General features: G+C 39.3%; 5 protein-coding genes across 10 annotated transcripts; 3 read left to right on the top strand and 2 right to left on the bottom strand.

Annotated features, from left to right (window-relative positions):
- Positions 1-1,720: 1,720 nt before the first annotated feature.
- Positions 1,721-4,973, top strand: LOC103445177 (probable pectin methylesterase CGR2). Its single transcript, XM_008384162.4, has 7 exons — positions 1,721-2,160; positions 2,652-2,801; positions 3,010-3,049; positions 3,217-3,255; positions 3,662-4,036; positions 4,293-4,348; positions 4,540-4,973. Exons 2-7 carry the CDS (start codon positions 2,679-2,681, stop codon positions 4,690-4,692), a joined length of 786 nt encoding a protein of 261 aa, XP_008382384.1. The 5' UTR covers positions 1,721-2,160; positions 2,652-2,678; the 3' UTR covers positions 4,693-4,973.
- Positions 4,974-5,832: 859 nt separating this feature from the next.
- Positions 5,833-8,536, top strand: LOC103445192 (protein trichome birefringence-like 13). Its single transcript, XM_008384179.4, has 6 exons — positions 5,833-6,313; positions 6,725-6,902; positions 7,052-7,192; positions 7,680-7,800; positions 7,915-8,049; positions 8,207-8,536. The coding sequence occupies exons 1-6, from the start codon at positions 5,896-5,898 to the stop codon at positions 8,468-8,470; spliced, it is 1,257 nt and encodes a 418-aa protein (XP_008382401.2). The 5' UTR covers positions 5,833-5,895; the 3' UTR covers positions 8,471-8,536.
- A 6,773-nt stretch (positions 8,537-15,309) lies between these two features.
- On the bottom strand, positions 15,310-19,344 carry LOC103445182 (branched-chain-amino-acid aminotransferase 2, chloroplastic-like). 6 transcript variants are annotated; one of them, XM_008384170.3, is made up of 10 exons: positions 19,194-19,344; positions 18,565-18,657; positions 18,283-18,463; positions 17,592-17,768; positions 17,326-17,457; positions 17,137-17,232; positions 16,098-16,214; positions 15,926-16,021; positions 15,700-15,812; positions 15,310-15,609 (listed from the first exon to the last, which is right to left on the bottom strand). In XM_008384170.3, exons 2-10 carry the CDS (start codon positions 18,603-18,605, stop codon positions 15,495-15,497), a joined length of 1,068 nt encoding a protein of 355 aa, XP_008382392.1. In that variant the 5' UTR covers positions 18,606-18,657; positions 19,194-19,344; the 3' UTR covers positions 15,310-15,494. The 6 variants fall into 6 exon arrangements, with proteins under 6 accessions (XP_008382392.1, XP_017190350.1, XP_008382393.1 ...); XM_017334861.3 differs by having other exon boundaries at positions 18,565-18,654; positions 19,194-19,326; XM_008384171.4 differs by having other exon boundaries at positions 19,175-19,286.
- An 8,015-nt stretch (positions 19,345-27,359) lies between these two features.
- Positions 27,360-27,909, top strand: LOC103445181 (pathogenesis-related protein 1A-like). Its single transcript, XM_008384169.4, has one exon. The coding sequence runs from the start codon at positions 27,360-27,362 to the stop codon at positions 27,858-27,860; it is 501 nt and encodes a 166-aa protein (XP_008382391.1). The 3' UTR covers positions 27,861-27,909.
- A 17,329-nt stretch (positions 27,910-45,238) lies between these two features.
- Positions 45,239-49,902, bottom strand: LOC139188600 (uncharacterized). Its single transcript, XM_070806215.1, has 5 exons — positions 49,521-49,902; positions 48,631-49,428; positions 47,354-48,438; positions 46,785-46,921; positions 45,239-45,533 (listed from the first exon to the last, which is right to left on the bottom strand). The coding sequence occupies exons 1-5, from the start codon at positions 49,900-49,902 to the stop codon at positions 45,239-45,241; spliced, it is 2,697 nt and encodes an 898-aa protein (XP_070662316.1).
- Positions 49,903-53,790: the final 3,888 nt, after the last annotated feature.

Genomic DNA, 53,790 nt, shown 5'->3' with positions numbered 1-53,790 from the left:
TTACTGGTGATGTTCGTAATAAATTAAAATCAACCACGTGGCTTTTTATTTTGTGATTGAAATAATAAGCCAAGAACTTTAACTCCGTCCAACAATGGCATTAAACTCTTCTCTCTCTCTCTCTCTCTCTCATCTCTATAAATTTGAAAATCTGTCCAAAATTATTTTGTTTGCTAAAGTTCAGTTATGCTACTATCAATTATGAGAAACAAATTTGATCTGAGGTTCTTTGTTTGAATAAATTAATTCCTAAATTCAATTAGCTGACAAGAACCATCATTCCCAAGAGGTTGAGAGTTATCTGAAACACCACCAAAGTATAAGCCAAAAGTAAGAAACCCATAAGGAGGAGGGGGAGGAGTAGGCCATTGCTCGTCTCAGGCGACCTAGACGATTCCTTCGAAGTCCGAGTAGAACAATTTTTTTCCTTTTTCAAATGAAAAAGAAGAAGATGAATTGAAAACTTACAAAGGGAACAAATTTCAATTTTGAGCCCTCTCTAGATCTTTTGACGAAAAAAGAAGAAGATAAATTTATTTCTTTTATGGTGAAGATTCCATTGCAGCAGCAAAAATGGAAGATTAACAAACGGAACAATTAAAAATTGTCAGGAATAAAACTGGAAACTCATTAGGTTATTTTGGTTGGGACGATGTTGATTGAAAGTTATTACATAATTTTTCGTTAAAATTCAAAATTTTAAAGCTCTTATCATTAATTTTTCTTTTCTTTTATTGTTTTATTACTTACTTTAAAACTTTTAACCTTGCCCTCATTAGTTTTCATTATTCATTCACATTATTCAGAAAAAAAAAGTATTAAAATTAATATAAAAATTATGAAAAAGAAAAAGGAATTAAAAGAAAAAGAAAAGGTTTTAACTTTAACAGAAATTAGATTAAAAATTATGAAAAAGAAAAAGGAATTAAAAAAAAGTATTAAAATTAATCTAAAAATTATTTAAATTAGGGAACAATTCAAAATTCCTTTTTCTTTTAAAAAGGAATTTTAAAAAGTATTGTGCGAATTTTTATTATGAAAAAGGAATTTTGAATTTTGAATTAAAATTGAATTGTTAAAGTTCCCTAATTCAAAATTCGCACAATAAAAATTAGGAAACTTTAACAAAAAAACTCTCGATACTATTCACTTTACCATTTATTTTGTCCTTATCGTTAAAACTCAAAGTTTTCAAATCATTTTTATTAGTTTTCCTTAAAAATTACTCTGGGTAATAAAACTATACATAACATATTGTGACGTTACAAACACACGCATGTTCAATTACTGAAGGCATGCTTGGTAAAAAATCGCTAGCTTCAACTAAGGTAACCTAGTTGGAAACAGTGTTTGAAATATTTTGGATATACTCTATATTTTCATGGAAATATCCAAAAATTTAGGGAACGATATGGAAAGAGGGGGTGAAGTAACTTTACCTCATATTCACGATATTTTCGGAAGTTAGTCAATTTCCTTGATTTTTTTTTATATTTTTAGGAAACATCCATTGTTTGCAGTCAATTTGCAAAAAGTTTGTAGGAAATATCCATGAGCCTATGCATTCTTTATGTTTTAATTTCTTTCTTTATGGTATCAATTTACTCCAATAAAACTTGTTCTGCTTTTATGACGAAAATTTCAATTAATTATTGTTTCTAGTGAAATGCTTTATTTTATTACTAGTCATTATAAGGAAGTTTTTCATTTCACATATCACATACTTATTGTTTACACAATATCCATCGATATTTCCACAAATTTGCTTATCAATATTTCCACCAATACCAATATTTTAAACACTGGTTGAAAACCTCTCTTCAATATGAAATGCTTATTTTGTGATACTCCTTTTCATTCCTCCTTGAAATTCAATAAATAAAAAATAGATTATTTAATTAATATTTGTACAAATAAATATCGCTTTGTTATAGCAAAAATTAAAGGCAAACTGAGAATAAAATGCAATTCCACTTGCACAAATAGCGTCGGTGTTTATTAAATTACTTTTATTTTCGTCCATTAAATTTACTTTTATTTAGTGGAGATGGACTTGCAGTGTGTAGGTCCCTGCAAGCTTAAGAGAGAAAAAACCAGCTCTCAGATCTGAATCGCGCTCTAGATCTCCTAATCCAGATTTTCCGGCTGAATTTTCCCCAGGTTTCTCTCCATTTACTTCTCGCATCATTGCTTTTTGCTTTTCTTTTTCGGATTCTAGATCCGTTTCTTTGAATGCAACCGACTGATTTCATCCACAGAGTAGCTTAATTCATTGCTTATTCGATCGAAATTGAATTGTTTTTTGTTATTTGGGTTGAAGATTGCATTATTATGTTGTGTTTTTGAGTTCTTGCTAATTTCGTAGCTGATTGGATTAATGGGTTGGTGTTATTTGCAAGTATTTGAGCTGAAACATGCATGTTTCTGTGGAATTTTGCTAAAATTATGCAACTATTTGATTGATAATACTGAATTGAGTAATGGGTTGTGGATAATATGGAAGCCAGTAGATCTTATTGTGCCCGTTTAGTTGGATTATGTGAATAAGTTGAGATCAATGAGTAGAAAACGGTTAGAAAAATGTTTCGGCAGAAGGCATTTGGAAACACTGCTAATGAAAGTTTTGTTTCAAATTTTGCTACCTTTTGCAGGATTTTTAGTCTAAAGTTTTCAAAGTCATGTCGAGGAGGCCAGTAAATCCTTCTAGACGCATTGGTGACGGTGGAAGTATACCATTTGTGGGTGCGGTGCAATCCAAAGCACGCTCTTCACCTCTACTGTCCATAGGACTTGTGCTTGTGGTACTTTCTATCACCATTGTTCTTTCAGTTCATCTTAGTTTTTAAGACCATGGTGTAATCCTAGCATATCCAGAAAAAACATTCACAAACAGATGACTAAAATGTGTCCACGCATCTTTGAATCCTAGTAGTAATACTGTCACTAAACCCAATTACACAAACAGGTCTAGTTTCTTACTAAAATACTGACTTAACTTTTAAATTTCAGGGTGCAATTCTTCTCGTCTTCTACACTTTTAGCGGGTCAGGTTAGTAGTTGTTTTGACTTCTACTTGTAAGTAAGGTTTATTGAAAAAGCAATTTCCTTTTCCTTCTAAAAAAGCTCAGCTCAATTGACTAAGTCAGTCTGAGAGAAACCAACCCTGTACTTTTTACATTCCATTTTGTTCTCAATAATTATGGTTTTGAACGACAGGTGGCCGGAGCACTAAGGAGGCTGTAATTAAACTTGAAGGTATATTTCATGATCCATTCTTTTGTCTACCTTCCATCACTCAAAAAAACTTTCGCAGAAAACGTCTTTGAACTGTGTTATTATCGAGCATATCCAATGCTGTGGTATTCTAGATATAATTCCTTAGATTCCTGTATTAGGTTTTGCTCCTACAGGCACAAGGCTGTACAGAATTAATCTTTTGAACCGTTCAGACAAATTGCATTCACAATCTCAGTTGTTTCAGACTATGTAAATGTTATGCACGAGAAATTCTTACTGTTTTTCTTTTTTATTTATTTTTGTAAGTACTAGAAAGTCTTTGCTGTGAGAGATAGTTCTCTGAATTTTTGTGTTGTACTGTTAGCATATTTTTCCAGATAGAAAAACTATTTTACATTCTGAAAATCTCTATATTTACATGCAGGTGGTGTTTCGTGTACGTTTGAAGTTCAGAGAGCAATACCTATACTAAAGAAAGCATATGGTGATAGCATGCGTAAGGTGTTGCATGTGGGCCCTGAAACCTGTTCAGTGGTATCTAAATTACTGAAAGAGGAGGATACTGAAGCCTGGGGTGTGGAGCCATATGACTTAGAAGATGCTGATGCAGGTTGCAAGAGTCTTGTGAGCAAAGGCATTGTGCGCGCTGCTGATATAAAGTTTCCTTTGCCATACCGGCCAAAATCGTTTTCTCTTGTAATTGCATCGGATGCATTAGATTACTTGTCTCCGAAGTACCTCAACAGAACTCTTCCAGAGTTGGCGAGGGTATCTGCTGATGGTGTTGTTATATTTACGGGTAAAAATTTCTCACTGAACCCCCACCACACCCCAAATGAGATATAATGATGGTGCTTGTCTGGATCGCTATTCACAATCAATTAGTAGAAGCTAATACTTCAACTTAATTGATAGAGGTGCATGAGTATTGTCTTCCTGACCAAAATCTAAACATAATGTTTTAGTTGGCCCGGCCCTTGATCGATTATGCAAAATTATACATGACAGTTATTGTTCTCTTTGATTTTTTACATACGTGTCATTTCCTTTTATAGGTTATCCAAGTCAGCATAAAGCTAAAGTTGCAGAGCCATCCAAATTTGGCCGTCCAGTAAGTTATTAATGTTTAATAATATTGCGACTTCTCATACACATTGATGACAGTTGTTGGTGCAACACCTTTTGTGATTCTCAATTTCATTTTCTTGCTTTTGTTGTATCACTGTATGGTTGTGGCAAGTTTAACTTCCTTTCATACAAAACTTAAATCTAGTAGAATGACGCAACGATTTTGTTTTAAAGGCGAAATTGCGAAGCTCGTCATGGTGGATAAGGTACTTTGTTCAAACAAGCTTAGAAGAGAACGAAGTAGCCTCAAAGAAGTTTGAACAGGCTTCACTAAAGAGGTCTTACACACCTACGTGCCAAGTTTTCCACCTCAAGTCATACCGTTAAGAATCACAAAATTGCATCTTTGCTCTATCAGCCACTTGGTAAAAACACCGAGTACGAAACGTCTTCAGCGCCCGAAGGGTAAGTTTATATTGAATGGAAGTACAGAGCCAAATTGTGCGCTCGGGTATGACACATGACCTTCCGATCGATCTGTGTCGGGGAAGTGAGTTCACATGCGTTGGCTTTCATCCTCACTATGTATTCTTTGACATGATGTATTTATTTTCCTCAACAATGCTGCTCCTTCTTGTTGTTGCAATAAAAGATATGTTAGTACTCTAGATCACATTTATAAAACACAAACTAATCTCTTCGTGATCAATTTAATGTTTTCATGAATGAATGGCATCCAATGATTTTCCAAAAAAACTCATGTCCAGATTCACCACATCCAGACTCTACTTAAATTTGAAGAGGGCATATATATCTACACATTTGGATTGAATAAATCAAAGGATAATTAAGGAACAGAAATTAAGAGCATCGTGCAGAGGTTGAGAAAGGGTGTGAAAATCATTTCACTTTGAGAAACTACCATGTTATTTGGTGAATAAAACTTAGAATAGTGCTATTCACCCACTAATTTTTATTTATACTCTTTTGATTTTCAATTCATTCAATTTGACGGTCGAAAATTGAGAAAGGTATGTGGGAAGTAAAAATAGGTGTATAAATGGTAATACCTTAAAACTTATTAGCGTACGGATTTGTCTTTTTATTTTTAACAATTGAGTCAGTTTATCTTTTTAACCTAGTTATTCATTTGCTGTCTAAAATAAAACTTAGTTGTACTTTACCCTTGAAACTTAAAATTGTCACTTCATATAACTCCCAATTCGTCTTATTTTTACCCCATTTTTGGCATAAAAAAAAGTAATGTAAAATCGTCAATAAAGGCTTGTTTGACATTTCTTTTACGAGGATTTAGAATGATTTTAAAATAATTAAAAATGCTTTCAGACCTTCAAAATTGCTTGCGACATTACAAGAAGTATTTCTAAGTGTCTTTTTTTAAAGCACTACAAACATTTTAATAGAAGTGCTTCGAAGTGTAAGCAAAAGTGCTTTTGCAAGAAGCCGGCCAAGAAAAAACCGAACAACAAAGTGCTTTTATAATGTTGTCTTTTTTGCTTGAGAAGTGCTTTTATAAGTTGCAGTTGGGGCTAAAAACCTCCGCCAAAAATCATCCACGAGAGTGAAAGCATGGCCTCCAGAGAGCAACACTCTCAACAGCAAAACCAGACGAGGAAAGTCCCACTCTTCCCTCTCCTCTCCCTCGTCTGCTTTGTCTCCATCTTCCTCGTCCTCTCCTCCATTCGAAACACCTCCGTTCCTCCGCGGCCCCATAACGCGAGCTTCGAATTCCAAAAGACTGACGGATCCGACCCGAGTCGTCGGGGCGGGTCGTGTGACTACTCCGACGGAAAATGGATCCACGACCCGGATTCCCCTCCGAGGTACGACAATACCTGCAAGGAGATATTCAAGGGATGGAATTGCATTTCCAGCGGCAAATCCAACGGTCGGGAACTACTCAAGTGGAGATGGAAGCCCAAGGGTTGTGATCTACCGCCGTTCGATCCGGTTAGGTTTCTGAAGATGTACAGACACACCAGCATTGGTACTCTCTCTCTCTCTCTCTCTCTCTCTCCATCTCTCTCTTATTTATATATGTTTCAAGTTATTTAGTTGTCATGTGAAGTTATTGTCTGTTTGGTTGTTGAGAAAGAGTGAGAAATCTGGCATTTGAAGCTAGGGCAAGAGATAAACAAACTGAAATCCTGAATTTTGAAATTTACATTACTTGATTGAATGCAGGCCTCTGTTTTCTTAGCTGCTTGATTCTAATGGACCCAAAGTTTTAGTTTTTTTTGGATATCTGATAGACCGGCATTTGGTACTTAGTTTAAACGCCGCATCAAATGCGATAGATAGGATGATTTGAAGGACTTTGTGGTAGAGCTATATATATATATATATATTGAATCCTAGGTTGTATGTATGGAAACCTTATGGATGTTCTACAGTGCAGGGTTCGTTGGTGATTCATTGAACCGCAATATGTTTGTTTCGCTTTTCTGTTCTCTGAAACGAGTGTCAAGTGAAGTAAAGAAGTGGCGGCCAGCTGGTGCTGATCGCGGGTTTACATTTCTTCAGTATAATCTCACCCTTGCATACCATCGAACAAATCTTTTGGCACATTATGGTAGGTAAGCTACGTCTGCAACTATGTGATGGTTAAGCGTTTGTTTAATTAGATGAATCGATGGGGAACTGAATGACGTCTCACACATGTGAAGCTCTGATGTTTGTCTGTTTATTTGTGCACTTCGGCTATTTATGCTTTTGTTTGATGCAGGTGGTCAGCCGATGCTAACGGTGGGGAGCTGGAATCTCTTGGATATAAGGAGGGCTATAGAGTTGATGTTGACATTCCAGATGGGACATGGGCAGAAGCTCTAAGCTTTCATGACATTCTGATCTTTAACACAGGGCACTGGTAATTCTTTTTATTCTTCTTCTTTCTTTTTTATTCAAGATTTTTGTAAATGTGGCGGATACATTTACTACGTGATTAAAGTTACTTCTTTTTAATTTCATAATGTGATTACAGTAAGTAATGTGTATCATTTAGCCTGGTATTGATAATCATGATACAATTTACTTATATCAATGGCGAGTGAGAAGAATTTTGATGTAGGAAAACATTACTAAGATAGAAGAGATCAAACAATTTGAAATATTCCGTGAAGCCTGTTGATTTTACCACGAGGTGATCAGGAATTAAAATTTCTATGATCTAATTGATTCTCCAAGTAAACACCAAGCACAACAGGAACAGAAACCAACCCTAATTTGTCTGTCTTCAAGAGGACTATAAAAAGCAGCCATTTAAATACCAGAAGCAGTAAAATTCTAAATGTGAAAAGTTAGTCATCAAGTTTGCTGACTATTCATTTGATTTTTTGGTTCTTATGAATAAACAGGTGGTGGGCTCCTTCAAAGTTTGACCCGACAAAGTCGCCCATGCTTTTTTTTGAAAAGGGTCAGCCTGTGGTTCCTCCAGTGCTCCCTAATGTTGGCCTTGATATGGTTTTGAACCACATGGTACACAATTTTTTTTTAAGATAAAAGCTTCATAATTTGTTTAATTTTATGTTCCATGAGAAATATAGAGGAGTATTCTGGTGATCATGTTTTTGATGGATTCGTTCATTGTAGGTAATGCTTGTGGAGAACAGAACGAAACCAGGTGCAGTCAAATTGTTTCGTACTCAATCACCTAGACATTTTGAAGGGGGTGACTGGGACCAAGGTGGCTTTTGTAACCGGCTAAAGCCTTTATCGGTAGAGCAGGTGAGTTGCACGATGCTATAATAACCCGAATGGATCTTATGTCTGTATTTACTTTTGAGCAAAATGAATGTTATGATTTGTACCCTAGCACAAACCCCTTCTACTTTCTTTGTGTTGTTTCAATTAAGCTCTTGTATAACATTACGGTTTTTTCCAGGTTGAAGAACTCTTCTCAGTGAAGAATAATAGTACAAACGTGGAGGCACGCTTGGTGAATCAACACCTCTACAAGGCCCTTAAAGGATCAAGTTTCCAGATTTTGGACATAACCCACATGAGCGAGTTCAGAGCAGATGCCCATCCATCCACTGCCGGTGGAAAGAAGCACGACGATTGCATGCACTGGTGCTTGCCAGGATTAACAGATACTTGGAATGACTTATTTATAGAGCAGCTAAACATCATTAGAAGTAGAAATTAATGAATTATTTTCATGTTGAGATTTTTCTCTTATTTTTCATCTGAAATTTCAACTTTGAGAGCACAATCCCATCTTATTCTCAATGCTACCTTTTTGAAAACCACATAATGTTGCATCCACAGGAGGCAACTTTGGTTAGAACACGAGGAAAATTCCGGCCATGGCTTTGATGGCTTTGCCACCCAAAGCGCGAGAGTGGGAGTAAAGGGTACAACAATAACAACAACAACAAAGCCTTTTCCCACTCAGTGGGGTCGGCTATATGAATCCTAGAACGCCATTGCGCTCGGTTTTGTGTCATGTCCTCCGTTAGATCCAAGTACTCTAAGTCTTTTCTTAGGGTCTCTTCCAAAGTTTTCCTAGGTCTTCCTCTACCCTTTCGGCCCTGAACCTCTGTCCCGTAGTCACATATTCGAACCGGAGCGTCAGTAGGCATTCTTTGCACATGTCCAAACCACCGTAACCGATTTTCTCTCATCTTTCTGTCAATTTCGGCTACTCCTACTTTACCTTGGATATCCTCATTCCCAATCTTATCCTTTCTCGTGTGCCCACACATCCCACGAAGCATCCTCATCTCCGCTACACCAATTTTGTGTACGTGTTGATGCTTCACCGCCCAACATTCTGTGCCATACAGCATCGCTGGCCTTATTGCCGTCCTATAAAATTTTCCCTTGAGCTTCAGTGGCCTACGACGGTCCCACAACACGCCGGATGCACTCTTCCACTTCATCCATCCAGCTTGTATTCTATGGTTGAGATCTCCATCTAATTCTCCGTTCTTTTGCAAGATAAATCCTAGGTAGCGAAAACGGTCGCTTTTTGTGATCTTGGCTAGATTGCTCCGGTCATTAGTGTGGATAAGTATATAAATGGATAGAGACAGGAAAGCAAACACAAGATGTACGTGCTTCACCCAGATTGGCTACGTCTACGGAATATAGGAGTTCTCATTAATTGCGAAGGGTTTACACAAGTACATAGGTTCAAGCTCTCCTTTAGTGAGTACAAGTGAATGATTTAGTACAAATGACATTAGGAAATATTGTGGGAGAATGATATCGTAATCACGAAACTTCTAAGTACCGAAGTGTGGTATCGTCTTCACTTGCCTTATCTGTCTCATAGGTAGATGTGGCATCTTCTCTGGAAGTACTCTTCCTCCATCCAGGGGTGGTATCTTTAACTGGTGGAGATGCACAAGGTAATGTATCAATTTCACTTGAAGCTTACTTGTAGTTTCAGGCTTGGTCAAGCGCGATACAAACCATGTAGTAGGAGTCCCCCAAGTCGCCGAGCTAGGGGATCTGCTGAAAGAGACGACAGACAAGGTAAGCAATCAGAGCTCCAAGCAATCAGTCCCAGATCAGAAGTTTGATTTCAAGTTCCGGCTGATTGTTCTCATTCTCCCTATCTTGCAGGCAGCATGAAGGATAAAGAGAAGAAAAATGAGAAGAGATGATATGACATACTTTTGCTTTTGAAGAAGTAACTTTCCACAGGCTGATTCTTGAACTGGGCTGGAGGGTTTTCTGGTTTCCTCCAGAGTATAAGGCCGACTGAAGAATTTGAGGGTCAAAACAAGTCCATCAAATCTAGAGTACGTTCGACCCTGCTGATATGGGATACTTTTGCTTTTGACAAAGTAGTGGATGTATCGGCACGTGTGCTGTCACGCTTGTCTCCACATGCTTCCTTGTATCCTTCTTACTTGCCCTATCTGTTCCTCAGGCAGATGCGGTATCTTCCCTGGAAGCATAAGATGTTGAAGATGAGTACTCAAGAGCAATGCCAGGTAAGTAATCATGTAAGGGGTTCCAGGCAGTCAGTTCCTGACTGGAAGCTTGATTCCAAGTGCTGACTGATTGCTCTCTTTCTCCTTGTCTTGTAGGTAAGAACAAGGCCAAAGGAAAAGATAGGGAAAAAGCATGATATGAGATACTCTTGCTTTTAACCCTGATGATATGAGATATTCTTGCTCTAGTATAGCTTGTTTGCAGAGGTATTATCGGGGGGAAAGAAAGCTGAATATTTCGAAAGGCTTTGTTGGGAGTGCCCTCTCAGATATGAGGAAGGGTTGAGCATTTTTGCAGGTCTGCCTGTTCGTTGGGGATGGAGGTTGACATATATAGGAGTCTCCCTAACAACAAGTAGTAATGCTATTACTTTACCCTGCTTGGTCATAGCACGGTAGTGGGAGCTGCCAGCTTCACATGTTTTAACTCTGTCAGAGCACTTTGAAAAAGTGGTCTGTGGTATCTGGAAAGCTGATTTTGCGTGTGAAAATTACAGACAAGCTTTATCCAAGGAGGTCTGGCTCTCGAAGTTGAGAAAGTGGTGCCTCTTCGGTTTTCGAACAAGCAATCCTGTCGGGGATCTGGCTCTCGAGATTCGGAGAACGATGCCTCTTCGATTTTTGAGAAAGCAATCCTGCTGGGGATCTGGCTCTCGAGATTTGGAGAGCGGTGTCTCTTCGATTTTTGATAAAGTAATCATGTTGGGAGTCTGGCTCTCGAGATTCGGAGGGCGGTGCCTCTTCGATTTTGGAGCAAGCAATCTTGTTGGGAGTGTTTTCTCGAATGTGGGTAAAGGTTGGGCATGTTTGCTAGTCTACCTTGCCACGGAGCAAAGAGGTTGACACACAGGGACTTTCCAATTATCCAGCAGTGGTACTGTTCATTTACCCTTGTGGGTAATAATATGGTAGCTAGACCTTCAAAATTTATGCGTCTAAACTTTGTTAGTGCTGTTTCTTTGCTATTCTTTTACCCTTCTTGGTCAGAGCGATGTAGTGGGAGCTGCAAGTTTCACGTGTCTCAACTTTGTCAGAGAACTTTGGCAAAGTTATCTGTGGTACCCATGAGCTAATGTTGCGTGTGGAAAGTGGGTGATTGAACAGTAAGATTCATATGCTTTCTACTTCACCAGAAATCTTCGATAGAATGCCCATAATTTTCGCAAAGCTGAGTGTGCGTGTGACAGATGCTGACAAGGCTGAAAAAGTAGGTGCCTATTTGATTTCTGATATCGGCCCTCGTGGTCTCTGAGTAGCCCAGCTTTTGAAAAAGCAAACGCCTCTTCGATTTCTGAGATCGGCCTTCGTGGTCTTTGAGCAGCCCAGCTTTTGAGAAAGCAAACGCCTCTTCGATTTTTGAGCAGGCGCCTCTTCGATTTTTGAAGCTCCGTCAAGTGCAGATTTTTATAGAGGCTGGCATTAAGTTCCAAAGCACACTTGAATCTCCACCCGTAGAAGCTCCATTCTTGCACTTCTAAGATCTTGATTTGTCCGACCTTTTCTCTCTTCAACACCTTTGAAAATGTCTGGCCCCTCCGACCGTCGTTTTGACTTGAACCTTGTTGAAGAGGCAACCACGCCTTCTCCAGACAACATATGGCGCCCATCCTTCGTCTCCCCTACTGGTCCTCTTACCATTGGGGATTCCGTGATGAAGAATGATATGACCGCTGCGGTGGTGGCCAGGAACCTTCTCACTCCCAAAGATAATAGACTACTTTCCAAACGGTCTGATGAGTTGGCTGTTAAAGATTCTCTGGCTCTCAGTGTTCAGTGTGCAGGTTCTGTGTCTAATATGGCCCAACGCCTATTTGCTCGAACCCACCAAGTTGAATCATTGGCGGCTGAAGTGATGAGTCTCAAACAGGAGATTAGAGGGCTCAAACATGAGAATAAACAGTTGCACCGGCTCGCACATGACTATGCTACAAACATGAAGAGGAAGCTTGACCAGATGAAGGAATCTGATGGTCAGGTTTTACTTGATCATCAGAGGTTTGTGGGTTTGTTCCAAAGGCATTTATTGTCTTCGTCTTCTGGGGCTGTACCGCGTAATGAAGCTCCAAATGATCAACCTCTGATGCCTCATCCTTCTAGGGTTCTGTCCAGTACTGAGGCTCCGAATGATCCCTCTCCGGTGCCTTCTCTTTCTGGGGCTCTACCGACTGTTGAGACTTCTCTTAAGCAACCTTTGTGAAGGCTCCCTCTTGTTTGTTTATTTTGACTCATGTATATGTACATATTTGTAACTTATCGGGGATATCAATAAATAAGCTTTGCTTCATTTCAACGTATTGTGTTAAATACACCAAAGCCTTCTTCGCTAAGTTCTTTGAATTTTTCTTTTGTTGAAGCTTGTATGTTGAAGCTTTGTGAGTGGAGCATGTAGGTTGAGGTAGTGTTCCCTTAATTTCCCGAGTGAGGAAAACTTCTCGGTTGGAAACTTGGAAAATCCAAGTCACTGAGTGGGGTCGGCTATATGAATCTTAGAACGCCATTGTGCTCGGTCCTGTGTCATGTCCTCTGTTAGATCCAAGTACTCTAAGTCTTTTCTTAGAGTCTCTTCCAAAGTTTTTCTAGGTCTTCCTCTACCCATTCGGCCCTGAACCTCTGTCCCATAGTCGCATTTTCTAATCGGAGCGTCAGTAGGCCTTCTTTGCACATGTCCAAACCACCGTAACTGATTTTCTCTCATCTTTTCTTCAATTTCGGCTACTTCTACTTTACCCCGGATATCCTCATTCCTAATCTTATCATTTTTCGTGTGCCCACACATCCAACGAAGCATCCTCATCTCCGCTACACCCATTTTGTGTACGTGTTGATGCTTCACCGCCCAACATTCTGTGTCATACAGCATCGCCAGCCTTATTGTCGTCCTATAAAATTTTCCCTTGAGCTTCAGTGGCATACGGCGGTCACACAACACGCCGGATGCACTCTTCCACTTCATCTATCCAGCTTGTATTCTATGGTTGAGATCTCCATCTAATTCTCCGTTCTTTTGCAAGATAGATCCTAGGTAACGAAAACGGTCGCTCTTTGGTATTTCTTGATCTCCGATCCTCACCCCTAACTCGTTTTGGCCTCCATTTGCACTGAACTTACACTCCATATATTCTGTCTTTGATCGGCTTAGGCGAAGACCTTTAGATTCCAACACTTCTCTCCAAAGGTTAAGCTTTGCATTTACCCCTTCTTGAGTTTCATCTATCAACACTATATCGTCTGCAAAAAGCATACACCAAGGAATATCATCTTGAATATGTCCTGTTAACTCATCCATTACCAACGCAAAAAGGTTAGGACTTAAGGATGAGCCTTGATGTAATCCTACAGTTATGGGAAAGCTTTTGGTTTGTCCTTCATGAGTTCTTACGGCAGTCTTTGCTCATTCATACATATCTTTTATAGCTTGGATATATACTACTCGTACTCCTTTCTTCTCTAAAATCCTCCAAAGAATGTCTCTTGGGACCCTATCATACGCTTTTTCCAAATCTATAAAGACCATGTGTAAATCCTTTTTTCCATCTCTATATCTTTCCATCAATCTTCGTAAGAGATAGATTGCCTCCATGGTTGAGCGCCCTGGCATGAACCTGAATTGGTTGTCCGAAACCCGTGTCTCTTGCCTCAATCTATGCTCAATGACTCTTTCCCAGAGCTTCATTGTATGACCCATTAGCTTAATACCCCTATAGTTCATGCAATTTTGTACGTCGCCCTTATTCTTGTAGATAGGCACCAAAGTGCTCGTTCGCCACTCATTTGGCATCTTCTTCGTTTTCAAAATCCTATTGAAAAGGTCAGTGAGCCATGTTATACCTGTCTCTCCCAAAACTTTCCACACTTCGATCGGTATATCGTCTGGGCCTACTGCTTTTCTATGCTTCATCTTCTTCAAAACTACAACCACTTCTTCCTTCCGGATTCGACGATAAAAGGAGTAGTTTCTACACTCTTCTGAGTTACTCAACTCCCCTAAAGAAGCACTCCTTTCATGTCCTTCATTGAAAAGATTATGAAAATAACCTCTCCATCTGTCTTTGACCGCGTTCTCTGTAGCAAGAACCTTTCCATCCTCATCCTTGATGCACCTCACTTGGTTTAGGTCCCTTGTCTTCTTTTCCCTTGCTCTAGCTAGTTTATAGATATCCAACTCTCCTTCTTTGGTATCTAGTCGCTTATACATATCGTCATAAGCCGCTAACTTAGCTTCTCTCACAACTTTCTTCGCCTCTTGCTTCGCTTTTCTATACCTTTCACCATTTTCATCGGTCCTATCCTTGTATAAGGCTTTACAACATTCATTCTTAGCCTTCACCTTTGTTTGTACCTCCTCATTCCACCACCAAGATTCCTTTTGGTGTGGAGCAAAGCCCTTGGACTCTCCTAATACCTCTTTTGCTACTTTTCGGATACAACTAGCCATAGAATCCCACCTTTGGCTAGCTTCCCCCTCTCTATCCCACACACACTGGGTGATTACTTTCTCTTTGAAAATGGCTTGTTTTTCTTCTTTTAGATTCCACCATCTAGTCCTTGGGCACTTCCAAGTCTTGTTCTTTTTTCTCACTCTTTTGATATGTACATCAATCACCAACAAGCGATGTTGATTAGCCAAGCTCTCTCCCGGTATAACTTTGCAATCCTTACAAGTTATACGATCCCCTTTCCTCATTAGAAGAAAATCTATTTGTGTTTTTGACGACCCATTCTTGTAGGTGATCACATGTTCTTCTCTCTTCTTAAAGAAGGTGTTGGCTAAGAAAAGATCATATGCCATTGCAAAATCCAAGATAGTTTCCCCATCCTCGTTTCTCTCCCCAAAACCATGGCCACCATGAAAACCTCCATAGTTGTCTGTCTCCTTGCCCACGTGTCCATTTAAATCTCCTCCTATAAATAAAGGGTAATTTTCTATATTTGCTTGTCTTATATATTCTGTTTTAAGAAGTCTTTCTAACCACCCGAAAGTTATTCCATCCCATTAAGCCCGCTTTGGACGTGCTCCGTTTGCCGGATTATTACGATGAGATGATGCAAAGCTAGTCTTTTCCGGAATTTTATTAAAATAGGGGCAGGATGAGCAAAGTTTAGTTCTGCTTGCACCATCAAATTATTCAACAAGGTTGAACCAAGCAAAAAATTTGAATAAATGAAAAGAAGAGCAAATTAACTTTTCGGATTTGGAACGCTGGATCTCTAGACGGAGGAGAAAACTCAATTGATCTCCATGGTCCATCCCTTCTTGTCTTCCAGACGCCCTGTTTGGATTCCTGTTAGGGTTTCACGCAGTTTGTGAAAGAGTGTTCCTTTTCCTGTGTTGTACTCAACCCTGCAAACGCAACGACGTGGCATCCGGACATCAAACCAGAAAACCAAAAAACAAGAGAAAAAAGAGAAAGAAGTTCAATTATCTCTCTACCTTTTGCCTTGATAAGTTGCAGCACCAATTGGGGTGACAACAACCGCAGTTCCTGTGCAGAAAGCTTCGTCAGCTTCAAGCAAATCCTCCACCGGAATTACACGTTCCTCTACCTGATTCAAGAAAGCCATGCATGCTCCTATTAAATCTTGTTATACAAAAACTATACGAATGAAGAGCTTATTGATAGGCTTTCTTGATGAAGAATGAAGAGTCATAATATAACCTGGTATCCAAAATCGAGGGCAATGGCGATGATGCTTTTACGAGTGATTCCAGGAAGAATAGTTCCATGAACTGCTGGAGTTGCAAGAACATTACCCTGCAACAACAAAGCAGTTTTACGCCTTCGAATTGGAATTGTGGAGGAAAAGCGCAGTAACATTCATTAACATTACCTTCAGAATGAAAATATTACATGCTGTCAGCTCCTCTATGTATTTTCCGGTCACGGAATCCAGGAATAGGACATCAGAAAACCCTTTGGCCCTTGCTTGTTGTTGTGCTAGGTAAGCCTACAGAACAAACCCCAAAAGCAAACAGTTTGAACACAATCAACTTGTACCCTATTTTATGGAAGGTACACAGAAAGGGGACAAATGCAGGGTCAATTTGCTAAGTTCCTTGAAGCAGAAGGTGTTATTGCATAATATACAATGCCTGGCACACCACAACAAACTGGTGTAGCCGAAAGACGGAACCACACACTTATGGACATGATAAGGAGCATGATCAGAAATTCAAGTCTCCCTCCATCTTAGGATTATTGAAGCTAGAAATGCTATATTTGTTGTGGATCATGAGCTCAGTGGGAGTGAATTTGCTTCTAATATATAAACTGAGGAAACTAATGAGTCCAATGAGTCTTGTACGAAAAAAGGATATCTACTGCTCGTTTAACTACCTAATGAACATTCAACTGTTGGATATAAATGAGTCTATAAGACTAAAAGAAATGCATCAGGTAGTATTAAACGATATAAAGTTAGACTTGTAGCTAAGGGTTTAAAAAGGAATGCATTGATTACCATGAGACCTTCTCTCCGATTTCAAAGAAGGATTCATCGAGAATAGTCATGGCTTTATTTGCTCATTTTGATCTACAGTACATCATATGGATGTGAAAACAACATTTTTAAATGGAGATCTTGAAGTGGAGGTATACATGAACAACCAGAAGGTTTCTTTGACAATAAAGCAGACATCCCGCCAATGTTATTTGAAGTTTGACAATGTAATCACCTCTTGTGGTTTTGAGGAAAATGTTGCTCATGAATGCGTATACCTCAAGATTAGTGGGAGCAAATTCATTATTTTAGTTCTATGTGTGGATGATATATTACTTGCAAGCTGTGACTTGCTTTGGTACATGCTGCTGCGCTTGAAACATCGAAATTTTTTATATTTTGACCAAGAAAACAAAGAAGTTATGCTTACCGGCGAATAGTTGGTGATGGACTTGACACCTCCAGTTCCACCAGGAGTAGCTCTATGCAGTTGATCCTCGACATACAAGTTCAGGCCTGCCGGGCCCTATCGAATGCACAGAAACCAAAAAACTGAGTACCCTTTATCATGATTGTGTATGCAATTAGTCAGTTCTAGCTAGTTTTGCTCAACTCACACCTTGTGATAAATACCGACTGGAGCAGCAAATACGAGGAATGTGTATTCTGCTGCCGGTGCCACGCCAAGAACAGGTCCGCTTCCAATGAGCAACGGCCTAACATACAGCGTTCCTTTCCCTAGAGGTGGTATCTATACATGTACATATCCGAGTGATCAAGAACAGATTTCAGCATTGGGAATACTTCTTTGTAATTATGTTGAACATGTAAACTAGTCGAGTTGTGAATTCAAGAGTGTAAGGTCTAAAGTGAAAACGTGAATACCCAACGCTTATTGGCAAGGACTGTTTGCTTCACAGCATCCAGGAATTGTTGAGTAGATGGTGATGGCATTAACATTCTCTCTGCTCCCATCTGCATTCTTAAAGCATTCTCTTCAGGCCTAAAGAGCAGAAATCGATCATCTTCTGTCCTGTACGCCTTAAGACCTTCGAATAAACCCTGACAAAACCGCAATGTACATATTTATGTCACCAAAAGTTCCATAGCATAATAACATAAGAGCATTTTCAATGGAGATGTCAAAAAAAAACAAATGTCAAATGTTAATTAATGGCTGGTGGCAATGTTGAACTTTTTCAAGATTTGCAATTGGTGGATTTATAAGACCCACACAATAAAATAATTAAAAAAAATTAATTGACATCAACTTTTTCATATGTCAAAGTTGACATCAAAAGGTTTATATGTCAATCCATATCGGTTGAAATTTCTTCCTACTTTCACATTTGATTGTGTGACACTTCACTTAGGATTTAACATCTCATTTGGAGATGGTCTAATAATATTATGTTGTCGCAAAGTGAATCTGAGTGAGGCATGTTGGCAAGAATCTACTTAACGAATGGTCAATATTCACAGTTTAACAAGATAACATTTCTCCACGATAATAAAGGAATTTGGCTGAATAAGCTACCTAGCTAGCAACAAAGCATGCAAAATGTACCATTGTTACCTGTCCATAATTCAAGACTCCAGCAGATGGGCTGAGCTCAATGTTTCGATAGGGAGTGAGATGGCCTTGTGAGAATTCACCTCCATTGGAACATTTCATGATGTACATGAATTCAGTGGGAATTACTCCAAATCCAAGCTCATCCCAGTTCACATCAGCGTACTTTTCATCCGCACTGCGACTACATTTTCATCGAGAAAACGAAAAAGGAAATTAAGAAAAAAAATAATATCTCATAAAATTAATTAAGCCATAACAAATAATTAAGAACCAGTAAATTACCTTTCGACAGATTGAGAAATCTTTTGCAAAGAAGGAGGCATAGCTACTAAGTTTCGTCTTGAAATTAATGTGGAGTGAGGTCTTAACAATCTGCTGCAACAATTTATAGAAATGAAGTTGATATTGGTATTTGCATTCAGTCATAATTTAGGGCGAATTGTATGAATTGCCCTAGGAATCTCATGAAGGAACATGGAAATAATCACAGAAGATTAAGATATAATTTGTAGTTGACATCCTCTGGTTCCTCACTTACCTAACAGTTTATATTCTTAATTAATTGACAAATTAATGCACTGTTTTAGACCGCAAGTCTTCCCTAAAATTTTTAAAAAGAAGAAGAAAAATTTTTAAGTAGAAATCAACTGTATATGAATATGATCATTCCTCCTCCAAATGCGAAGTAATGATGAGGAAAATAATATAATTTTTTCCAAACGAAATAATAAAAATGTACATTCAGAAAAATGAACTTCTGGAAAAAAAATGAATAAACAGTTCTCAAAAAGGATATATATATATATATATATATGTATGTATGTATGTATGTAGAGAGAGAGAGAGAGAGAGAGAGAGAGAGAGAGAGAGAGAGAGATTGCATGATTCGTACAGAAACTGGAAACTAGTACCAAAAATTGGGGAGGAGATGGAGAGAATGGGATAATCCGAGATAATGCTCAAAGCGCAAGAATGCTGATTTTGTTATACATGTGGAGTACGTAGTTCTTTTGGAACCAGGATTCTCTCCTGAGCATTCCCTAGGGATCTCGCAATCATGTCCGTTCATCGTGTATCGTGCAGTCAGAAATTATTTAAAATTAAAATGAATAGTACCTAACGAAAACTGACCGCACGATATAAAATGAACGGACAAGATTGCAGGATCCCTAGGATCCCTAGGGAAATGCTCAGGAGAGAATCCTGGTTCGTTCTTTTGTTCGTGCAGTGTCAATTATTGGTTGGCAAATGTGTTTAATTTATTAGGAGGCAGATTCTCTACCCTCCCACTTCCGTGCCCTCTTGTTTGTGTGATCACGGTTAAACTACGTTAACATTTTATATTACTATTTCTTTTTGTCTTATTATCTTTATAAAAAAAATAATATAAAATGTTGACGTGGTTTAACCGTGACCACACAAAACAAGAGGGTATGAGAAGTGGGAGGGCAGATAATCTACCTCCAATTTATTAATTATTTTTGATGAATTTTTGGTTGAGCATTGATTTTTGTTGATGGTCATGTACAGCTGAATATTCTATGAGAACCATTCTTTAAAGTATTAACGAATAAAAATTAGATTTATTTCTATTTTTAAGCAAAAACGGTAGCATTTTATTACTAATAAAATATTAAAATTTACAAGTAAGGCGTCCGAACGAGATCCGGTAGTTTCTCGAACCAAAATACATCGTGCTCGAAATAAATGGCTAATTGAACTAGTCTATCGAGTATCGACCACAATGTTGGCATCTCATCGGGCGTGAAATTAGTTTTCTTTCTATTGAAAGATGTCAAAATCGGCAGAGTAAGTACATCACGTATTTAAGAATCATCTTTCTATACGCACATGTGGATATACATGGACAAGGATTGTCTGCCTTCCATTTTCGGTGTCCTCCTGTTTTGTGTGGTTACGGTTAAACCACGTCAACATTTTATATTATTTTTTTATAGATATAATAAGACAAAAATAAATAGTAATATAAAATGTTGACGTGACCGTGACCACACAAATAGGAGGGCACAGAGAAGGCACCGAAAGTGGAGGGCAGACAAACCTTGTCTGATATACATATAGTAACATCACTGACATGTAAGAATTTCCAGCACCAGAGGTGACAACTTGCATTTCCAAAATGGTTTTGCTAGTTTTTAGTTTTTAGTTTTTTTTACTTTCTTGTTTTGGAGAAACTTTTTGAATGATTTGATGCCATTTCTGATGGTGCCAACCATTTTGCCATTGCCATGGGACTTTCTTAGGTGCTTCTGAGTGTGATACTTTGAGTGTTATAATTGTTAGATTTTTGTTTAAAAAAATAAAATAAAGATTTAACGGTTAAAACACTCAGAATATCCGGTACTTCAAAACACCTAAGAATTTTTGTGATAAAGGAAATTTAATACATTTGTCAGTCATGTGAACGTTTCCCACAAATATAGCTAGGGTGAGGCCATCTCACTCTATTCTTTCGGGACAATTCACATAATCACGCCTTATCAACATGTCCTTTTGGATGGAAAACCACAACGTTAAAGTTCTCAAATTAATCAAGCACCTAATCATTTGTATTACAATTTTATCTTAACGTTAGTGGGTTAAATTGTTAAATAATGTAAAGAATGAGCGAAATCGGTGGAGATTAAACCCGCACTAGGGTGCATATCACAATTATTCTTATACCAATAATATCATGTGGCAGCTAAGGTGTTGGACAACCACATGATCAATTCAACGCTTAAGAAATTTTTATTCAATTGAAGGGATTAAAAAACCGAAAAGGAAAAGAAAACCTAGCTAGAAAACGTAATCCTAAATCCTACACTTCTGCTTCTCCCATACTCCTTTCTCATTCCTTCCGTGCTACTGTCACTACCTGCTCTTGATCCTGTCTACTTCACCTACAAATGGTCCCGACCAACACTTGGGAGTAATAGGTGAAATCATAGAGGAAAAGGAGTCGGAGAAAAAGAGGAAAAACATAGGCCGCTAAATGAATCTAATGGTGTATATTAACTATAAGAACTTTGAATATAAATTTATGGCAGAAAATTATACTTGAAGCCTAGCATATGATAAGTTTTAAGTGTTAGTGCTACTTATCATGGTTTAGTGGCAAGTTATGCACTATTAAAGTTTTTCTTGTAGGAATGTTTTTCGAAACATGATTAAAATTGGGGAGGAACGAAACTGGAATGGTGAGATGGTTACGTTGGTAACCGTTGAATTTGAAATTCAAGTTGCAGCACCGTTTGAATAATTGGCAGCCATCACTTGGTTTATTTGGCTGCCACCGATTAGAACTTATGCAGAAAGATGTATCCCAAATTGGTACTTTTTGGTAGTTAAATAATGGCCTTTGATCATGTATGTAATTCAATCTAATGGCCATTATATTGTTCAGAAAATAAACAACTCTTTGTGGAGCCTAAAAGAATTCCAGAAAGTCTAGAGACGACACATGAACTTTTACTTGAAAAAAACAAGATTTGCCTCATTAAATGGGCAGATTTCTCATATATTCCCACGCGCAGCTCAACACCTTGAAGGTCCAGCAGCTGAATATGAATGCCCACAGCTCACCTACCCATGATAAGTAAAAGTCAAAGCATTAAAGATAAGGATTAATTACCCAAATCCTATTTTTAATACATTCCCAATTGAAGATTGACTCTATTCAAGTAAGTAATTCCTATTTAAATCAATTAGGGATATTAATTTTTTTTTCTCTAGGGCTTGCTCTAGGAGAGAGTTTTCTATAGGTGGCCAAAGGCGGCGAGGGTTCCAGGTTTCTGATTTGATTGCAGAAATTGACTATTGTTGGTCTGTTGTTATGTTCTTCCAAAGTGTTCTTAGTTGGAAGAGTTCCAATGCAGAAATACTATAACAAAGAGAGATGTAAAAAATAGATGCAATTTCTGTAGAGACTGAAGGTGATGGTTACGATTGTAGAATTGGAGCAAGATCTACTCTCCTTTGGGTTCAACAATGTACGAGATAGAACAACGGTGCTACGGGGAGGGCCATGGTTATTCGATAGAGCCCTTTTGGTGCTGGTTGAAGCCGATGATCTTACTCATCCCTCAATGATTCCGTTAAGCTACCAAGAGTTTTGGGTGCAGATTAAGGGTTTGCCCTTCCAGTATATGTCTCGGCAAATGGGTCAACTAATAGGGAATAGTTTGGGGACCTACGTGGTGACTGAATAGAGTAGGAGAGGAGAGGTGACTGGGAGTATCTTGCAGGTTCGTATTGCAATTGACATCTCCAAGCCATTACGTCATAGCTTAAGGTTGATGATAGAAGATCAGGTGTTGGAAGTAGGGGTGCGTTACGAGAAACTACCATGTACTTGCTTCCTCTGTGGCATGGTGGATCACACGGAGGATCAATGTGCTAGGTTTAAAGGGAAGAATGATGACGATTTGGCAAAACCCTATGGTTGTTGGTTTCAAGAGGATGTGTTAAGTGCATATTATCGAAAGCCAAAAGGTAAACGATTTGGGTTAGATTCTCCTCAGCGGTGGCCAATGAATGCTCCCCTGCTTGCGGAAGGCAATGAATCACCGAAGGTACCAATCATATTGTCTACGTCGGAGACAGAGAATGACGAAGGATAGAGGTCTGTGATGGATGACGGTGGAATCGATGGTGAAGCTAGTATGGCAAGAAATAATGAAAGATTCAATTTGCCCGATTTGAATGAGATAGTTGACACTGAGGATTCCGAGCGGGATTTAAAAGGATTGACTGAGCCCTCCAATTACTTTAATCTAGGTATTGATTCACCCAGAATGAAGACTTCAGATTTGTGTGCGCAGAAGTGAGGATGTGGTTTAGATGGGTAGGGGTCAACACCCTCACATGTGCCTCATTTATTTGGCGTCCCAATGGTCAACGACTCCACCAATTTTGGGATAAACGTCCGTCACTCTCAGCATATTAGTGGGGATGTTAGTGCCTATAATTATTTAGTTAATGGGGAGATTTCCTTGGGGGGACCAACCAATGCTTCCCAGCTGAACTTTGGCCAAAATCCTACAAACCAACAAGCAAGTGGGCCGAGTATTTTGGTGCCTAACAGAATTATGGAAGCTAGTCCCTTAGGCTCGGATCCATTTAGTTTGTTGCCTATTATTGAACAAAATTCAAGGCGAAAAAAGAAGCAGCGTCGTGCATGCAAGAGACGAAGTGAAAATACGAGGGTTGGTGTGAGTAGAGAGACGTCTCCAAACGGTAGTGCTGATACCCTTTTGGGCAAGAGATGTATCCGTGAAGACGAGAATGTTAGTGAGGGACCATTATCTCGACGTAGAATGGTTCCCAATGAAGTTTCATCTATGTTATCGACGGCAATGGATGAGGATCAGTCCTGTCGTCATCAATGAGTTGCTTGAGTTGGAACTGCAGGGGACTTGGGGAACTCCCGTGCAGTTCAGGTGCTTCAGTGTCTAATTTTTAATAAAGATCCCAAGATTGTTTTTCTTTGCGAAACTAAGAGTAGTGTAGTTTGTATGGAAAGGCTAAGAGCTAAGTTTCAATTTGTTAAAAGTTTTTCAGTTGCTAGTTGGGGCACGTCCGGAGGTTTGTGTGTCTTTTGGAAGGAAGAGGCTAATCTAGGACTTCGTTCATACTCTAATAATCACATTGACCTAGATGTGGGCGGCATTAGTGAGAATGGTTATTGGCGTTTGACGTGTTTTTATGGTTTTCCAGGGGTTCAAGATCGCTATAAGTCGTGGTAGCTTCTTGATCGGTTATGTGGGGTGTCAGATGGCCCTTGGCTTTGCTTGGGAGACTTTAATGAAATCCTCTTAGCAACTGAGCAGGAAGGAGGTAATGTGTGCAGTGAGAGACAAATGGATGGGTTTCGAGAGGTGGTTACTCGGTGTTAGTTTCGGGATCTAGGTTTCAGTGGCAATAAATTTACATGGTTCACAACAAAGGATGGTGGAATCAAGGTCCGATTGGATAGAGCCCTAGCAACTCAATCATGGATGGATTTATTCAGAAATCATATGGTCTCGCATCTGAACAAATCTACCTTTGACCATGTTCCTATTTTAATAAGTTGGGACTGTAAACACAAGCATAGTTGGAAGAAGTAGTTTCGTTATGAGGACAGATGGAATAACGTGGAAGGGTGTCGAGATGTAGTGGCTCAAGGGTGGGCTATTGAGGTTTCGGGGTTACCATTATTCCAAGTTACTGAGAAGATAAAAGCGACGAGAATGTTGCTTTCGAAATGGGCAAAACAAAATGTGCATCATGGTCTTCAAGAAATTAAGGAAATTGAAGATAAATTAACGAGCTTTTTGGGCTTACCGTTTACGGATGAGATAATTGGGCAGAAAAAAGCTCTCATGTCCAAGCTTAACATGCTCCTGGAACAAGAGGAATCGTTTTGGTGTCAATGTGCAAGGGCTAATTGGTTAAAACTTGGTGATAGAAACACGAAGTATTTTCACCAACGTGCTAACCGTAGGCAGCGGAGGAATTGGTTATTCGGTCTCAATGATGAACATGGAGTGCGACAATAGTCCAAAAGTGGGATGGAGAGAGTAGTGGTGGATTATTCTTCAAAGTTGTTTGAGTCTTAGGGAGGGGATGGCATGGAAGAGGTCCTGACTAATATACTACCAGTGGTTTCCGAGGAGATGAATGAGGATTTAATACGTTCGGTATATGATGAGGAGATAAAATCGGCGGTCTTTCAAATGCACTCAACCAAGGCCCCGGGGCCAGATGGCATGTCCCCGAGGTTCTATCAGAATCACTGGGATGTGGTGGGTTCAGATGTATGCAATGGTATTCGATCTATGCTACATTCTGGATGTATTTTGCGTAAGATTAATTTCACCCACATTACTCTTATCCTTAAAGTGAAGGACCCTACAGAGACGTCTGAGTTACGTCCTATAAGCCTCTGCAATGTTTTGTACAAAATCGTTGCAAAAGTTTTGACAAATAGATTGAAATTCATTCTTTCCCAGATTATATCACCCACTCAATGTGCCTTTGTCCCCGGTCAGCTGATTTTCGATAACAACTTGGTTGTCGCGGAGATATCCCACTGTATGCACAAATGCAATTCAGGTTGGAATGATGTGACGACTCTCTAAGAAGTTACACATATTAACCACAAGAAGTCAGCGCCAATTCCAGGGACAACCCTCCGCCAAAATTGCATCAAATTACTTTTCTAAATATCCTAATGGTGGCCAATCATCAAGACAATTAGATAGTTTTAACACGGTGATTAATAATTCAAAACTTGCATGCATAATATCATAAGCAAATTGAAAAGAATCTACATATTCTTGCTAAGGCTCGTGGCCTCGCCCTAGCAAACGAAACTAGTTACTAACAACCTTAAAAGAAAATATTATTAAAAACATGGATAGAAAACATCTTGAAAATAAACTTGAATCTTCAAAAGCTCTCTAAAGCCAAAATGCGTGCGTTCTCCCCCTCCTCTCCCTTATGGCTAAAAAGCCTTATTTATACTACTACAAAATAAAATCCTTACTAGAAAAGGTCTTAGAATAATACTAGGAAACATAATAAAATAATAAAACATAAAATAAAAAGTTTCCTATTTGAACTAAAATTCGGAGTTCTCAGAAAATTAGTCTTTTGACCTACCAAATCAACTCCTACTCTGATTTGGTCCCAAAATGTCTCTTTTGAAAGCTGAAGACGTCCCTACAAATATGCCATCTTGACCTTCAAAATACCCAAAACGTCTAGAAACGTCAATATGGGAAAGCTGCACACTGGGCATTCATTTATTTGCCACGGTCAAACGGCTAAGTAGAAAAATATGAAATTTTGACACGATCATCTTGAAAGACTCACGAACATCTTTCAGTTGGAATCACTCCAAAATTCATCTGTTTGGTTACTTTTTGCTCCAGAGGAAGTCGAATGTCCTACATTGAAAATATATAACAAAGTATCAAAATTCTACCAAAATAACTAATAAACTATAACTAATAAACTATAACTAAGATTAGGGTAAAATATATAGTATAATATCGACTCATCACAATACACACACACGCACACACGCACACATATATTATATATGTATATGTATATGTATATATATATCATCACATCTTCAAACCATGCATTAGCCTCTTGGGAAACATGTCTAAGAGTATTACAATAAAAGATATATGTATATAGGCTAATTAAACGATCTATATATTATAAGGTCTACGATCCATCTCATGTTATTAATTAGAACTAAGGCCAACTAATTAACTAGGGTTTAGGGACCTTTGGCAATTTTTTAGTGTGGAAGGTAAAGTCCAAGTGACAAACAGTGAGCGGGGAAGGTACAAAGAAAAAGACGACAGAAAGGCAACTAGCATATTTTTTTTTTCTTTCAGAAAAGTGGCCCTATTCCCATTTATCCCTTTTACTCACCTCATTCTTTTTAGTTATCATTTTACTGTATTAAATTACTTAAAAGAAAAAAATTTGATTCTCAATGACAAAAAGAAAATAATGAGACACCGGATTCAAATTGAACCCAAAAATCCCCTAATATTAGGCATGAAATTGCTTTCGTTTCATTATTTTTGACCAAATCTAAGGAATATCATAAACAGCATTGAATGTTGAGATTCTGTTCCTTACCATTTATTAGGGCATATCCACTAGAAGATGCAAAATACTTTTAAATGTGTATTTGTATTTTTGGTTGGCCTTAAAATTCTACAATGGAGAGATGCAAAATATACATATGGTCAAAAAATATAAATAAAAATCTATGTATACATATTTTATTACATTTTTTTTGGTGTTTCCCGCAAATCAAAAGAGAAAATTAAATTGGATTTCAAATTTACTTCTCTCCCAATAGAGTAGAACACCCCATTTACATTCTCAAATTTACATCTATCCGCTGGAGATGTTGTTATGCCTTTTTAACACCATTTAATTAAGAAATTTTAGCCCTATGATCTCTCTAGCTATAAATATGCACAATTTCCATGTCCCACATGTTGTATTCACATACTCAATTAATCTCGAAAACATCTGAGCCTTACAAAGTGATAGAAACAATGGGGATTATCAAGCTTTTCCTACGCATAAGCTCCATAGTACTAATCTTAAGTACTACCTATGTCTCTCAAGCCAGACCAGCCAAAGAACCCCACCAAGACTTCATAGACGAGCACAACAAAGCTAGGGCAGAGGTTGGTGTTGGTCCGATCAAATGGAACGAAACCGTTGCGGCCTATGCCCAAAAGTACGCTGATTCGAAGATTGAGACGTGTGAAATGGTGCATTCGCAAGGGCCTTACGGTGAGAACTTGGCTGAAGGCTGGGGATCAGAAATGACAGGCGGACAAGCTGTGAAATTTTGGGTGACTGAGAAGCCCGACTATGATTACGACTCTAACTCATGCACTGCTGGGAAGGTGTGTGGGCATTATACCCAAGTGGTTTGGCGCAATTCAACTCGTGTTGGATGTGCTAGGGCTAAGTGTAAGAATGGTATGATTTTTGTTATTTGTAGCTATGATCCTCCTGGAAACTGGATTGGGGAGCGTCCTTACTAGATTGTTTATATGAAAGGTCGTGAATAAAGAAAAAAAATATGAAAGGGAATATGGTGTGTTTTCATAAAAAGATTAATTTATAGATGTTCTTATGATCTTATGAAATCTGACTCATTGGCTAGCTTTGAATTGATAGGTAGGTATTTACTCTAATAAGGGTCATTTATCTGATGGTGGCCTTGTCACAGCAATCCTCTCTCCTGACCACTATTGTGTGATTTACCAACGTCAGAAATCGAACTCAAGATGGATCCCGTAGAATACAGACGTGGAATTTGTCCTTAGCCACTGGGCCACTTCTAGAGGCATTTCACATCCAATATCGCTTGGACGAAAAAAAAAATCTCTAATAAGGGTATAGAGATTGTGGAATAGAAAATCGCGCCTTGACTGGTTGAGACACATACTATACGATAAATTTGATAAAATGTGACCAACACGTAAATTGTTAGATGAAATGTGTAGAAATTTGTAAATGAGGGATAAATTGGTTAATTAAAAAGTTCAAAGTTTCAAAATTTAAAAAAAAAATAGTTTAGAGACAAATTGACAGTGATTTAAGTTCATAGAGTAATTACGGAAATTTGTGTAATTTACCCACTAATATTCATAAGAATTGGAGAAATTTTTGTTGTTGTTGTCTTGTAAATTATAGAACACGCAAATTATTCAACACATCCACTATTACTGTTAACTTAATTCATCTTTGTTGGCGTTATAATTCTCCCTGCGATCGTGGTAGTTGTGGAGCCAAAAATATTCACTAGGCGCCACGTGGTTTTTTGGACAAAAGAGGACAAAAATACCCTTGAGGCATACCGGAATTCCTACGCGCGAGCAGTGGGCAATCATCTTTCAATCAAATCAAAAGTGCCCAAAAAAGGTAACAATTAAAAACCTCTTTCATCAAATCCTTTCTATAAGGTATTTCCCAAAACCTAGTATTTATTTCATTATTTAGCTAATCAATTAGCTAAATAATATATACCTACCATATCTCCTAAAATCATCCTTAATAGTCAATAAAATCACCCAAATTAATAGTCAAAGCCGGCCACCATTCCCATCCTCACCTTTCCCATTTTCCTTATTAAAATAGTCATTTATTTTTATAACCATCCATTTATTCTTTTCATATTTAATTAGCCAATAAATTGGCTAATTAAACATGAAATCGAACCCCAAAAAAACCCTTTAGTGGCCGGTTACCTTTATTCAAAATTGGGCAAGGCCTAACCCTATAAATAGGCACCTATTCTCACCAAAAATCAATTCCAACACTTTGGCAAAAATCCCAAAATTCTCTAAATACTCTTTCTCTCTAAATTCTAACTTTGGCATCGAAGGTTCTTCGGCCAAAGCCCCCCCATTCATTGTGGGCGCGTGAGGCTCTTGGCCTTGACCTAAGGTGTTAATTGTTTTGTAGGTGCAATTTTGTCCAAGAAGAAGAAGGCGGAAATTTGCATCCACAAATTGGTGCTTTCATTGAGAGTTGAAATCCATACTCGTAGAAGACTCTCGCACAAAAAGGTTTTTTCTTTATTTTCTAGTCCATTTGAATATTTTTCATACGTTCTTATTATTAGAATTTTTTACTTGCAAAGGTTCTTTGATAAAACGTATAAGCAAAATATAATGGTTAGAAATTTAGAAAATTCCACAAGTGAAAATTCTAATGTTCAAGAAATGAGATTGCGGAGATCCGTGAGGCTAAATGCGACAATAAGTGGAGCAGCACCACCACCACGAGTTTCCACCATGGGAACCACCACGGTGGCTACCTCGGCAGCCACCCATGGCGAGGTCCATGGTGCCTTCACCACAGCTCGAGCCATGCCGTCCAAGGCTTACGGCACCAAGGCCACGGCCCAAGTCGTGCCATCCAAGTTTGCACGGGCCCGGGCCCAAGCCTCGCATTCGCATGCATCACATACTAAGCAACCTGTTTCCGTTGAGCAGCCCACTCCCGTGGCCCAGCCTGCTCCCTCCAAGCAACCTGCTATCGCGGCCCAGCCTTCTCCTGCCAAGCAGCCTGCTCTCATGACAATCCTGCTCTCGACGAGCAGCCCACTCCCGTGGTCCAGCCTGCTTCAGTCGAGCATCCCACTCCCATGGCCCAGCCTGCTCTTGTCGAGCAGCTTACTCTCACGGCCCAACCTGCTCCTGCCGAGCAGCCTGCTTTCGTGACCCAGCCTGCTCCCGACGAGCAGCCCACTCTCGTGGCCCAGCCAACTCCAGTCGAGCAGCCCACTCTCACGGCCCAGCCCGCTCTCGTGGCCCAGCCTGCTCCCGTGGCTTTCCAAGCAACCCAAGTCGGCCCAAGACTATCTCAACCATCCTGACCTACCATCGAGTCGGGGGCATTCTCACCACATTTTTTCGCGGATTTGACATTTCCCAACTCAAATCTCGCGCCCGGAGTCTACCACCCTTCCACTGTCCAAGGAGGCGCATTCATTCCAAGCTCTTCAAATCCAAATGGCGAACAACACTTGTCTCAACAAGTCATAGAGTTGACGAGCACCCTTGCACAACAGACAACCTTGGTGAATCAACTTTTGCAACGCATCGGGATCCAACGTGCCCTGGATGAGGTATCCCGAAATAGGACAAGGGCAGACGGACCTTTCCAGCAGCGTCCCGGTAAGCAGCCACTCGACCAGCCATGAGCCGAACGTTTGGCCAGTGTACATTCCCGTCTTAGCGCGCGGAGGAGCATGCACTCTCGACTAGGCCCACAGATGAGCATACATTCACGGTTGGGGTCATACTCTGATAATCAACATAAGCAACCTTCCGGGCAAAGTATCCATTCGCGGTTAAGCCCACAAGGAGCATCCTCCACCTCACATCAGAGTAAGCAGCACGACGGACGGAGAGAAGCAGTCACTCAATCCAGCTCAAGTTCAACCAGCAGCCTGCGAAGAACTCGCTCACCTGCTAGGAACGCACCACATGCATTGCATCCGCGGCATAGACGAGCCAAACACATGGAAGAGAAGCCTAGACCAGCAAGTCATGGCTGGGGGCAGCCGAGAGCTCAGCTACCCCAACAAAGGAAAATTCAGGAAGAAGTAGAGAGACTCTTGACCAAGCGATTGCATGATTTACAACGCAATGAGGTCACTGACGAGGCACTACGACGGAACATGACCAACATAAGCAGGTCACCCTTCATGGACGAGATCGAGCAGGAGGAACCTCCACGCGAGTTCAGCATGCCACATTTCATATCTTTCAAAGGGGATGAAGACCCGGAGAGACACATAAAACGCTACCGAAGCTCAATGATCCTTTATCGAAACAACGATGATCTCATGTGCAAGATATTCGCCACCACTCTACAAGGTGAGGCGCAAGATTGGTTCTACACCCTGCCGCCACAATCCATCCGGAATTTCTACGAACTTTCTTTGGTTTTCACCAAAGAATATTCATCCTATCGCTCGATAAAAAAGAAGTCTGACCATTTGTTCGACATCAAGAAGAACCCAAAGGAGTTGTTTTGCGACTATGTGAGGAGATTCAAAGTAGATAAGGCAAAAATAGTCGGATGCAACGACTCGATAACTAGAGCAGCCTTCCAAAAAGGACTTCTAGCAGACCACCCGCTATTCGAAAAATTGATCATGAAAGAAGATCGAACTCTGGCAGACTCTTTTGCTTTGGCAGAGAAGCATGCACTTTGGGATGAGGCTCACCAATGCACATTTAAGGACTTGAAGAAGTACCCGACATCACCTCCCTAGAAGCAGCGGAGGACTTATTCACATGTTTGACGGTATCTAAAGTAGCAATAAGCTCTACCATCATACGAGAAGAGATGGGGCCCCGACTACCTGTATTCGACAGTTCAAAAGCTCTTCTCGATGCTATTAAAAATTCAAAAGCTAACTTTGGCGATAATTGTTGCAACCCGGAAGCACAAGTTTTACCTTCAAACGCAAGCAGTCATCATCATGACGCACTATTCCGCCGAATCCAAACCAGCAACGATAAAGGCGTAGACCCTGGCAGATGCAAGTTTTCTGACGAACGAAACAACTCGGCCCAACGACGCCCCGAAGGTAGCCGAGCACACTTTAGCCACACTTGCTCCCTCAGTGGAGATTTCTGGCGTTTGCATGTCGACGGCGCATCCAACTACGAAGGTTCATGAGCAGCCGTGGTTCTTGCCACCCCAAACGTTTCAATGCTCAAGCAGGCAATCACTCTAAGCTTCAAAGCATCTAATAACAAAGCAGAGTACGAAGCCCCACTAGCAAGCCTTCGAATGACAAAAGACTTGGTGGTGAAAAAGCTTTCAATTCATTCTGAGTCCTAGCTAATCACCAGCCAGACTACTAGGGGCAAAGGCATGATGATCGTGGCAACCGACTACTTCACCAATAAGAAAAGAAAATGGCCAGACGAACTTCAAGGATGTTTATGGGCATATCACACAACCAAAAGATGAGCAACCGAAAAGAGATGGCCATAAGCTTAGATCTGGAAGAAGAGAGGCGCGAACAGACTATCACTCGCATCGCAGCCTACCAACATCAGCTCCTCTCCAGCTACAACAAAAGGGCCAAGATCCGGCAGTTCCAGCCTGGAGATCTGGTCATAAGAAAAACCTTCATCACTGCCAGAAGACTCAAGCAGCTCGACAGGCACTACCTCACCAGCCGAGGATTATCCAGTTGTTATGCAGTTATTACCTTACATCTAAGTTCTCGTTCGTTTAACTCGTTTTTCAATGAGGAATTCAGAAGTAATCACGACTTGGCTTGGCTGCATGCTTACAACAACTGATCACTTCTGCACTTCAAAAGAAGACCGCTCCCTTCTTAGGGACTTACAGCAGGAATTGCGCCCCCCGAGGGACCAACCATGCTCTCTAGTGAGAGAGGGTAAACTAATTGCTCTCCAACGCGAGAGGGTAAACCAATTCCCCGACACCCATATGGGTCAGCTCTCCAAGAACGGGAGGATAAACTCTTACACTCCGAATATCCAAACGTGGATGAGCCGGGCTGTCTTAGTATAACTAGATGCACGATGGCTTGCGCCGGGATTCCTAGAAGTAGCCGCAATGGTCTTTTTCAAGGCTTAGCTAACTGAAGGATTTTGGGTCTCTTGGCTTAATCTGTGGGGAACCGGGCCCTAAAGACGGAGATGGCACATTACGCAGTACATCCGATGGACGGCTGCCCTGAAATCTTAAAGCTGCTACCGAGTGCACTAAGGTAGCCTACGGATTCCGGAAGACTGCCTACGGCTTGCCCTTCGAGCAGTAAAACCGCACTAGACTTATACAAGAGCACATTCTTGTGAAAGGTTAAACAAGCTAGCACGCATATACGAAGTTTTATCCACTGCCAACATGCTACGTAGTCGATAAACTTCACCTCTGCCAAGCGCATATCAACCTATACCAAGTTCTAAAGTGTTGTGATACTTGCTACGCAACCTACAGAATTGGAGAAAGTCAAGGTTAACAACTTAGTGGTTACGAGGACTTGTCTGCTTCTATAAGTAAGGCATCCGGCTGCCAACCCAATGGCTAACAACTTTGCAAAGTTCTACACCAACACCTACGGCTGCATAGGCTACGCGAGTTTGTCTGCTTATAAAAAAGTAGCATGTTTGACACTGGTCTATCAAGTCTAAAGGTTAGGGCATGAACAAAAGAAGCAAAAATGAAGAAAGGTTAAGGAAAACATGTTTATAAACAACTAGCAAAGGCCGAAGGAGTTCAAGCAAAACAAGAGCTACAAGGAAAAACAAAGAAAATCTTAAAGGCTACCTAGATGACTACACTTTAGCAGCCTGGACATCCCACGACTATTCGGTCGCCACACCTTCAGCAGCCACGAAGCTCTTAGCAGCGGCATCACCCTAGACTGCTCCAGCCTGGGCACCAACTTCTCCAACTACTTCACCAATACCAACATGGACGCGTTGCAGCTCATCTACTTCTTTCTTCAAACTTTCGTTGATCTTCAGTACACTTTGAAGTTCTAACACTTGGGGTTCAAGCCTATCGACGATTCTCTTGAAGTGGATCCCTTGATTATAAGCAGCAATCAACTTTTCATCCTTTGCATAAACAGCGAAAGAAGTCTTTGGTTTTTTCTCAGCCGGCATCTCTTGAGCAGGCAGGGAAGATCCCTTTTCCCACCTTCACTTGCAGCAGGATCCACAACGGTGATTGGACGAGCCAATGCATCCGCCTTGATCCTATTCACCTCTTATTTTGAGAGCAGCCCATGTTTCTCCTGACGAAGAGAGCTAAAGTAGCCAACGCCATTCGTGGTACCCAGCAGGGGAGTTCAACCCAACATTCCAGCAGCTCATGAGGCTCGCAACCTTTTCATTTCTTTCAATCACCTGCCTAGCTCGCGTCATGTCCAAAAGCCTAAAAGGACATGAGCCATGTGACTCACCTAGTACTGCGCCCCAGCGCCATAATCTGCGGCCCCAGCCACATAAACTGCCATTGGTTCTAGCCAAGTCAAGCATCTTAAAGCAGTGGTCCCTGCCACAATACCTCATCGGCCCATGCCGAGCCGACTCCTGGCCCATGCTAGCCGACGTGCTGCACCACCCCGACGGCTGCCCCGCGGTAGCACCATCCAAGAAGAAGACAAGGAAAATTAATTTTTTCTTACCTCAGTGCGGCACGAAGAAGACGAAGAAAGCAACGAAAGACGGTCCTTTGCATGGGCAAGATGTAGAAGACTGCTAGAGGAGGGGGAACAAATATCCTCTAAGCTATCTCTCTCTTGTAGGGTAGAATAAATCACTCTCCAAAGTTGATTTAATAACCCACTTAAGGTGGACTTAAATAGGCTTTGAGAGAAATTTATTTCCCTTTCCTATAAGGATCTAATTTCCTATTAAAGAGAGAATCTACATCAAAATAGGAAGCAGTCCTAAGTTTCTTAAAGCAAGAAGATCTCTACACCTGCTGCCCTTTTCTACGAGCAGCCCAACAGGTGTGGGGGCATTTGTGGAGCCAAAAATATTCACTAGGCGCCACGTGGTTTTTTGGACAAAAGAGGACAAAAATACCCTTGAGGCATACCGGGATTCCTACGCGCGAGCAGTGGGCAATCATCTTTCAATCAAGTCAAAAGTGCCCAAAAAAGGTAACAATTAAAAACCTCTTTCATCAAATCCTTTCTATAAGGTATTTCCCAAAACCTAGTATTTTCTATTTCATTATTTAGCTAATCAATTAGCTAAATAATATATACCTACCATATCTCCTAAAATCATCCTTAATAGTCAATAAAATCACCCAAATTAATAGTCAAAGCTGGCCACCATTCCCATCCTCACCTTTCTCATTGTCCTTATTAAAATAGTCATTTATTTTTATAACCACCCTTTTATTCATTTCATATTTAATTAGCCAATAAATTGGCTAATTAAACATGAAATTGAACCCCAAAAAAACCCTTTAGTGGCCGGTTACCTTTATTCAAAATTGGGCAAGGCCTAACCCTATAAATAGGCACCTATTCTCACCAAAAATCAATTCCAACACTTTGGCAAAAATCCCAAAATTCTCTAAATACTCTTTCTCTCTAAATTCTAACTTTGGCATCGGAGGTTCTTCGGCCAAAGCCCCCCCCATTCATTGTGGGCGCATGAGGCTCTTGGCCTTGACCTAAGGTGTTAATTGTTTTGCAGGTGCAATTTTGTCCAAGAAGAAGAAGGCGGAAATTTGCATCCACAGTAGTAGACTTGGTGTCAGTTTAACGCGGCCTTCAAGGGGCCTTGTGCAGTCCTTGAGTCCATCTTAAATTAGTGTGTGGTGTTTCAGGTGTGCCATTGTTGACCGTACCAACATACTTAATTAATTGATTTGTTTGTTTTAAGCAAGGAACAAAATGCCGATAATATCGGCGATATATCGCCGATATTATCTGTTTTTAAGGGTACCGATATTTTTTTAACTATCCAAATGGTTTTCGTGATAATATCGCGATATTTTCGAAATTATCGCGATAGATTTGGAACTGGGCACTTGGAGAAGAACGCCGGAGCTTCTACAGCTCGGGCCGACTGTAAAACAGGACCCTAGACTTCGATCTAGGTATGAAAATGAAATAGAAGATGAGACGAACGTTTTTATATATTCCGTTTGCCGTGAAAAGGTCGGAGGTGTTCGGAAACTTCGTCGACACCCACGGTCTGGCTGGAGATGGGTGTGCCTATTCCCGAGCCGATTTCGTCCCAAAAACCTTGCAAAAACACGATTTTGGACTTAAATTTCACATATAAGGAGAGGGAAAGGGAGAAAGACGAGGTTGCTGATGATAATGATGGGTGTGCGTGTGTGTATGTGGGTCTTAGACCCTCGGTGCAAAGACGAGAAAGAGAGGGAGAAAGACGAGGTTGCTGATGATGATGATGATGGGTGTGCGTGTGTGTATGTGGGTCTCGGACCCTCGGTGCAGAGAGAAAGGAGAGAGACGGCGCCGACAAGGGAGAAGCAGAAGGCGATGTGGGTCTCTGTGCGTGTGTGTGGGAGAATGATCGAGAAACCTTGGGTCTGTGTGTGTGTGTGTGTGGGAGAAGGATCGAGAGACCTTGGGTTTCTGTGCGTGTGTGTGGGAGATCTGTGTGTGTGGGAGAATGGAGAAGGGGGAGAAGGGAGCTCAGAGAAGACTTAGAAGAGAGAAGGTTCGAGAGAGAGAGACTGTATGCGTGTGAGGTGAGTGTGCGTGTGTGGTGGCATGTCTGTGTGTGTGTGTGGTTGGGTCATCTCATCTGACTCACCTGACTGATTTTACAATAACTTTTTGCAATTTCAGACCATGGACAACAAATAATAGTGCTTTCATAATGAAACCGTGTGCCACTGTGAGTCTGTGATATTCTTTCACATGCAAAACAGTGTGCCATTGTCTGTTATATTCTTTCACCTTATTAGAGGTGGAGTATCAGAGGCATTCAGAGCATTTTCGTTTCTTCTTCTTCCTTTACCATTTTCAAAGCCATTCCAAATCCATTCCAAAGCTTGAACACAAAGGGTTCCATATTTAAGGTAAGTTTACAAACTTATATTTATATTATTGTAATTTATACAACAACAAATAAATTTGTGTGGACTCGTATGTTAATTTTTTGAAGTAATTAATACTTGCATGTTAATTTTTGTAAGTAATTAAGTAATGTTAACAATTACATGTTAATTTTTTTAAGTAATTAAGTAATGTTGTATAATTATTCTATTCTTTCACATTCTCAGAGGTGGAGTATCAGAGCCATTCAGAGTATTTTCGTTTCTTCTTCTTCCCTTACCCCTTTCAAAGCCATTCCAGATCAATTCCAAAGCTTGAACACAAAGGGTTCCATATTTAAGGTAAGTTTACAAACTTATATTTATATTATTGTAATTTATACAACAACAAATAAATTTGTGTGGACTCGTATGTTAATTTTTTTTAAGTAATTAATACTTGCATGTTAATTTTTTTAAGTAATTAAGTAATGTTAACAATTACATGTTAATTTTTTTAAGTAATTAAGTGGGAAGTAGTAACTATGGTAATACTCATAACCAACCATTTCCCTACCCTTCATATCCCATTCCTGTTGGGATGGAATCGAGCGACTCATGGAAACAATCCGAGACTCAATCTTCAAATGATTTTGCTTATGGACAATGTCAACCAATCTCGGATCCATATGGGTGGCATGTTAACAATTACATGCAAAACTATTTTGGGGATTTATCATTTGATAACTACTCTTCACAATACACTCATTCTACACATAGAGATGATGAAGATAGTGAAAATTTTGAACCTCATAGGAACTCTATGTGGTACTAAGTCACTCATGTATCTTACCATGCAATGTATAAAGTGTAAACTATTGTACTAATTCATTATATATAAATAATCATGGTGTGTTTAAACTTCTTTCATTAATTACTACATATTTTCTACACTCACAATGTTTGTCAGCTCGCTATATAATCAACTTGATAATGTTAAATCCATCATGCAATGCATTTCCTTCCAATTTTTTGTGATAAACTAATAGATGATTGACTAAATAAACATCCTGCAAAGTTTCAATAAAAATTTCCAAGTTTTTCTTACAATTTCCGTGGTTTCCATGTAATTTTTATCGATATCAATATTATCCCGATATTTCCATCGATATTTCCGTGTTTTCGGACTACCGATATTTCCGATATTACCGATATTTAATACCTTGGTTTTAAGTAACTTGCTTGCAGTGATTTGACTTCTTTACCAAAGAGATTGTGCCTTAGAGATGTTAGATCTATGTTAAGCTCTTTTTCATGCCTTAGTGACAAACACGTCATCGATCACTTTTGCAGAATCAGTTCAATCAGTTTTCGACAATTTTTGCAGAATCAAATTAACCAGTCATAGATTAGTTTTGCAGAATCAGTTCAACCCGTCTTTAACCATTTTTACAGAATTAGTTCAACCCGTCATCGACCATTTTTGCAGAACTAGTTCAATCCGTCGTCGACCATTTCCTCGATCATTTTGCAGAATCAATTCAACCCATCGTGGACCATTTTTGCATAATTAGTTCAACCCGTCCTTGACCATTTTTGCAGAATCAGTCCTCGACCATTTTTGTAGAATCAATTCAACCTTTCATCGACCATTTTTTGCAGAATTAGGCCAACCCCGTCTTCGACCATTTTTGTAGAATCAGTTCAATCAATCATTGACCATTTTTGCAGAATCAGTTTAACTCATTTTCGACATTTTTTGCAGAATCAATTTCAAATACATGTAAAATCAGTTTTGTATACTTTTTTAGTAGAATTTTTAATAGAATCAATTTATAACAACATAGTACCGACATGATTTGGGGAGGGAACAATGTCAAGGGGAAGGTTCCTTGATTCTCATTGTGTTTCTATCAAACATATGGTACATTGAGTCTTTTTTCTTGAAAGTAGCGATAAACTCACGTGCTGGTGCCATTTTACCCGTTATTATAGCAAGTGGTTAAACATTTATTTTTCTACTAAGGGATAGTTTGGTATTGTTGTGTTTTTTTTTATAAAAAATTATTTTTGCTGTGATGTAAGAATAAATAGCTGTAAAATAAAGTTATTGAGCGTTTGGTAAACTTTTTTTTTGTTGTAAAAGTGCTTTTAATAATAATAATAAAAAGTAGTGTTTGAGTGTTTGGTAAACTTTTATATAAATTACCTTGAATATATTAAATGACTAAAACATATATGATATTTAATGTGACATAATAATTGTCAAAGACAATAATGTAGGGGCAAAAGTTGTAATTTTGTAAAGCATGTGAGGGTATACTTGTCACTTGGAAATTTCATTAAATGAGCATTGATTACTATGTTTTGAAAAAAAAAAACGTTTTTTTTTTTGTTTTACCAAATACATTTAATATTCCAAAATTTTTAATAAACTATTTTTTTTAAAAGCACCAAAAATCCAGACCAACCCTAAGGCTCTTTAACCACTTAAGGTGCTTTAAGAGGAAAATGACTTCAACTTGTATATGCATATATCATTCATTCCACATAAAGGATAACGGTTTCTCTATTACGGAATGAAGATGTGAAGAACCTATACATCAAATTTAAAATTCAATCAATTCAACCTCAAAAAAAAAAAAAAAAAAAAAATCTTGAAGATGGAGAACTATCTCCAAGAACACCACAACACTTCAGAAGTATGGGTAAAAATGTCCCAAAAAACTATATGCTTGCGTATCATTTGGTCAAGTCAAAACCAAATAAAATATGGAATGTTTCTTCGAGTACTTCCTACTTCCTTGAAATCCCTCTCATTTGGAGCACACTCTCAAGCTATATACAATAATGCAAGCACATCTTTGTTGTCCTCATCATTAACTACCATAACGAGAATTTTATCATTAAACCCCCAAAATGTATGCAGTTTGACAGAAAGTGCAGAGTAAATTCTTAATCTACAAATTCTTGGTCCTTTCCTAAGTTTTCTTTAATCTATCTTAGCTATGCAAGATTTTATGTTATAAACTGGGAGGCGATAGTGCCGACATAAATTCTTGCTCACCTAAGAGATTCATGAAATAATAACTAAAAAATAAAAAAAAACAAGTTAATCTGGGTCTTTGTATTTCAAATTTGGGATAAGGTTTGTTGCTAAACAATCAAAATAAACTGACATATCCCAACCGATGTCTTTTAAGAAAAACAGACACACAACGAGAGAGAGAGAGAGAGAGAGAGAGAAGAATTATGGCACTAAGAATGTGCGAGTCTTTCCACGTTAGGCATATTTGTTGAAACCAGGAAACCAATTACTGAATCTGTTTTTCGAATGACAGTTTGTTTATTTGCATATTGATTTCTGTATGTTTTAGTATTTTAGAAAGAAAAAATGGTCATTAGATTTAAGGGTATTTTTGTAATTTAAACTGTAGATAATAAAAGAGAATGATGTCATATTCCACATTTATTAAACAAATGTGTCAAAGAGGAGTGTGGTCACTACGTCGCTATGATCTGGGGCAAAACCACCGAGGTCGGATGTTGTGTTTCAAGGTGCTAATAATGGGCAAAACTATGTCGTTTACAGCAACGATCCCATGTACCAACCGGAGGATGAGCATCCCTACTGGACACTGCATATATACATATATACACACACCTACACTTGGCCCCGTTATTTTTTTTTTTGAGGGGGGGGGGCTGTGTTTTTTTTTCCCTCTATTTTTTTTGGGAAATTAGAAAAATAAAAAGGGAATGAGATGGGAGACGATTAAAATATAAGAAAAACTAATAAAAAAGGTTTGAAAACTTTGAGTTTTAACAATAAGGACAAAATAAAGGGTAAAGTGAATAGTACCATATTGACTTTTTAATGTAAAAATGTGATTTTTTGTTAAAGTAAATAATACCGGGAACTTTTCGTTAAAGTTCCCTAAAATCTAACAGGTGTATGAAAATTACATTCCAACTCTTACAACATCCTTTTACGGAACTAGCACGTGATCATTTATAGGTGACGATAAAATAATTAATAAAAATGAAAACAACAAACAAAGTGCCAACTTTTTGTTATCTAAACTCATATGTTATATCATACTACACATTTTTCTTCATCCATCTCTGTTTCATCTCCGTCACTTGTTTCACTGTAGTTAACAGAAATAAGGATATAAGAAACAATTGTAATATCAAATAATCGACGTTAAGACAGATCTGAGCATCCCCAAAGAATGTTGGGTTGATGCCATGTGATTTGAAAAATTAATTATAATTTTGTTAGCGCTAACTTCATTTTATATCCTTAATTATGTTTAAATATGCACAAATTCAAGTAAACTGTAAAAGAGTAAATAATAATTGATTTTTTTAGTAAGCCAAAAACCAGGGAAAGGGTTATGCCAGTTAAAGGCTCTCTTGAAGGTCAAGTTAGTAAGCAATATAAGACTCAAGCAGTAGGCAAGAAAATAAATATGGGATAATTGCATTGCCGGAGATGAACCCTAGAATGATGTATTTATACCAGTCTAGGAGATGACCTTTTAGGATAGTATAATCCTTATTAAACCTGGAGAATCCAGAGGGTATCAGGGATAGAATTTGCATTCTCTTAGGAGTGTGATTACTTGGCATGCCAATCCTTAGATTATAAGGACTCCAAAATATAGGAAACTCGTTGATTGCTTGCTGGATTAGGTTTTCGTATCTTGCAGAAGCATGGTCAATCTCAGTGAAGTCTCGCCCACTGGATCATGGATAGAATTTATTCAGCTTTGTAGCGGAGGCTGTTGAGTCCATGACCTGACTTCTGAGGTATTCATATTTCGATCCACTTTGCTCCGACCATCGAAAATCATGGTCTCACATGCAATATATAAAGCAAAAACAAATTTGGGGTTTTATCATGGTGAATGTTTTCAAGCTATGCTCATAAAATATCAACTACGTTCTTTAGAAGAACCTGAATTGGATGGAAACAATAAAAGTCGTTGAATGACGTTGAAGATTGTTGTCCAAAATTCTTTAGTTCCTTAGCACAGTAACGAAAGTGTGTTGATAATGCATTCTAAGCCTATTTTACTAAGGGTAAAAAATGGGAGAGGGCTGGTGGGAGAGAGAGAGAGAGAGGAGAAAGTTTGAGAATTCTATGGTTTGATTTCTCACATATTTGTATCTTTATTTACAGTGATAAGGAAGAGAGAATCTTGTTATCTAAGTAACACAAATAAAGAAACATCTAAAGATCTCATAGAATCTTACACACAATCTAGTAGGATTTACACAATCACACTCCTAACGGAATACAGACTGCTACAAAATAAAAGTTACAATTTTTTAGAGAAAACTGGATTTTATTCAAGAATAAAAAGAACTGAAAATATAACTTTAACCCTTCAAACTCAACTTTTTTCATATAAAACCCGACATAAGTTTTTTACTTGAATAAAACTCAATAACTAGACTCCACATAAGAAAATTCATTAATTATATTTGACTTTACACATTTTCATTTTCCAAATACCTAAAGTGTGAGATCCCACATCCACTTCCCATTTGCAAGACGCGTTTTGGGAACTCACTGGCTCTGGATCCCATAAGAACTTCGAAGTTAAGCGAGTTTGGGCAAGAGAAATCCTAGGATGGGTGACCCCCTAGGAAGTTCTCGTGCCGAAACCTAAGAACAAATCCGTGAGGGCGTGGCCCAAAGCGGACAATATCTTGCTATGCGGATTGGGATGTGACAATTTGGTATCAGAGCCAATCCTTGGCCGGAAATGTGCTGACAAAGACGTCGGGCCCCTAAGGGGGGTGGATTGTGAGATCCCACATCACCTAGGGGAGATGATCCTCTATGCCTTATAGGTACATGCTCACCTCCCATTTGCAAGACGCGTTTTGGGAATTCACTGGCTCCGGATCCCATAAGAACTCCAAAGTTAAATGAGTTTGGGTGAGAGCAATCCTAAGATGGGTGACCTCTTGGGAAGTTCTTGTGCCGAAACCCAAGAACAAATTCGTGAGGGCGTGACCCAAAGCTGACAATATCTTGCTATGTGGACTGGGATGTGACATAATGACACACCCTAACCTAAATCGAAGCGTTCTGGCAGTCACGTGAGGGTGACGTAGCCATGTGCGCAATGCAGAAGAATAAGATATAAAGAAATACGAATAAATAAAAACCAAACCAACTAGAGCACTATATAAGATAAGATAAGTGTGACTACACATAACCAGAGCGTAGGTAGCCTAAGTGCAGTCTAGCAAGACGAATACTAATTATACAATACCAAAGATGGTCTTACATTTGCGATGATTTGTCATAACCACCGTTAATTCCTCGTGAGCCACCAACGAGCACTACTACCTAAATCCTGGAGGGGCGCAAAACAGAAAGTGTGAGTGGGCAAAACAAAGCTTTTCAAAACCATTTCACTTATCAAAAGTAGTAACCCCTCGTCGTAAAACCTGTATAATTCCCAGAAAATAGCATACATGTTTATATCTCAAAACCAAATTCAAAATAATAATTCCACAAATATACCATGTCAAATCTCAACAAGAAAAAAGTAAGCCAGATGAAATAAACTAATATGAAATGGTAAGCCAGCCGGAGTCACCTAACATGACCTATACGGCTAGATTTATAACTCATAAACTAGTTCTCTGCACACAAGTCGGAACCACCTAAAGTGGTCTGTACGACAGGCTGGGTGTAAATAAATACGCTCTAGTGCTATGAAGGCTATGCGAAGTATCGCATGTCACCTACGAGTCGGAACCACCTAAAGTGGTCTGTACGACAGGCTAACACCTGCCTTGGATCCAAGGTGAGTGTGTGGTGTTGGAGGTGAACGATCACGTGAAGGCTAGGCCCTGTTCTCGGGCGGACACTAACACTGGGGTGCAGGATAATAAGCTAGAAATATATCTCAGCACTAATGTACTTACTATCATCACTACCATCAATATACTCACCTGAAGCTTATATGAGCGTCCACAGCGTCGAGCAACTATATATATATATATATATATATATATATATATATATATACAATTAAACATAGAGAGCATTTGACATGGCATTTCAAAGTATCAAACCATTTAATTAATTTTTCTGGGAAAAATACCAAATATATATATATATATGTATGTATATACTGAAAACCAAAATCCCACTCAATGATATGTGGAAGGGTCGTAACCCCCGAGCCTTGCTTAACTGCGCTCGTCCTCTAGATAAGTCTCACTTATATGCGAAACAACTATTTAAACGTTATTTTTAAGCACATAAACAAAACTAGCTAATAACTTCTCATACATTGCTCAATTGGGGTATTTGAATATACCATCATGGCCTACTCAACCCCACGAACATCCCTATATTTTTAGAAAAAAATTTCGACGTCCCACGCGCCGTCACACGCTGGCCAAGGCACCGCCAGATGCGCAGCCCACGCGCAGGCACGTGCCTGGCACACTGACAGATTCCCTAACGGCATTAGGGAATATTCCATTAAATAAAAGCATATGCCGTTATTTTTACCTGACACCGTTAGGATATTCCGTTAAAGTTGACGGAATATTCATCTTCTTCTCCGGTGAGTCACCAGATTCCGTCGTCGTCGCCTGAAACTGGGAAAAACTTCAAACAATCATTTCTCACTCATTTTAAAACCAAAATCCATGAAATTTATATCAAAATGAAGATTAGGACTAGAGGAACACTTCCTTACCACTTTGGGGACCTAAAACCAACAGAATCTCGCCGGGAAAACTTTGATACTCTGGCCAGCTCTACAACTCCACGAACTTGGACTTCCCGACGTCCAAAACCTTTCAAAATCCTTCCCTAAGCTTCGTGAAGAAGTTCTAAGGCTCTGTAACACCTCCAAACTCGACAAAACCTCATTAATCACGATGGATGAACAGTGCACCTCATCGGGGTTTTCTGGTTCTCGAGTAATTGAAGTCTTCACGTCGAACTAACTATATGGATGAGCTCCTGGGCTCACAAGGAACACAAAGACAACCTTCTTGACATCGATCCGTGCATGCAAAGGTAAGTTTGAAAGTTGTCCATACAGTTGTACAGAATATGGATGAAAGCCAAGAGAGAAGAGAGAGAAAGAGAGAGTCAACGGCTACCAACAAAAACAAGTAAAACTAAAATCTAATTGGGTCCAATTACTTAGGAAGAAAATGGATTGGTCCAAATCCATAGCCCATTTACACACACACAACTCAATGCTTAAGGGCAAAATCGTCATTTCCACGCTATCGAGGACAAACTAATATATACATTCGGGATGAGCTATCACAACCTACCCCCTTTAAGAAAATTTCGTCCTCGAAATTTCACACATTAACATACAAACAACTAATAACCACAAAATAAGCATGGATACATCTCTTTCATACGCTCTTCCGTCTCCCAGGTAGCTTCCTCCACTGAGTGATTCCTCCACAAAACTTTCACTAAGCGCACGATCTTATTCCTCAGAACCTTATCTTTCCAATCCAAAATTGTCACTGGCTCCTCATCATAAGTCAAATCTGGATTAATTTCCAATGGTTGAGAAGGTATCACATGTGATGGATCAAAGATATAATGACGAAGCATAGAGACATGAAAAACATCGTGCACTTTAGATAACTCTGGAGGCAACTCAAGCCTGAAGCAACTTCACCGACTCGTTCGGTGATCTGATACAGTCCGATGTACCTAGGACTTAGCATACCCTTTTACCCGAACCACACTACATCTTTCCACGGTGATAACTTAAAAAACACCTAATCACCAATTTTATACACTAGGCCAGTGGCATGCTTGTCTGCTAGACTCTTTTGACGATCCTGGACCGCTTTCAGGTTAGATTTAATTACATGAATATTCTGAGTAGTCTCATCTACAATCTCAGGGCCCACTAAAACTCTTTCACCAACCTCTGACCAACACAAAGGTGTACGACAAGACTTGCCATAAAGTGCCTCAAATTGTGACATACCAATACTCGAATGATAATTGTTATTATATGCAAACTCCATTAAATCTAACCGTTACTGCCAGGCGTCGCCAAACTGTAAGACAGAAGATCTCATCATATCCTCCAACGTCTGAATAGTCCTCTCTGATTGCCCATCTGTCTGAGGATGATATGTCGTACTATAAAGTAACCTTGAACCAAGGGCCTCTTGAAATGCTACCTAGAACTTAGAAGTGAATCTGGGATCCCGATCCGAGATAATACTAACTGGAACCCCATGATACTTAACAATATTCGATATGAACAATTCAGCTAATCGGCTTAAAGAATATTTCTCCCTCACTGGAATAAAATGTGCTGACTTAGTAAGCCGATCAACTATCACCCAAATGCCATCATAACCATTTTGTGTACGAGGAAGCTTGTTCACAAAATCCATAGTAATATCTTCCCACTTCCATTATGGAATAGGAAATGGCTGCATCAATCCAAATAGCTTTTTCCTCTCAGCTTTGACCTGCTGACAAATAACACACCTACTCACATACTCAACAATTTCTCTTTTCATACCCGGCCAATAATAAAATGGTCGAATGGTATGATACATTTTAGTACTTCTAGGATGCATTGCATAAGCTGAACAGTGCGCTCCATCCAAAATTTATTTCTTTAACTCTGCATTGTTCGACACATACATTTTTCCCTCATTCATAAGCATGTCGTCCGATTCTTTAATCCTTAGATATTTCTTTTTCCCATCGTTTCTTGCCTGAATTAACTCTTGGGGTTTCCTCATCATTCATCTGAGCCTCGAGCACATGATCAATTAATATTGGCCTGACCTGAAAATTAGCAAGTAAGGCTTCATCTCTATCTTCCACCCCTAACTTCACTCAAGTGGACCTCAAATCCGCAAGAAGAGGAACATGACAAGCGTACAAAGCATTAATTCTCGCTTGAGGCTTCCTACTAAGTGCATTCGCCACCACATTTGCACAACCAGGGTGATCATCAATTGTGCAATCATAATCACTGAGCAATTCAATCCGCATTCGTTGTTGAAGATTAAGATCCCTCTGAGTAAAAAGATATTGAAGACTTTTATGATCCGTAAAGATCTTACATTTTTCACCATAAAGATAATGTTTCCAAATCTTCAAAAAAAAAAGACGATAGTTGCTAACTCAAGATCATGAGTAGGATAATTTGTCTCATAAGGCTTCAACTATCGTGACGCATAAGCAATCACCCTACCATGCTGCATCAACACATCCCAGACTATTCAAGGAAGCATCACTGTAGATCTCAAAATTACCACTATAATCAGGAAGCGTCTAAACAGGTGCATGAGTGAGACAATATTTCAACTGCTGAAAACTCTACTCACAATTATCATCTCACTCAAATTTAACATCCTTTCTAGTCAATTTTGTCAGCAGTAAAGCAATAACTGAAAAATCTTTAACAAACCGTCAATAATAACCAGCTACGCCAAGAAAACTCCGTACCTCAGTGACGATTCGTGGTTGCTCCCAATTCTCAAAGGCTACTAGCTTTTGAGGATCCACGAGAATACCTTGAGCAGATATAACATGTCCCAAAAATGCCACTTGATCTAGCCAAAATTCGCACTTGCTAAACTTAGCATACAACTCGTGTTCCCTCAATTTCTTCAACACCAAAGTGAGATGTCGAACATGCTCTAATTTAGACTTAGAGTACACCAGAATATCATCAATGAAAACAATGAAAAACCTGTCTAAATATTGCTGGAATACTCGATTCATCAAATCCATAAAAGCTGCAGGTGCATTAGTTAACCTGAATGGCATCACAAGAAACTTATAATGACCATATCGAGTCCTAAAAGTTGTCTTAGGGACATCCTCACTTTTAATTTTCAATTGATAATAACCAGACCTCAAATCAATCTTAGAAAACACACAGGCACCTCGAAGCTGATCAAATAAATCATCTATACGCGGCAATGGATAACAGTTTTTAATTGTTACCCTATTTAATTGCCTATAATCAATACATAGCCTCAAAGTCCTGTCTTTCTTCCTCACAAATAAAACTGGAGCTCCCCAAGGTGAAGTTCTAGGCTGAATAAAACCCTTATCAACTAATTCCTGCAATTGAATCTTCAATTCCCTCAATTCAGCAGGAGTCATTCGATAAGGAGTTAGAGATATAGGATCAATACCTGGAAGTAAATCAATAGTGAACTCCACGTCTCGGTCTGCCAGCAATCCAGGTAAATCATCAGGGAATACATCAGGGAAATGCCTGATCACTCGAACATTCTCCACACTGCTAGGAACATTATCATTCAACACTACATGACCCAAATATCCCTGACAACCTTTCTCTAACAACCTTTTAGCCTTTATGGCAGAAATAATACCATGTCTCACTCCACTACGCTCGCCCACAAATGTAACCTCAGGTAATCCAAGAATATGGAAAGTAACTAACTTCATGTAGCAATCTATATTGGCATGATTATAATGTAACCAATTTGTGCCCAAAATCACATCAAAATCTACAATATCTAATGGGATGAGGTTAGCTGGCATAACAACATCCTCCACTAACACGGGACATCATGGATAAACATAACAAACATAACATCTCTCCCCTCTAGGCATCACAAACTCTAAATCATACCTAAAAGGTGTTGGATGAGGTTGTGTCATTTGAGCGAACATATGAGAAATAACATAATGTGTAGCACCACAATCAATTAATACTCTAGCAAAGTGACCAAGAATATTCAACGTACCCATGATCAAATCAGGATTAGTCTGAGCATCCTGTAGTGTCATGTGGTGAATACGTCCCTGAGCCTGCTGTCGTCCTCCACGACCTCTGCTAGTCTGACCACTACGACCTTGCACATTACGCCCCTGGCCTGGCTGATTAGGCTGCCTCGATGATCCTGCACTACTAGAAGAAACCTCCACGTGCTGGGATTGTCCTCCAGGATACCATTGAGATCCACCAGCTGAATAGAGAGGATACGACATATAACCTCCAGGATACTGAGAGTAACCACTCTGCTGATATGGGTCCTGCGGATACTGATATTGCCGTGCAGAATAAGGAGCTACATCGCCCTGGTAATGATAAGAACCTCCGCGGCCCACCTGGGCATAACCACTAGGTCCTGAAATTTGCTGGATTGGCACTGGTGGTGATAAAGAAGGCTGCTGGGGCCTCTTCTGGTTCTTAGGACAATGTATAGCCCGATGCCCCAATTGACCACAAGTAAAACATCCTCTACTACCCTGCCTGCACTCCCCAAAATGTCGACTATTACATCTACGACAAAACGGACTACCAGAACCACCAAAACCACCAGAATCTCTCTGTCTCTGAAAATGAGGACCTCCAGAAAATCTACCACCTCTCATTTGACCAGTGGAACTCATATCCCCGCTAGAAGAATTAGAACTAGCGCCACTCTTCTTAAAACTTTGAGTCTTACGAGGTCCCTGAGATGATTGACCCTTATCTTTATCATCTTTCTTCTTCTGGTTATCTTCTTCCTCCTCGCTCTCACTAGGCATATTTTCTGAATCTTCAATCCGTAATAAAATCTTAGAAAACTCCTGGTAAGTAGCATAAGGAGTCGTGGTGGCCATAAAACGCCATTTCTTCCGAGTACCCAACCTGAAACAACGAAGCCTCTTAACCGGATAGCAGCTACCTCCATATCACAGCGAGACAAATCAGTAAACCTTCTGTAGTACTCATTAGCTGTCATTTTTCCCTGTTTTAGGTCTGTGAATTCTTGCTTCTTGCGATCTATATACTCTGGAGGAATGAATCTCTTCTGAAATAACTGCTTAAAAACTTCCCAATTAGTAGCTTCCTCTGGTGATAACTGATAAAACTCATGTCTCCATCCAGATGCAGGTTCCGGACCTAAAAACCAGGTAGTCGTCTCAACCCACCTATCATTCGGAAGATTTCCCTGACTCTGCATCACTCGAAAAGTCTTCTCAATATGATTGAGCCACCACTCTGCTCCTTCATATCCTTCATTACCCATGAAATGATTCAACTTCAGATTATACACGGCTCAGTTGAATGACGTGGCTCTCTACGAGGCGGCATAGTTCTGACAGAAGACACCAAGATAATTAAAATATTCACAAGATATACAGGACCGCCAAACCTAGGCTCTGATACCAAACTGACACACCCCAACCTAAATCAAGGCGTGCCGGCCGTCACGTGAGGGTGACGTAGCCATGTGCGCAGTGCGGAAGAATAAGATATAAAGAAATATGAATAAATAAAAGCCAAACCAACTAGAGCACTAGATAAGATAAGATAAGATAAGTGTGACTACACATAACCAGAGCGTAGGTAGCCTAAAAGCAGTCCAGCAAGACGAATACTAATTATACAATACCAAAGATGGTCCTACATTTGCGATGATCTGTCAGAACCATTGTCAATTCCTTGTGAGCCACCAACGAGCATTCCTACCTAAAACCTGCAGGGGCGTAAAACAGAAAGTGTGAGTGGGCAAAAACAAAACTTTTCAAAACCATGTCAAAACCAAATTCGAAATAACAATTCCACAAATATACCATGTCAAATCTCAACAAGAAATAAGTAAGCCAGGTGAAATAAACTAATATGAAATGGTAAGCCAGCTGGAGTCACCTAACATGACTTGTATGGCTGGATTTATAACTTATCAACTAGTTCTCTGCACATAAGTTGGAACCACCTAAAGTGGTCTGTACGAAAGGCTGGGTGTAAATAAATACGCTTAAGTGCTACGGTCACGTGAAGGCTATGCGAAGTATCGCAAGTTACCTACGAGTCGGAACCACCTAAAGTGGTCTGTACGACAGGCTGGCACCTACCTTGGATCCAAAGTGAGCGTGTGGTAAGGGAGGTGAACGATCACGTGAAGGCTAGGCCCTATCCTCAAGCAGAGCACTAACACCGAGGTGCAGAATAATAAGCTAGAAATATATCTTAGCACTAATGTACTCACTATCATCACTACCATCAATATACTCACCTGAAGCTTACCTGAGCGTCCACAGCGTCGAGCAACAATATATATATATAACCATAATAATACACAATTAAACATAGAGGGCATTTGACATGGCATTTCAAAGTATCAAACCATTTAATTAATTTTTCTGGGAAAAATACCAAATATATATACGGAAAACCAAAAGCCCACTCACTAATATGTGGAAGCGTCATAACCCCCGAGCCTTACTTGACTGCGCTCATCCTCAGGATAGGTCTCACCTATATGCGAAACAACTATTTAAACGTTATTTTTAAGTACATAAACAAAACTAGCTAATAACTTCTCATACATTGCTCAATTGAGGTATTTGAATATACCATCGTGGCCTACTCAACCCCACGAACATCCCCATATTTTTAGAAAAAAATTTCGACGTCCCAGACGCCCTCATGTGCCGACCAAGGCACTGCCATACGCGTCACCCACGCGCAAGCACGTGCCTGGCACACTAACGGATTCCCTAACAGCGTTAGGGAATATTCTATTAAATAAAAGCAAATGCCGTTATTTTTACCTGATGCCGTTAATCACTGTTAGGAATATTCCGTCAAAGTTGACGGAATATTCATCTTATTCTCCGGTGAGTCACCGGATTCCGTCGCCGTCGCCAAAAACTGGGAAAAACTTCAAACCATCATCTCTCACTCATTTTAACTCCAAAATCCATGAAATTTATATCAAAATGAAGCTTAGGACTAGAGGAACACTTCCTTACCACTTTGGGGACCTAAAACTAACGGAATCTCGCTGGGAAAACTTCGATACTCTAGCCACCTCTGCAACTCCACGAACTTGGACTTCCCGACATCCAAAACCTTTCAAAATCCTTCCTCAAGCTTCGTGAAGAAGTTATAAGGCTCTCTAACACCTCTAAACTCGACAAAACCTCCTCGATCACGATCGATGAACAATGCACCTCATCGGGGTTTTCTGGTTCTCAAGTAATTGAAGTCTTCACGTCGAACTAACTATATGGATGAGCTCCTGGGCTCACAGGGAACACAAAGACAACCTTCTCGACGTCGATCCGTGCACGCAAGGGTAAGTTTGAGAGTTGTCCGTACAATTGTACAGAATATGGATGAAAGCCGCAAGGGTAAGTTTGTGTGTGTTCCAGCTTTGGGCTACCAACAAAAACAAGTAAAACTAAAATCTAATTGGGTCCAATTACTTAGGAAGAAAATGAATTGGTCAAAAAATCCATAGCCCATTTACACACACATAACTCAACGCTCAAGGGCAAAATCGTCATTTCCACGCTATCGAGGACAAACTAATATATACATTCGGGACGAGTTGTCACACATAAAGTACCCCTTTTTGCATGTTTAATGTGCACAATTAAACATATACAAATTTTAAGGAGGATTAATAATTTTACAAAAAAAAAAAATGGCACTAATACTCTAAATTGCATGTTATATGAGAATTTAGGATTTCCACGGTTTGTAATTAATTTGGCTGAATGATGTGTCGGATATCTTTTCTGTCACTCCATAAAATCTACTTCTAATTGATATTGTAAAGTTTTCTTAATCTTAACAACAATTTTCAATTTAAATATATATAATTTTTAGTGAAATAGTGTATCTTTTAAATTATTTATCAATAAAATAATGTACCTATAATTTTATACCATAAAATTTGTGAAAAGATAATGTACCTATTATTTAATTTTTACAACACTAATGTATCTTCAAAAATAATTTATTTATTGTTTAGTTTTAGCAAAAATGAATTACCTACTGTGTATAATTTGTGAAGCTAATATACAAAAAATAATGTATGTACAAAAATAATTTATTTATTGTTCAAATTTTAGGATAAAAATTTCCCTATTCTTATTTAACAATAATGTGTCCACAATTTTATTTTTGTATGAATATAATTTGTAACAACCCGTCCCTAATTTTTACGACTTTATTAATTTTAAAAGAGTGATTTGACGAGAATGCCTCGAGAGGCAAGATTGTTGACTTTCGTTGATCATTATTTCGTAACACGTATGAACCATTCTCTTAGCAAATTGTCGTAGTACTTGTCACTACGAACGCATGGGTGCAAGTAGAACCGAAATAAGAGTTACGGTTAAAATTTTATGACACTACAAACGTGAGGTGCAATTTGGTAATTTCACATTTACGTGAGCTATTTTTCTGTTTTTACCCTTGTGGCTTTGGGTTGTGTGCCAGGTGGGGCCCACGCCTTATTTCTCCCTTGTCCCCAAGGAGAGATTTTTCAGTGTGACCAGTACACGGGGTGGTACACCACGTGTCACTATACAAATGGTGGGATATGTGTGCTAAAAAGTTAATAACTTAAAAAATAAAATTTTCCACCACTTCTATTAAAACAAGTGGTGTACCACTTGTATTCCCGTCACAACTAAAATTTTTTTGTCACTGAGTTCCCTTCCTTCATACTTCTCAAACACACTTTATCTCTAACATTTTTTTCCCTCACTCTCTTTCTCTTGAACTCTCATTCTCTTGATTCTTTCATCTAAAGCTCTCTTTTTGCTATCTGTATACAGACATGAGCAATCACCATCGCCAACTCTAGTGAAACACCACCACCACCTTCCATTTTCTATCTTCTAAACCCAATAATTCTCACTTTCTCTACCTTGTGCCCACTACACATAAATTGAGATGGCGACCTCCTGCCGTGGCCGACTCTGACGAGGCTGACACACCATTAGACCACCATCCTCTCACCCCTACAAACTTAATCCAAGCCTTGGCTTATGGAAACTGTGCGTAGAAGCTCACACGGAGCTATGTTTGAACTTGATGTTTTCCTAACAAAACTTCACGATTTTCCGACCAATGTAGGCCTCAGGAACTTACTCTCTCTTACCTTTTCATTGTTTGT

The sequence above is a fragment of the Malus domestica genome, chromosome 10, assembly GCF_042453785.1.
Source record: "Malus domestica chromosome 10, GDT2T_hap1".
NCBI lineage: Eukaryota > Viridiplantae > Streptophyta > Magnoliopsida > Rosales > Rosaceae > Malus > Malus domestica.
The sequence above is the reverse complement of the archived record's forward strand: the minus strand, read 5'-3'. Positions and strand labels throughout refer to the sequence as shown.

Excerpts from the sequence above, each read along its gene's own strand:
- LOC103445177 (XM_008384162.4), top strand. The coding sequence starts at position 2,679 with ATGTCGAGGAGGCCAGTAAATCCTTCTAGACGCATTGGTGACGGTGGA. Across the intron at positions 3,256-3,661 it reads GGCTGTAATTAAACTTGAAG|GTGGTGTTTCGTGTACGTTT; the intron begins GTATATTTCATG and ends ATTTACATGCAG. Across the intron at positions 4,037-4,292 it reads TGGTGTTGTTATATTTACGG|GTTATCCAAGTCAGCATAAA; the intron begins GTAAAAATTTCT and ends TTCCTTTTATAG.
- LOC103445192 (XM_008384179.4), top strand. The coding sequence starts at position 5,896 with ATGGCCTCCAGAGAGCAACACTCTCAACAGCAAAACCAGACGAGGAAA. Across the intron at positions 6,314-6,724 it reads GTACAGACACACCAGCATTG|GGTTCGTTGGTGATTCATTG; the intron begins GTACTCTCTCTC and ends TCTACAGTGCAG. Across the intron at positions 7,801-7,914 it reads ATATGGTTTTGAACCACATG|GTAATGCTTGTGGAGAACAG; the intron begins GTACACAATTTT and ends CGTTCATTGTAG.
- LOC103445182 (XM_008384170.3), bottom strand. The coding sequence starts at position 18,605 with ATGCCTCCTTCTTTGCAAAAGATTTCTCAATCTGTCGAAAG. Across the intron at positions 17,458-17,591 it reads TCCTTGCCAATAAGCGTTGG|ATACCACCTCTAGGGAAAGG; the intron begins GTATTCACGTTT and ends GTACATGTATAG. Across the intron at positions 15,813-15,925 it reads CCCTCGATTTTGGATACCAG|GTAGAGGAACGTGTAATTCC; the intron begins GTTATATTATGA and ends TTCTTGAATCAG.
- LOC103445181 (XM_008384169.4), top strand. The coding sequence starts at position 27,360 with ATGGGGATTATCAAGCTTTTCCTACGCATAAGCTCCATAGTACTAATC.
- LOC139188600 (XM_070806215.1), bottom strand. The coding sequence starts at position 49,902 with ATGGGTAATGAAGGATATGAAGGAGCAGAGTGGTGGCTCAATCATATT. Across the intron at positions 49,429-49,520 it reads AAGAGGCTTCGTTGTTTCAG|ATTCAGAAAATATGCCTAGT; the intron begins GTTGGGTACTCG and ends TACGGATTGAAG. Across the intron at positions 48,439-48,630 it reads TAATCCTGATTTGATCATGG|TGGAGGATGTTGTTATGCCA; the intron begins GTACGTTGAATA and ends GTCCCGTGTTAG.